A 72,089-nucleotide genomic window follows, 5' to 3' on the forward strand; every position below is an offset into this window, starting at 1 on the left:
TAACTTAAATAACTTACATAATACATAACTTTCATAACTTACATTATACACAACTTACATAACTTAATCAATATTATACACAACTTACATAATACATTACTTACATAACTTACATTATACACAACTTACATAACTTAATTACATTATACATGATTTACATAACTTACATAACTTACATAGCTTACATTCTACACAACTTACATAACATACATAATACACAACTTACATAGCTTACATAATACATAACTTACATAACTTATATAATACATAACTTACATAATTTACTTAATACATAAATATATATCATATCATAACTTACATAACTCATTTATACTTATAACTGAACAACTTGCCGTTGTAATTTATTGTCAACATCAGGCTTCAAGAATTAAGAAATGGATCGGTCTTGGATGAATTTGTCAAAGGTAAGCAACGGTTATCGAAATGGAGTACAAACTTTTCTAAATTTTGCATTTCAATATGCAAGCCAAGAGAACATGATTCTTTGCCCGTGTAAGAAGTGTGTCAACATAAACTGGCATTATCGTGAAGTTGTATATGAGCATCAAATTGTTGATGGGTTTGTTTGGGGTTATAAAAAATGGATTTTTCATGGAGAATGCACGCCTAGTACTTCCTCTTCAACGATGGATGTATCTTATCCTAGTACTGTTTACCATCAGTCTGTTAGAGGGGATGACATGGAAGGTATGTTGCGGGATGCATTTAATATGCACAATCATGGTTTGCAATTGTTCCCAGCCTACTTTGTGGCATTTGATGATTGTAACCTTGGTGGAGATGCTTTTACCAAACCAGGAAGAAGTGTACCTTATGAAGAGTCAAATGGAGAAGCGGCGAAGTTCTACGAGCTACTTAATGACATGAACGAAGACCTTTATGAGGGATCAAAATTTTCAAAAATGTCCTTCTGTATTCATCTTTTTCAATTAAAATGTTTGGAAGGGTGGACCAGAAACTCTTTGACAATGTTGTTAGAGTTTTTGAGAGATATGTTTCCGTTTGCAAAAATCCCTCACTCAAAATTGTGGAATAGTTGTTAATTCCTTAATTACAAGTTATGCTAGTGCTAGGGACAATAATCCTGTTGAGGGAAATGTGGAATATTTCGGACTTCTTACTGACATAATTGAGTTGGATTACTACAGCAAATGGAAAGTTGTCTTATTTCGAGGTGATTGGGCTGATGTTAATACTGCTCGTGGAATTAAGCAAGATTAATTTGGTTTTACAATGGTGAACTTCTCTCGATTGATTCACACAGGACAACAATTGATAGATGAGCCGTATGTAATTTTGTTTTAATTTAGTTTTATTTACAAAATTGTCATTTATCACATAATTTTTAATCAATTTCAATTATGTTGCCGTCCCACTATATTAACTAGGGTATATTTTATACTTAAGTCCTTCCTCATTTAACTTTCAAGCTATGTAATAAACTAAATACAACAATTATTAAATTTTACACCTTTTACAAATTAGTCCTTTTCCTTTAATTAGCTATCTAAGCGTTAATATTTAAGATTCGAAACGAATGAAATTTGTGGTCCCGAACCATTGTTCCTTCTCCACTAAAAATCAGGTTGTTACAACATAGCTTTCAAAAGCCCATACTAAGCTCGGATAAGTGTCTGAATCATATTTTAATTTTATTTAATCTTAAAAACTTGAAAAAAAATATATTATTGATTAGGAGTGATCATAGTTGCTTTGGCAACGAATATGACGTCCCGATAGCTTGACCTGACGATCGGGTCAGGTAAAAGAGTGTTACAGATAATTATTTAAATATTATTACAATCAAATAATAGTAAAACTACCGAATATCAAGTAATAATAACTAAACATCTTAAATAATAATGAAAAACCTTACTTTTTTATGATGGAAACAAAACATATTAAATAATACAATTATATATTTTTTATTTTGAATGAAAATGCCTTGCTAATGCATATATTGTACTGTAAAATATTAGTTTTAATTGGTGTATAATTGTAACACTAATTAAGTGATAATTAATCTCAAATAATAAGTGTAATTTAATAGAGATCCAAAGTCCAATTAAGTAATAATAACTATTACATTGAAAATATTATTAATAATTAAATAATTAAATTTATATATTACATTAGATTACCAATATATTGATGTTATCTTTTTATATATATAATATTAATCTCACACGTTTATTTGTTAATTATAAAAATAATAATTTTAACATTATTAATTATTATCTTATTTAAAATAAGATCAAATATATATATAAGAATTATATTAATTTAATTAAAATATTATATTTTTATTATTTTTAATTTATCCAATTATATTCATATTCAATGATTTTATAAATTTATAATTTTATTAATCAATAGAATATTATATTAGTTTGAAGTATAAATTTTAAATGAAATAAACAACTTAATTAATTTCACACTAATATGCTATCATATTAGTTAATATTTAATTGATATTATTTTTATTATTATCACATAATAATACTAATAAATTATTATTCTAATATCAATTTAGTAAAATAATTAAAAATAAAAGATATTTTTATTGATTCACAAGTTTTTCCAAACTTGTGGGATTTTTTTTATATATTATAGCTAAAGTATTTAAAGTAATCATGACATTATAAAAGTAAAGATACAAAATTAAGTAAAAAAACTAAAGCTTGAACATAATATAGAAACCAAAATTAAAAATTGACCATTATTAAATAATATAAAAAGATTATGTATTCGGAAAATATTTTAATCAGAATGAGGTTGTACAAGCCCATTTTGCCCGGGCCAAAACCCATCTAAACCTAAACCTCAACCCAAACCCACCCAAACCTAAACTCAAAACCCATTACAAACTAAACCCAAATAAGCCTAGACCTGGCCCAATTAACCCAATTACCTCAAACCCATTTCTATCAGCCCAAAATAAACAAAAAATAGAGAAAGAAATAAAAACCTAACCCTAGGTGCGCCGCACCTAGGGTATTCGGTCCCAACTACCGCCGCTGTTCCTCTGACCAGCGCCGCACGGGCTTACCTACTCCACCAACTCCTCTGGCACCTGCAAGGAAGAACACACACGCAATAGCAAGTACAATGACAGTAGAAAAATTGTAAAAAAATGGTTGTAATGGGCTATAAATAGCCGAATATCAACTTTGTAAAGGGCTTTTTTCGAAAAAATTTTGGAAGAAATAAAAAAGTTTTTGAAGGTGATTTTCTTTGGTTTTTCCAATTTCTCTTTTTCCTATTTTCGTTTTATTCCTTTTGTTCTAAGTTGATTCTTTATTTTTCATTTTTACTTAGCCATACATACATATAACAAGATAACAAAATAAAATAAAGAGGAGGGTTTTACCTGATTTTGGTAGATGTGAGGAGGAAGAACCGAAAGGTCTCTTCCGATTTTAGCCCTTGTCACCGGGTTATTCTGGTAATTTTGACCCCAGATCTGGGTTCTATTCGAAAAAAGGAACAAAAAGGGGGTATTTTGGTTTTTCGGCCACCGTAGACGGCGGCGCCGTCGTCGACGTCCGGCGGTCGGTGCGGTGGCTGATGACTGGAGCCATGGCCGGCTAGGGGGACTCTGCAAAGAAAAGAAAAGAGAAGAATTAGTTTTTTTTTTGAAACAGGACACAAATGATTTTTTAGCAAACTTTTTAACTTAAATAGTGATGATGAAACGGCGTCGTTTTGGGTAAGGGGGATCCGCGCGTTGACCCGACCCAACCCGGGGAATCCGCGTGTTTTTTACTTTTGGGTTATTTACGCGCGCAGTCCCTCCTATTTTGCAGCGTGTTGCAATTCGCCCCTTTCTCTTTCTTTTCTTTTATTTTAATTTAGACGCGAAATTTTATTTTTGTTCCAATTTAGTCCATTGCAGTGCTACGTTTTGGGGGATTTGGTTTATTTACCATTTTGGTCCCCTTTCTTTCGGCGCGCGTCACAATTTGGTCCCTTTTATCCTTTTTATTTCGAATTCGCCCAGTATTTTTATTTTTACTTCGATGTAGTCCCCTTTTTAGCATTTTTTACTATTTTGTTCGTTATTTTAGTGTTATGATCATTTTTATTATCATTATTATTATTATTATTATTATTATTACTATTAATTATTATTAGTTTCATTTTCCTTATATCTATTCGTTGCTGTTTTGCTATTATGTTAGCTAGTTTTATTATTATTCTAGCTTTATTTTCATAATATATATGTATATATACCTATGTATATTTTTGTATATATATGCATACACGTTTTTTATTCTTTGTAACATTCATGCATACTTTTATAACTTACATATATTTTTCACATTTCCATTATTTTTTTATATATACATATATATCTTTTTTTATTTTATTTTATTTATTTATTTATTTACATGTCTATTTTGATGCTTTAGTTTTTATTTGTTTATTTATTATTGTGTATACATGATTGACTTGTCTTTTATATTTATTTATTTCATTTTTGATGATCGTTCGTATTATTCGTACTTACATTACTGAATTCATTATATTAACATCGTGTTTTATTTTTACTATTTTGCGTTAAATTGTCCTCGTTCAATGTATAAATTATGACTTTTTGAATAAACAAAATTTCGTGTTTAGATTTGAGAAAGTCGTACCCTAACTTACTGGGTTTTGATTTTCGCAATAAATCTAAATGCACGAATCTTTTCAAACTCAAGTTTTTAAACGATCTCGGGAATTAAGAAAAGATCGTGTCCTAACTTACTGGGCATGATCTCTTTTCTAAACCCGAGATAATTAAATATCTTTTTTAAATAAGTAAATTTTTACGCATGTATTCTCGTATCGGGAATTTGATACGCTGTGTCCTAACGCATTGGATATGACATGTCATTTTCTCGAGATGAGGATTTTTTCTAAAAAATAATAAAGGCAATATTTTGCGTTTGGAGATTCGAGAAAATATGTCCTAATGTGCTGAATTTCGATTTTTCTCGTTCTATCAAATAGCCAAATATCCTTTTAAAATTTCAAAGTAATGCAATGTTTTGCGTTTGGAAATTCGAGAAAATGTGCCCTAATGTGCTGGGTTTCGATTTCTCGTTTGACCAAATAGCCAAATATCCTCTTAAATCTTAATCCATGTCATTCAAGTGTTTTTTTAGGATTGTATTTTAAATCTCTCTAAAGTTTTCAGTTTTTCGACACTAAGACATTAAGTAATCGACTAGGTATCAATTTTGGGCGTATCGAGGGTGCTAATCCTTCCTCGTGCGTAGCCGACTCCCGAACCTATTTTCTGAATTTCGTGGACAAAACTTGTTGTTTTAATAAAATTAAATTGTTTATTAAAAACAACCATTTTTTAAGGTGACCCGATCACACCTTATCAAAAAGGATCGGTGGCGACTCCCATTTTCGTTTTCATTTTTCAAAACCCAAGTCGACCCCGTTTTCATCAAAAAAATGGTGTCAACAGCTTGGCGACTCCACTGAGGATTTTAAATAAGAGAGTCAAGCCGCGAGTTGATTACTTTTTGTCTTTTTGTTGAAAATTGAAAACTTGATTTAAATATACGATCCTTTCATTGCATTTCATTCGTTTTATCACAATTTTTCATCATTGTAATTGTTGTGGTGATTTAAATTTCGGTATCTTGCTGCATATTGCATTGTATGACCTTTGGTCACACCCTTTTAAGTGGGAGTGAGAAGCTATTTCTTCGTGAGGTTTTCACCTCTATGCGGGATAGTGGATCACTTCCGGGATACATCTGTACCTATGTCTTCGTGAGATTTTCATCTCCGTGCAGCCATAGGGAAATGTATTCCCCTGAACCGAACTCGGTCTATATAAGCCTACAGTAGGTGAAGATCGAGGAATCTGCTGGTTCGGGTACCCTTACTTTAGAGCCAAACCTCATATAGTGAACCTTAGGGACTCACCTTAGGTAGAACTACACTAAACCCTAGTAGATACCCTGATATATGCTTGTATTCTTTCTAATTGTTTTGGATTGTATGTTTATACCTGATACTAATGTTTGCTGTTTTACTTTGGATGCATGACATTTCAACTGCATGGCATTTCATTATAAAAGGCGTTGGTTCATATTCGGTTTCTAGAAAGAAAGCTTATCATGGAAAGGGGATTTCTTGATAAGGTGGAAGATAATGCGGCGGTCCGAATTTGGTCAAAAACGACGCAGCGGGAGAAAGGGGATAGTTTGGCTGAAGGATATGAATCTGAGTTATGGGACTTCACCCGTATTAGTGTAACCCAGAACAATTTGCAAGAGTTGAAAGAAATTTAGGGCCAGTTGAATGAGGAGGACAAATAATTTTTCTATTCCAATGATGGAGATTTGCCGTACCTGCTAGATATGAAGGTAGACAAGCACCTGTTCCGGGCTCTCGCGCAATTTTGGAACCCCGCCTATAGTTTTTTTACGTTCAGAAAAGTCGACTTAGTGCCTACGATAGAAGAATATATGGCTTTACTTCGGTGTTCGAAGAGTCAAGGCGACAGAATCTACTCAAGAGCTGCAAATGCACCCTTTTTGAGAAGGTTGATGAACATAACAGGTATGAGTGAGCAGTGGGTCACAGCCCGAATCAAACAGAAAGGGGATAACAAATGCATTTCTTGGAGGAATTTGAAAGATGTGGTCCTGGTGCATCCAGATGTAAAAAAAAAGGTAGATGTCTTCGCTTTGAGCATATACGGCTTAGTTATCTTTCCCAGAGCTTTGGGGCATATTGATGAGGCAGTCACTGATTTATTCGACCGTCTCGATAAGGGAGTTACTCCGGTTCCAACAATTTTAGTGGAAACATTCAGATCATTGAATGCCTGTCGACGAGCGGGTGAAGGCAGATTTGTTGAATGTGCACAGTTATTACTTGCATGGTTCCACAGTCATTTTTAGAAAGTGGATAAGGTGTCATATCGGGTCTTCTCTAAAAACTATTCGCCACTAAAAGAGATAGTAAGTACACCGAGAAGAGATGACATTTCGATGGAAAAATGGATGGCAATTCCTCAGAGCCTACAAGAAGAGGACATTGAGTGGAGAGCTCCGTGGTTACTTCCAGACGAAATTTTGTATCGGTGTGGTGATTTTGATTGGGTCCCTCTACTTAGAATCTGGGGAGCTATTGGATATGCCCGTTATTAGTGCTCAGACAATACAGGTTAAGACAGTTTATACCCGCAACCCAGAGACTAGCCGGGTGTGAATTCGCGTACGGGGGTGATGGTTACAAAAAAAGGATTCAAGAGATATCCAATGCGTGGAACCAAACTCGACGAATGAAGAGATTGGTTGTAGGACCAATGACGACTCCTGAGTATGATGAATGGAGGGTCAGAAGAATCAATGACAATATTCTCAAATCAAGTCACGAAGGCAATCAGTCATTAGAGGAGCATTTAAGGGTCGTCCCTTCTGAATTGGAAATTTTAAAACGAGATTTTGAAAGAAGAAATGCAGAGTTGGAAAAACAGATAGAACAAATGGAAGAAGAAAGGGTGAACTTAAGATTGGATGCAGATGTGCAAAAGCTCGAGATAGAGCGATTAAGAAAAGGAAAAGCTAGGGCTGAAGAAGATCTAGATAGTCTAAAAACAGATTATAAGAAGTTGCGATTATCAATGAGGACTGCCGGGCTGGGAAAGACTTCTGAGCAGTGGCGCAAGGAGATTCAAGAAGAAAAGAACAAAGCTGATAGATGGGAAAGGAGGTTCCAAGAAGTTCAAGCACAGAATGAGGTTCTAAAGAGGAGTATGTCAGAAAATCAGAAGGAAAAAAGGGAACTAGAAAACAGAGTGACTGAATTAGAAGGATCTCTCTATCGGCATCGAAATCGGAATTCTGTAATGGAATTGAGGGCAAGCCTAAATAGAATTGAAGAAATGAAAGAAAGAATTGAAGAGTTAGAAGCAGCATTACAAAATTGCGAGATCAAGATTGAGTACTTAGAAGCCAATGAAGATCGTCAAATCGAGCAGTTGCACTACTTTCAGAACCAAGTAAGAGATAGAGATCACATTATGGGAGAAGCCGTGCTTCAAATCAGGGAAGTGGCTGGTCATCTGCAGATATTAGCCGTACAAGCTGATGTGTTGAGTGTGAAGTACGAATTGGAGTCAAGTCGAGGACAGGAACTAGCTTCGTTACATAGGAAGATTAGAGTTTTAAGTGTTAGGGCTAAGTCATATCTGTAATCTACCTTATGTAAAGAAGTTTGTTTTCTAGTAAAGTTTTTTTTAATAAAATTGAATTAGAATTAACGCCTTTTTGCATTCATTTCATGCATATGCATTACATAACATCATGTGCATTAGGAACCATTAAAAGACCCTAATTGAGTAAAATTATTTCAGTTAACCTGGGAACCGAAAAAGTCTATCGACTTAGCATCGTTATGGTATCCAAACAAAAAAAAACATGGACCAAAGATTGAAAAAACTTGAACGACTCCAAAGGGGGGGTAGGACCAACTACAACTGCAAATACAAGAGCGGTTAGTTAAGGTCCAACAAGATAGAGTTCTGTGAAGGGGTCAAAAAAAAGTTCATAACAATGGACACAACTGAAAGGGACCTTGTTAGATATCTGCCCTTATAAATTTGGGAGTGTTCTAAGTAATCCCTGTAGTATTTAGGGCTTGTTTAGAGTAATATTCAGAACAAACTTGTTGCTTTTAGCCTAAAAGCAACAAGAACTCTTTTGTGAAATAGGCTCATGTCTGAACGCCGTTATTATTATGAAATGCATCTTTGCGATTATTTTTGAGCCAATATTTTCATTCTTTACGAGTAATTATTGTTGATTCTTTCATTAGATTTCCTTCTAAATCATTATTTCATTCATTCATAATCATATTGTACATAATTCCATACATTCCTTGTATATTTATTTGTGCCTACAATAGGTCCCTGGATATCAACGACATGAATGACGTTACTACAATCTCCTTTTGAGTGAGACATGTGTTTAGGGGGATCTCATGACTTTGAAGATGACATAGATTATAACCTATCTCTAGACTTATAGAGGATGGTAAAAGATGGAAAATAGATCTTACCCTATAAAGAATCATTGGAATCCACAGCTTTTTTCTATGTGGGGCATGGGGCCCATCTCGTCAAAAGCTTTTTAGCCAATATCAATTTATCTTTGTGATATTCGATTACTTCACTAAGAGGGTGGAAATAGCTTTATATACCAATGTCACAAGGTCGAAGTCATTAAATTCCTTTCAAAAAAAAAGGAGAGGGACAATGTCAAAAGTTTTTAGCCTGTTCAAATATCAGATGTCGAAGGCAACCAAAAATAAAAAAACAAAAAAAATAAAAAAAATATTGTAAGAAAGACGACTGAGACTTGTAAAGATTGGTATAAGGAAGTTACCATTCACCCTCTATGCTCATCAAACGTCGGCTAGGGCCTTTACCAGGGCAACACCTGGCCCATTGGTTTATGGAATGTTAAAAGCTTCCTGTCATGGTCAAATGATGTGAGCTTACGACAAAGAGATTCATCCTAGAAAAGGTGGATGCCAAATTAGGAAGGACCTTATGTTGTAAAAAATGGCCTGTTCTGGAAGAGCACTAATATTAACCGAGATGGATGCCAAAGACTTGCCCAATCTGGTGAATTCAAATTCAGTTAAGAAGTATTTTACCTGAAAATGAAGAAACCAAGGTGAAAACCCACAAAGGGTGTCTTGGGTCCTAAAAAAAAACTCTACCGGGGCAATGTCGTTCTCTTGTGCCTATCACGATTTTGCCTATTGAAGACGAGATTCTTTCTCTCTAAGTTTTTGGATCCAATCTCAATCAAGGAAGAATGTTCAAAGTTATCCATCATGGTCAAATGCGCCAAAAGCAAACGATGCGAGCTCACAAAAAAAAAATTCGCCCTAGAGAATTTCATGAGAAGGACCTGGTATTGAAGATCCTTCCCATACAAAAAGAACCTCATGCCAAATTGGGAAGGACCTTATGTGGAAGGCTTTTTCTGGAAAAGCGTCGATCTTGATTAAAAGGGATAACAAGGACATGCCTAATCCTATGAGTTTAGAGTCAATCAAAAATGTTTCAAAAAAACAAAAAAAACAAAAAAAACAAAAAAATAAGAAAAATAAAAAAAAGGAAAAAAGAGAGAGAAGAAGAAGAAGAAGAAGAAGAAGAGAAAAGAAAAGGAAAAAAATGAGAGGCCAGGTGAAAACCCGCAAAGGGCGCCTTAAGACCAAAGGGGATTTGAGTTGAAAACCCAAAAGGGCGGCTCAAATTTTGGAACAAAATGGGGCACGAAGTGATCAGAGCTACTTAAATTTTGGATCAAATTGGGGCATGGTGGTGATTAGAGCAGTTCAAATTTTGATCAGATCGGGGCATATGATGATCTTGCCATACCTAAATCAACAAGAAAAGGTATGCGACATCTTGGAGCATCGACAAAGTCCTGAAGATCTCCTAAACACATGTTAGACTCAGAACGGTCTTTTAAAAAGTTTGTACAGAGAAGTTCAAGTTGCGATATCTGGGGCATCTAATCCTTATACTATTTATATTGAATTTGTTATTCTTGGAATACTTCTTTCTTTTCCAAGATATATGTTCTAATCAATTCCTCTTTTTATTCTTGCTATTCTTGATAATTTCGAGCTATGCTCAGAACCAATTTTATTCTTATCCATTGTTATGACCCTTTCTGTAAGCATGTTGCATCGGAATAATGATTAATGGACTAATAAAACTTTCACAATAGAAGTTTTGCATATTACTCTAGAAGTTTCTAAATAATATAGGAACCTGAAACAGGACTATTATTTAGAAAACACGAAGTTTAAAGGGTGAAATATCTAATAAGGAAGAGTCTAAGTTAAAGACTATCCTTTCATATTTTGTTGTCCAAACATTGATTGAACAAAATGACAAGATGTCATATTGGTGACAAAGCTTCAATGAACAAACAAGCAAGGATCACCAAGTGATAAGAAAAGGTTTTCTCGGAGAAGAAAATTTTGTAATTGTGCATGAGCATTTGGTATGACACCTTGGGAATGGGGTAAAAAAACCAAAGAGCTTCACATTTTGTATCCTTGAATTGCGATAGGAGAAGATTGAGAAAAGTCATATCTTTCTACCCTTGGGTTACAGTGAGAGATTGATGGTACAAATTTTATGTCCTAGTGGATTGAACTTTGACATTCACAGTGGGGGCAATCAGATTAAGTGTTTCTTTGGATATGCCAGCTCAGCAAGAAAGCGTTGTAGCACGTCAGTGATATAACCTTAATAAGATTTTGCGTGATGATAACCTAAGTATTAAGGAATCATTTTCATGACATTTTGCATTCATTCAAATGTCATTCATATACATCTAGTTAGGAGCACTTGATTCGTTCTGATCATGTCATCCTAATCACTAGGCACAATTAGGTTCATAAAATAGAACATATAGGTCATGTTCCCTAGAGAACAAATCAATGAAGTTGCAGATCTTGCCTTCCTGCATTGATAGCGAAATAGATCGAAGACACAAACCTTGCCTCCCTCGGTTGTAGTGGAGCAGGTCAAAGATAGCAGATCTTGCCTTCCTGTACTAATAGCGAAGTAGATTGAAGAAACCATAGTTTGCAATTAAAAAGATTGAAGCTACAACGGCGAATCTTACCTTTCAGGTAGTGCAGCAGAACAGATTGAAGCTACAATGGTGAATCCTGCTTCCCCGACATTGCAATATAAAATATTGAAGTCACAACGATGAATCTTACTTCTCAGGTGATGCAGCAGAACAGATTGAAGCTACGACGGCGTATTTCACTTCCCTGACATTGCAATTAAAAAGATTGAAGCTACAACGGCGAATCTTACCTTTCAGGCAGTACAGCAGAACAAATTGAAGCTACAACGACGAATCCTGCTTCCCCGACATTGTAATATAAAAGATTGAAGCCACAATGGTGAATCTTACTTCCCAGGCGATGCAGCGGAATAGATTGAAGCTACGACGGCGAATCTAACTTCCCTGACATTGCAATTTAAAAGGTTGAGGCCATAACGGCGAATCTTACCTTCCTAGGCGATGCAGCGGAACAGATTGAAGCTACGACGATGAATTTTACTTCCCCGACACTGCAATTTAAAAGATTGAGGCCACAACGGCGAATCTTACTTCTTTGGCGATGCAGTGGAACAAATTGAAGCTACAATGGTGAATCCTGTTTCCTCGACATTGCAATTAAAAGATTGAAGCCACAACGACGAATCTTACTTCAGACGATGCAGCGGAACAGATTGAAGCTACGACGGCAAATCTCACTTCCCTGACATTACAATTAAAAAGATTGAAGCTACAACGGTGAATCTTACCTTTTAGGCAGTGCAACGGAACAGATTGAAGCTACAACGGCGAATCCTGCTTCCTCGACATTGCAATATAAAAGATTGAAGTCACAACGGCGAATCTTACTTCCCAGGAGATGCAACAGAACAGATTGAAGCTACGACGGCGAATCTAACTTCCCCGACATTGTAATTTAAAAGATTGAGGCCACAACGGCGAATCTTACCTTCCTAGGCGATGCAGCAGAACAGATTGAAGCTACGACGATGAATCTTACTTCCCCGACATTGCAATTTAAAAGATTGAGGCCACAACGGTGAATCTTACTTCTCTGGCGATGTAGTGGAACAGATTGAAGCTACAATGGCGAATCCTGCTTCCTCGACATTGCAATTAAAAGATTGAAGCCACAACGATGAATCTTACTTCAAACGATGCAGCGGAACAGATTGAAGCCACAATGACGAATCTTACTTCCCCGACATTGCAATTCAAAAGATTGAAGCTACAATGGCGAATCTTACTTCCAAGCGATGCAGCTGAACAGATTGAAGTCACAACGGCGAATCTTGCTTCCTCGTCATTGCAATTGAAAATATTGAAGCCACAACGGCGAATTTTACTTCCAAGCGATGTAGCGGAACAGATTGAAGTCACAACGGCGAATCTCACTTCCCCGTTATTACAATTTAAAGGATTGAAGCCACTACGGCGAATCTTACTTCCCAAGCGGAGCTGTGGAACATATTGAAGCTACAACGGCGAATCCTGCTTCCCCGAAATTGCAATCTCATTTCCCTAGCAGTGCAGTGGAATAGATTGAAGCTACGATGACAAATCTCGCTTCCCCGACATTGCAGTCAAATAGATTAAAGCTACAACAGTGAATCTTACTTCCCTGGCGATGTAATGGAAAAGATTGAAACCACAATAGCGAATCTTGCTTTCCCGACATTGCAATTAAAAGATTGAAGTCGCAACGGCGAAACTTACTTCCTCGGTGAACAGATTGAAGATAGCAACTCTTATCTTTTTGAAGTTGCAGTAGAGCATATTAAAGCTATAAACCACAGATCTTATCTCTCTGAAGTTGCAGTAGAGCAGATCGCATCAGACTTTATTTTCTTAAAGATACAGTAAAACAAGTTGAAACAACAAGTCTTATCTCCCTGAAGTTGTAGTGGAATAGCCTAAAACCACAAATCTCGTCCCCCTGAAGTTGCTGCGAAGAAGATTGAAGCTACAAGTCAGATCTCCTTGAAGTGCAGTGGAGTGGATCAAAACAATCAGACGCAGTGGACTGGACTGAATCTACTTGAAAAGAGAAGCATCAAATAAGTGAAGACTCGGCGAGACCGAGCAAAATTGGTCTTTCTTAATCTTTGCTCTATTCTCATTACACGACAACGAGCAAAGAGGGGCAGTTGTACAAGCCCATTTTGCCCGGGCCCAAACCCACCCAAACCTAAACTCAAAACCCATTACAAACTAAACCCAAATAAGCCTAGACCTGGCCCAATTAACCCAATTACCCCAAACCCATTTCTATCAGCCCAAAATAAACAAAAAATAGAGAAAGAAAGAAAAACCTAACCCTAGGTGCGCCGCACCTAGGGTATTCGGTCCCAACTACCACCGTTGTTCCTCTGACCAGCGCCGTACGGGCTTACCTACTCCACAAACTCCTCTGGCACCTGCAAGGAAGAACACACACGCAACAGCAAGTACAATGATAGTAGAAAAATTGTAAAAAATGGTTGTAATGGGCTATAAATAGCCGAATATCAACTTTGTAAAGGGCTTTTTTCGAAAAAATTTTAGAAGAAATAAAAAAGTTTTTGAAGGTGATTTTCTTTGGTTTTTCCAATTTCTCTTTTTCCTATTTTCGTTTTATTCCTGTTGTTCTAAGTTGATTCTTTATTTTTCATTTTTACTTAGCCATACATACATATAACAAGATAACAAAATAAAATAAAGAGGAGGGTTTTACCTGATTTTGGTAGATGTGAGGAGGAAGAACCGAAAGGTCTCGTCCAATTTTAGCCCTTGTCACCGGGTTATTCTGGTAATTTTGACCCCAGATCTGGGTTCTATTCGAAAAAGGAACAAAAAGGGGGTATTTTGGTTTTTCGGCCACCGCAGACGGCGGCGCCGTCGTCGACGTCCGGCGGTCGGTGCGGTGGCTGATGATTGGAGCCATGGCCGGCTAGGGGGACTCTGCAAAGAAAAGAAAAGAGAAGAATTAGTTTTTTTTTGAAATAGGACACAAATGATTTTTTAGCAAACTTTTTAACTTAAATAGTGATGATGAAATGGCGCCGTTTTGGGTAAGGGGGATCCGCGCGTTGACCCGACCCAACCCGGGGAATCCGCGTGTTTTTTACTTTTGGGTTATTTACGCGCGCAGTCCCTTCTATTTTGCAGTGTGTTGCAATTCGCCCCTTTCTCTTTCTTTTATTTTATTTTAATTTAGACGCGAAATTTTATTTTTGTTCCAATTTAGTCCATTGCAGTGCTACGTTTTGGGGGATTTGGTTTATTTACCATTTTGGTCCCCTTTCTTTCGGCGCGCGTCACAATTTGGTCCCTTTTATCCTTTTTATTTCGAATTCGCCCAGTATTTTTATTTTTACTTCGATGTAGTCCCCTTTTTAGCATTTTTTACTATTTTGTTCGTTATTTTAGTGTTATGATCATTTTTATTATCATTATTATTATTATTATTATTATTACTATTAATTATTATTAGTTTCATTTTCCTTATATCTATTCGTTGCTGTTTTGCTATTATGTTAGCTAGTTTTATTATTATTCTAGCTTTATTTTCATAATATATATGTATATATACCTATGTATATTTTTGTATATATATGCATACACGTTTTTTATTCTTTGTAACATTCATGCATACTTTTATAACTTACATATATTTTTCACATTTCCATTATTTTTTTATATATACATATATATCTTTTTTTATTTTATTTTATTTATTTATTTATTTACATGTCTATTTTGATGCTTTAGTTTTTATTTGTTTATTTATTATTGTGTATACATGATTGACTTGTCTTTTATATTTATTTATTTCATTTTTGATGATCGTTCGTATTATTCGTACTTACATTACTGAATTCATTATATTAACATCGTGTTTTATTTTTACTATTTTGCGTTAAATTGTCCTCGTTCAATGTATAAATTATGACTTTTTGAATAAACAAAATTTCGTGTTTAGATTTGAGAAAGTCGTACCCTAACTTACTGGGTTTTGATTTTCGCAATAAATCTAAATGCACGAATCTTTTCAAACTCAAGTTTTTAAACGATCTCGGGAATTAAGAAAAGATCGTGTCCTAACTTACTGGGCATGATCTCTTTTCTAAACCCGAGATAATTAAATATCTTTTTTAAATAAGTAAATTTTTACGCATGTATTCTCGTATCGGGAATTTGATACGCTGTGTCCTAACGCATTGGATATGACATGTCATTTTCTCGAGATGATGATTTTTTCTAAAAAATAATAAAGGCAATGTTTTGCGTTTGGAGATTCGAGAAAATATGTCCTAATGTGCTGAATTTCGATTTTTCTCGTTCTAACAAATAGCCAAATATCCTTTTAAAATTTCAAAGTAATGCAATGTTTTGCGTTTGGAAATTCGAGAAAATGTGTCCTAATGTGCTGCGTTTCGATTTCTCGTTTGACCAAATAGCCAAATATCCTCTTAAATCTTAATCCATGTCATTCAAGTGTTTTTTTAGGATTGTATTTTAAATCTCTCTAAAGTTTTCAGTTTTTCGACACTAAGACATTAAGTAATCGACTAGGTATCAATTTTGGGCGTATCGAGGGTGCTAATCCTTCCTCGTGCATAGCCAACTCCCGAACCTATTTTCTGAATTTCGTGGACCAAACTCGTTGTTTTAATAAAATTAAATTGTTTATTAAAAATAACCATTTTTTTAAGGTGACCCGATCACACCTTATCAAAAAGGATCGGTGGCGACTCCCGTTTTCGTTTTCATTTTTCAAAACCCAAGTCGACCCCATTTTCATCAAAAAAATGGTATCAACAGAGGTATTTATACCAAATTATGTAAAAAATTAAAATATGAAGATATTATAGAGACTAAAATTGGATCATTCTTATTGGAAGCTTATTTTTTTTTGGACAAGTGTCAATAAAAGAAATTGGTTAGACAGCGTTATAGATGTTTTTTTTTCTATAAAAATATGTGTGTCCTGCGTATAACAATAAATTTTTTTAGAATTTTTTGCAAATTGGTGAGGTGAGGTGTTTTTTAGATGTGGCAGTGTTTGATTGGATAAATTATATTCTTTTGGATGTTAGAATGTTATGACCCATTGACTTCTTTTTGGCCAAGTTGTTTACAAAGGAGACCGTTTACCAAATCAATTCTACCATTAGGAGGAATTGAGGTAAAAATCCCGGTCTACTCCAATATTCAATCAATTCTTAAAATAGATTTTTCTTTCTAAGCAGTAAGATAATTATAGCAACAAAAAACGTCTTGATCGTCAACTTTTCCTTAAGTAGTCAATCCCAGTACGACCTGTAAATCGACTATTGCCAAATTTCTAATTGCGATACACGTGTTCGTAATTTAAGATTTTGACAGTCTTCCGCGCTGAAAAGTCCAACTCGAATCAATGACCTCAACCGCGTGAGTTGTTTAATTCTGATCTCTATCTCTCTTGATGGAATTCAATTGGCTTTTCCCACCTAGACACGTCAATTTGTTCGTGGGAATTCGAATCCAACATGCACTTTTTGAATCGAAGCTGAATCAACTTTAAGAAATAAAGTTGGTGTACTTATAAGTATCATGTAAAGATATAATAAAACATTAAAAATATATTAAAAAAGAGACACTTATCAGTAGATTTTAAAACTCATATAAACTATTATTTCTTTATTTAATATCTAAATATATGAAGATGAAGTCGTATATACTAAAAAGGTTACGGGCCTAGCGCTGGGACTTCAATGGACCCGCCCCCGGAGAAGCAGCGAGGAAAGTACACTGCCCGGACTTGATAAGATTATGACCTATTCAACGTTCCAACAAAGGGCCAGTTTGTTTCATTGATTTCATTTTCGGTAAAATGTTTTCATCTTTTTTCCAATGTTTGGTAGAAGGCCACCTGTTTTTCTGTAAAATGACTTGTGGAACTTGAAATTGGTAACACATTTTACACAATTCTTAACTCCTACCTCTCTTTCTCTCGTTTAATAATGCTCTCTTCCTCCAATTTTCTTTGAGAAATAAAAAACTCTCCAACTCCGAAGTTAGGCTTTGGAATAAGATTTATAATGAGAACTCCTCTACTTTCCAGCTTTTGTTTCTGTCCAGTATCTGAAAGCAAATTAAAGAAGAAGCCGAGCAAGGGAAAAGCTAAATCATCGCTTCCCCAACATCTGTGCCGTCGATTTTCACTCGACGAGATCAGAGTTGCCACCAATAACTTTGACTCCCACTTGGTTCTTGGTAAAGGTGGCAGCGCAGTAGTATACAAAGGGTTTTTCGATGACGGGGCCTCGGTTTTCGCTGTCAAATACTTGCAGCTCGGATCCTCACGACATAGAATACTTGACGACTTTCGAAATGAGGTGCAGCTACTTTGCCAGCTGCGCCACCAACATATTGTTTCTCTGATTGGATTCTGCTATGAGGAAGACAAGATGATCATAGTGTACAATTATATGAGCCAGGGGATGCTCTTCGATCATCTCCATGGTACTGGTCATCACGATCCCCTCCCATGGAAGCAAAGGTTAGAGATTTGCATTGGGATAGCTCGTGGATTACATTATCTTCATGCTGGAGCAAAGCGTGCAGTTATCCACCGCGACATCAAGACCAGAAACATTCTTTTAGATGACCAAAAGGTTTCCAAGATTGCGGATTTCACCTTGTCTAAGATAGGCCCTTTTAGTTTATCAAACGCTCCCATCAGAATAGAGTTACCTCCTCTGGATGAAATTGAATTGGAAACAAGTCGAACGAGGCTGTTTGGTACTTTGGGTTACGTGGCTCCTGAGCTTTTCATTGATGCTACTCTTGTGACAGAGAAATCAGACGTTTACTCATTTGGGGTTGTTTTGCTTGAAGTACTTTGTGGTAGAAAAGTATTAAAGTTTGATGCAGGGGACCATAGTCATCGTCATATAATTTCTTGGGTCAATGAACACCTAAAGAATGGAAGAATTTACCAAATGACGGATCCATATTTGGAAGGGAAAATAGCCCCGAGTTGCTTACAGAAATTCCTGGACATCGCTTTAAGTTGCGTCCATGTTGAGGAACATAAACGACCTGCTCTTGGTGAAGTGGAGGTGACATTAGAGCTTGCTTTGGAGCTCCAAAACAAAGCAGAATTCGAAGTGAAGCGCCTCAATCCTCATGGAGAAGCTATGTATGAAGAAGTAGCTTTCTCTGCATCTGCCTTCAGTTTCTCTGATTATCAGACTGATGTACTCTGGCCCCATGGAAGTTCTCGTGTCGAGGATACATTTAGCTGGAAATCTGAGGATATGTTGTCAGACATTGAAGAGCTGTGCAGATGACAGTGAAGATATGCAATCTGGGATGGATGTTTGGCGGGGTCAAACTAATCAGGTATGGTTAAGCAGTTGAGGTGTCTCTTAACTTACTTTCCTGACTACTGTCCATTGAAGGCCACAATTTTCACACGGTTTTGAGAAATATTTGCGTCATTTTGGAATATGTTGATTATATTTCCCATTTCGATTACGATATTAACATCATTGTATTTCCCATTTCGATTACGATATTAACATCATTCATTCACTTTTAAAACCTTTGAATGTAAATCGTGTTACTTTAAGAAAAATGTATTTTTACTACTGAAAATATAAAAAATCTCGCTATTATTTTTGTACAGCCCAATTTTGTCCACTACCCAAACATAAAACCCAATTACAACCCAAACCCAAGACCCAACAAATTAAACCAAGCCCAAAACCCGAATGGCCCACTAACCTAACCCTAGCCCAAAATCCCAAACCACAACACAAAAAAACAAAAAAAAATTCAAACCCTAGGTGCGCCGCACCTAGGGTCTTCTAGCCCGGCTCCGCCTCCATCAGCGCAAGTGGCACACGCCACTGCCACCGCCGCAGCCCACTTGCTCCATCACCATCGCCACTTGCCTGCAAAATCAGAGAAAGAAATGACAAGTAAAAAATATGTAAAAAATGACTATATAAAAGCCATTCGAAAATGCAAAAAAGGGAGGGGGCGAATTTCACTACTGTATTTTAGGGTTTTTTTTAAAAGAAAACAGGTTCAATAAAAATAAAAGAAACCAAGAGGTGATTTTCGTTTTTTTCTACTCTTGAGTTCTTTTTCTTTTTCATTTACTTACTTTTATTTTTATTTTTATTTTTACTTTATTTTTTGAGTTTTCTTTTAATTTCATTTTTCGAAATTTCTATATAAACTAACATTTGTTTTCTTATTTTCTTTTAAAAAAAAGTCTACAAATACATATACAAAAAAAAAGAAGAAATCTAACCTTTTGAATTTTCCGGCAACCGTGTACGGTGGCCGGCGCGGCAGCGACTCTGCGGACCTTTCGCCAGATTTTGGGCCTGTGCTCGGAGAAGAGAGAGAGAGAGGAGAGGTTTTGTGAATTTTTTTTTGTTTAAAGAAGGGAAAAATGATTTTTTTTGCAAATTTTTTAACTTATATAGGATATTAAAACGGCGCCGTTTTGGAGGAGTTCAGAAAGCCTCAAAACGACGTCGTTTTAACATGGATCGGACCGACCCGACTCGAACCGCCAATGATCCGCGTGTTTCTGGATAAAAGGGGTTATTTGCGCTGCTGGTCCTTCCACTTTTGAGGCTGTTTACGATTGGGTCCTATTTTGTTTTTATTTTTCAATTTTGCCACAAAATTTCATTTTTCTCTTGATTTGGTCCTCAATGAAGTTGTGCGTTTTAGAGGAGAAGGGAAAGTTTCCCTTCCAGTCCCTCTATGTTATTCGCGCATTCAAATCAATCCCTCCCTTTTTATTTATTTCTAATCCGCCCCAAATTTTTGTCTTTTAGTTCAATTTAGCCCTTTAAACTTGCTATTTATTTTTAATTAAGTAATAATAATAATATTATTATTACTATTGATATTATTTATATATTTCTATTTATATTTATGTAAAAAGTTTAAAGATATTTTGGTTTTCCCATATATTTTTATTTATTTACTTATATTTTTTTTGGTTTTTAAATTTTAGATTAATTCATTATTTTGTTAATAATATTATTATTTACTTATAATTATTGTTTATTTTAGCTACAAACTTTGATGTATATATACGTACATTTTTTTATTTGTTATAAATATATATATATTTTTTATGCCTCTCATTTTTACGTACATATACATATGTATATATGCCCATATAGTTTAATTCACATGCAAACATATATGTATATATATACTTATTTTTTAACTTATATACATGTCTGTACATATCTATGCACATATTTTTAACTTTCATAAATATATGTGCATGCTTGAATAGATACACATATCTTATAATTTTTATATATATAGATATATAGATTTTTACTTTTACAATTTTATTTTTGTGTTGTTATTATTGCTTTATCTTATATTTATTTATGTGTTCATCATTATTTTTATGAAATGTTAGCCCTAGTTGTCTATTATTTCATGTATAATTGTTTTGACATCTTTTATTTATTTATTTATCATTTTGTTGTGGTTATTCGTGTTATGTTTACATCGTCGTATTTATTATTTTGATACCCATATTAACATTGTGTTTTATGATTTTTTTGAATAAGCGAAATCTCGTGTTTAGATTCGAGAAGGTCGTACCCTAACTTACTGGGTTTCGATTTTCATAATAAATCTAAATACACAAATCTTTTCAAACTCAAGTTTTTAAACGATCACGGGAATTAATAAAAGATCTCGGGAATTAATAAAAGATCGTGTCTTAACTTACTGGGCATGATCCCTTTTCTAAACCCAAGATAATTAAATGTCTTTTTAAATAAGTAAACTTTGTGGCATGTATTCTCGTATCGGGAATTCGATACGTTGTGTCCTAATGCATTGGATATGACATGTCGATTTCTCGAGATGAAGATTTTTCTAAAAAATAATAGAGAGAGTATTTGGCATTTGGAAATATGAGAAAACGTGCCCTAATGTGCTGGGTTTCGATTTTTCTCGTTCAACCAAATAGCTAAATATCCTTTTTAAAAAATTCAAAATAAGGCAATGTTTTGCGTTTGGAAATTCGAGAAAACGTGCCCTAATGTGCTGGGTTTCGATTTAAAAAAATTTCAAAATAAGGCAATGTTTTGCGTTTGGAAATTCGAGGAACATGCCCTAATGTGCTGGGTTTCGATTTCTCGTTTAACCAAATTGCCAAATATCCTCTTGAATTTTAATCCATGCCATTCGAGTTTTTTTAAGGATCATATTTTAAATTTCTTTAAAGTTTTCAGTTTTTCGACACTAAGACATTAAGTAATCAACTAGGTACCAATTTTGGGCGTATCGAGGGTGCTAATCCTTCCTCGTGCGTAACCGACTCCCGAACCTGTTTTTCTGAATTTCGTGGACCGAACTTGTTGTTTTAATAAAACTAAATCGTTTATTAAAAACAACCACTTTTCAAGGTGACCCAATCACACCTCATCAAAAAGGATCGATGGCGACTCCCGTTTTCGTTTTCATTTTTCAAAACCCAAGTCGACCCCATTTTCAAACAAAAAAATGGTGTCAACAATTTTTATTGACATGATTAAAGCATTTTATGTGTCTGTTTTATTATTTATAAAGATAATTTATGAAATTTGACACTTAAAAATTACAAACACTTAATCCAGTTGCCATAGTATTTTTGCTTGGATTGTAATATGCAGAATAAGAACATTTAGACAACTTTTTGGAGCTCCATTTTCATAAACTTGATTCATAAGTGATAAAAGTAATATATTTTAATCCTATCTTTAATGCATTTTTGGATGATTATTTATGTAAATTGGTGAGTTTTATACTCCTAATCCTTTAAATTCATGTTTCTATAATTAGGAGAGTATTTGAGAGTAAAAGGAGAGACAAAGAGCAAAAATTGGACAAATAGACCAGATTTTCGGAGCCACACGGGTTGGACACATGGCCGTATGAGCCATACGAGTTGGCACACAGCCATGTGTCAGGCTGTGTCAATTTCGAAACTCGCATTTCAAACACGGTAAAAGACACAATTTTTAGGCTTTTCGGGCATTCTAAAGCCTATAAATACTAAATAGAAGAAGAGAATAAGGGACGATTAGAGAGTATTGAAGAAAACAACTCGAAGAACACCATTGAAGCCAACTCTGAAGCAAATTTCCATCAAGATTGAAGACCTCCGTTTAATTTATTTGAAGTTTTTATGAGTTTCTTTATTTCTTGTGATTATACTGACTTTGACTGTTTTTATTTACAATTATGAACTAATTCTCTAGATACCTAGGGAAATGAACCCTATAACGAATTTTATTATATGATTTCTATTTTACGTGATAAATATTGGATTCTTGTTCTTAGTTATGTGTGCTTATCTCTTGTTTTAATATTTCCTGAATATTAATGCATGTTTAATGTGCTTAAATCAAAGGAGGAAAATCCCCTGTTTAAGAGTAGATATAACATAATTGAGTGGAGTTGCATGCAATCTTAGAAATAGGATGACATAAATCCATCGGATTAGAGTCAAATCTAATAGGGGAATCCATAGATAGAGTTAATGTGATAATATGTGTTTTAATTAGAAAGAAATTTCAATTAATCAACCTAGTTTCAGTTGCTCTTACTCTCGAAAAAGATATTAGCATAATTTAGGGATTTCTACGGATCAAGATACCAACTGAATAAATCGTTTAATTCAGATTCATAATGATAGATGAAGACTAGGTGGATTTTTTCCTGGGTATTGTTTAGCTTCTTGGTTATTATTCAATTATTTTCCTAATTTATTCTCTGCTGAGTTCTTTAGTTAAATAATTTAGTAGATTTTAGCTTAAAACAATCACTCCAATTTGTCGGTTAAATAATAAGAAAATAATAATTACTTGTACTTTTAGTTCCCGTGGATACGATACCTTTACTCATCGTAGTTATACTATTTATTGATAGGTGCACTTGCCTTTATTATATTTTTAGTTAATTTCGTGATACATCATCGATTCGTGTTTGAATGAAATTGGACAAAACATGTAAGAAATGTAATTCAGCTTTTGTTGCAGTTTTTCCATTGTTATGGCCCACCATTGCATTTCTATTTGTTATATTGTCGCCTATGGTTTTAAATATAAGTGGTTCTACCATTAACAAAGACGGAAGATCATTGCGTGTTGAGGTACAATCTGTTAACTCTTTAATTTTGTATAAAATTAATCACTCTCTTTTGAAATAGTCTCATTTCTTTGCAGTTGTGTATAGCAGTGAGTTTATTGACGTGTGAGATATTGGCCCGATCACTACACCAAAATAGGCTTTTAACGGCACTTTTAGCAGCGCTAGGACAAAAAAATGCCGGTAAAAATCAAGCATTAGCGGCGCTTTATAAAAATTGCCACTAAAGATCGAGCATTAGAAAAACACCACAAAAAACCAAAGCCCAACAACGTCGTTGTCTTACCTTTCGAGGCTTTAGCGGCGTTTTTGAAAAAGCGTTGCTAATGCTCGGGCTTTAGTGGCATTTTTGAAAATGCGCCGCTAATGCTCGGGGTTTTAGCGGCGTTTTTGAAAAAGCGCAGCTAAAAACATTTTTATCTTAATTGGTTTATTTATATTAATTAAATAAAATTCAATTTATTTCTAATTGAATATTTAAAATCTTCAAAAAAAATAATGACACGTAGAAATAATTTGAAAAAAACACATGGAAAAATTAAAATACTATTATTTAAAATAATTAAAGTTTTTTGGGTACATGATTACTGATTGTTTTTTAATTTATATATATTAAAAAATTTCTTATATAATCCTAAAATAGATAGTATTAATTTTAAAATATTGAATTAATTATCACTATAGTTTAGGGTGTTTGGTTTAGGGTATATGATTAATTTAAGATTTAAGGTCGGTTTAGGAGTTCATATTTTAAGGTTTAGGGAGTATGGATTTAGGGATTATGAATTAGGGATTATGGTTTAAGGGTTGGGATTTAAGGTTTAGGGGTTAGGGGTTAGGGGTTTAGGGGTTAGACATTAGGGGTTAAGAGTTAGGGATTTAGGATTTAGAGATTTAGAGGTCAGATTAGGGTTTTGGGTTTAGATTAATTATTTTTAATTTATATTTTAAATATGTTCTTATATAATTGTAAAAGAGATAATAATAAATTAAATATATTGAAATTATGAGTATAGTTTAAATTATTGAAGAGATATATAATAGATAGACTTTATATGTATTGAATGGTTAATTTAGGGTTTAAGGTTAAGGTTTACTTGAGATTTGTTAAATAATAAAATTTTATACAATTAATTAATGCTTTTATATTCAAAAAATTTAATCTAAACCATTTGATATATTTAAATATTAGTTTAAATAGAATTAATAAATAAGTTAAAAAAAAGTAATAGATTGATATGAATATTTAGGTATAATTATTTATTTTGGAGAGGACCAAATTATAAGAAATAAAATTAAAATACAAAAATAAAAATGAAATAAAAAACTAAAATTTATAATTTTATCTAACTCTTATAAATATTACTTACAAATTTTAGAATTATTTATTTAAAATTTATATGAAAGATACAATAATTGAATGTAAAAAATATGCGATATTTAGCGGCGTTTTCAGTAAAAAACGCCGTTACTATGTATTAAAATTTTCCAAAACGGCGCCGTTTCAATACAAGAATTTAATTTCTTAGTGGCGTTTTCAGAAAAAAACGCCACCATAAGGTCAAAACGCCGCAAAAATTTTGTTAATTTAGACAAAATGGTGAAGTTTTGATTTGCGAATTTAATGGATTTAGCGGCGCTAAGATAAAAACGCCTCTAAAGGTGAGCATTAGAGGCGCTACTTGGGAAATGCCACAAAACTTCATTTTAATTTAAACAAAACTGTGTCATTTTGTTTGTCAAAATTAGCGGCATTAGCGGCGCTACGCTAAAAACGCCGCAAAAGGTGAGAATTAGAGGCGCTATTTTAAAAACGCCACAAAGCTTCATTGTAGTTTATAGAAAACGGTGTCATTTTGTCTGGCGAAATTAGTGGCATTAGCGGCACTATGCTAAAAACGCCGCAAAAGGCGAGAATTAGAGGCTCTATTTTAGAAACTCCGCAAAGCTTCATTGTAGTTTAAACAAAACGGTGTCGTTTTGTCTAGCGAAATTAGCGGCATTAGCGGCGCTAGGCTAAAAACGCCTCGAAATGTGAGAATTAGAGGCGCTATTTTAAAAACGCTACAAAGCTTCATTGTAGTTTAAATAAGATGCTTTCGTTTTACTCTCCTGTATTTCATCCCAACCCATATCCGAAATAGCTTATTATTTCCCCTACAATTTTTCCCTAAATCTTCCTCAAATCAAGAACCCTAGTCTACTGCATCGCCCTCCACGACCCGAACCTTCCCCAAATCTGCTGCATTGTCGTAGACCGTCCCTTCTGCCGTCGCACTCCTTTACCGTCGCACTCCTCTGCCGTTGCACTCCTCTTCATCAATTCAACCGGTAAGGTTTTTCTCTTTTGTTAAAAAATCATCTTGCTGTGGGGCTTGAGCAATGTACATGTAATTTGTTTATATTCTCCTGTACATAAATTGTTTTACACCTACTTACGTGTGTTTTACACCTGCACATAAATTGTTTTACACCTTCATTGATAAGTCAATGCGCAAATTGTTGATGGGTTTTAGAAAATTTTTCACTATTTAGTTGTAGGACAGAAAAGATTATGTATTTCTTCTTAGAATTTTATTATTTTGAAAGAAATGTAGTTTCTTGCTGCCTGGAAGTTAGCGAAAAAAAAGGGATTATTTGGCTGATAAATGATTTGATTCTCCGGCCTTGTTCTGTTTTTCCAAAGCTAACCGCTTTAATCCATCAACAAATAAAAATTATTCTTGAGAAAATAAAAACAAACAAAAAATAAATGGGAAAGCTAGGATTGTGGGATCTTGAGAAACATTTTGCGTTTTATGGGGCATATCACAGTAACCCAGTTAACATTTTGATACATACTTTATTTGTGTGGCCGATATTTAATCATGCTTTGGTTCTGAATTATGGATCTGCTTTTTCTATTTTCCTATGCTTGTTTTATGTAGTTTTGGATAAGAAAGCTGGGTCTTTGGCCGCGTTGCTGTGCTTAGCTTGCTGGGTCGGAGCTAGTTCCACCGCTGCAAAACTTGGCTATTCTCTGGCCTGGAAGGTAAATTTTTGTTCTTTTGTTGTAAAGTATCAGCCTTAGTTTGATTGAATGATTGGAATTTTCTGAATGAATTGTCATTGTAGTGGATTGATTTCTTGGGTTTTGCATGTTAGGTTCCGTGTTGGAATCTTTGTACTTGTCGGAAACCTTCCAATTTTGCAAATAAAAAGTTTTTAGTTAATCATCTTTCTCTTCCAGCTACTGATATACCCGTTGCATTTAGGCGCTTTTGACATGTATTTTGCAAATCATAATAGGATTTAAGCAAATGGACTTTGTTTATTTATTTATGTAGATAATACTTTTATGTTTTATATTTACTGTACAAGTTGGTATCTCACATTTTCTGAATAAATTTCTGCAAGTTGTAGCCAATGCAAATTGCTGTTTTAGCCAATTGAACAAGTTGGTATCTCACATTTTCTAAATTCATTAGTGCATAAATTTCTGAACAAGTTCGTATATCACCCCATATATGGTATGGATATATAACCTATATTTCAATTTTATTAATAATAAATTTTATAATTTTAAAAATAATTGTAAATTTTATTTTTTAAATATTAAAACCTATATTTTTAATATATCACCCCATATATGGTATGGATATATAACCTATATTTCAAATTTATTAGTAATAAATTTTTCAATTTTATAAATAATTATAAATAAGATACATAAAAGTGATATACTTACATAATACATAAATTACATAACCAAAATTTGTAATATATAACTTACATAACTTATTAATATTTATATACATTTTTAATATATATATATTTATAAAATTTATATATTTTTTCAAAATTTATCAATCATATCATAACTTATATATAAACTTAAATATAAACTTGCATAACTTACATAATAACATAATAACTTACATAATACATAGCCTACATAACTTACATAACTTACATAATACACAACTTACATAACTTAAATAACTTACATAATACATAAATTCCATAACTTACATTATACACAACTTACATAACTTAATTAATATTATACACAACTTACATAATACATTACTTACATAGCTTACATTATACACAACTTACATAACTTAATTGCATTATACACAACTTACATAATACATAACTTACATAACTTGTATTATACACAACTTACATAACTTAATTACATTATACACTACTTACATAACTTACATAGCTTACATTCTACACAACTTACGTAACATACATAATACATAACTTACATAATACACAACTTACATAGCTTACATAATACATAACTTACATAACTTATATAATACATAGCTTACATAATTTACTTAATACATAAATATATATCATATCATAACTTACCTAACTCATTTATACTTATAACTGAACAACTTACCATTGTAATTTATTGTCAACATCAGGCTTCAAGAATTAAGAAATGGACCGGTCTTGGATGAATTTGTCAATGGTAAGTAACGGTTATCGAAATGGAGTACAAACTTTTCTAAATTTTGCATTTCAATATGCAAGCCAAGAGAACATGATTCTTTGCCCATGTAAGAAGTGTGTCAACATAAACTGGCATTATCGTGAAGTCGTATATGAGCATCTAATTGTTGATGGGTTTGTTCAGGGTTATAAAAAATGGATTTTTCATGGAGAATGCATGCATAGTACTTCCTTTTCAACGATGGATGTATCTTATCCTGGTACTGCTTACCATCAGTCTGTTAGTGGGGATGACATGGAAGGTATGTTGCGGGATGCATTTAATATGCACAATCATGGTTTGCAGTCGTTCCCAGCCGACTTTGTGGCATCTGATGATTGTAATCTTGGTGGAAATGCTTTTACCGAACCGGGAAGAAGTGTATCTCATGAAGAGCCGAATAGAGAAGCGGCGAAGTTTTACGCGCTACTTAATGACATGAACGAAGAACTTTATGAGGGATCAAAATGTTCAAAAATGTCCTTCTATATTCATCTTTTTCAGTTAAAATGTTTGGGAGGGTGGATCGGAAACTCTTTGACAATGTTGTTAGAATTTTTTAGAGATATGTTTCCCTTTGCAAAAATCTCTCACTCAAAATTGTGGAATAGTTGTTAATTCCTCAATTACAAGTTATGCTAGTGCTAGGGACAATAATTCTGTTGAGGGAAATGTGGAATATTTCGGACTTCTTACTTACATAGTTGAGTTGGATTACTACAGGAAATGGAAAGTTGTCTTATTTTGAGGTGATTGGGCTGATGTTAATACTGCTCGTGGAATTAAGCAAGATCAATTTGGTTTTACAATGGTGAACTTCCCTCGATTGATTCACACATGACAATGATTGATAGATGAGCCGTATGTAATTTTGTTTTAATTTAGTTTATTTACAAAATTGTCATTTATCACATAATTTTTAATCAATTTCAATTATGTTGCCGTCCCACTATATTTAACTAGGGTATATTTTATACTTAAGTCCTTCCTCATTTAACTTTCAAGCTATTTAATAAACTAAATACAATAATTACTAAATTTTACACATTTTACAAATTAGTCCTTTTCCTTTAATTAGATATCTAAGCGTTAATATTTCTGAAAAAAAAAATTAATACAACCCAAATGACTCTATAAATATTCTAAAAATAATATTTAAGAGTCGAAAGGAAGGAAATTTGTGGTCCCGAACCATTGTTCCTTCACCACTAAAAATCAGGTTATTACAACATAGCTTTCGAAAGCCCATACTAAGCTCGGATAAGTGTCTGAATCATATTTTAATTTTATTTAAACTTAAAAACTTGAAAAAAAAATATTATTGATTAGGAGTGATCGTAGTTGCTTTGGCAACGAATATGACGTCTCGATAGCTTGACCCAACGATCGGATCAGGTAAAGGAGTGTTACAGATAATTATTTAAATATTATTACAATCAAATAATAGTAAAACTACCGAATATCAAATAATAATAACTAAACATCTTAAATAATAATGAAAAACATTACTTTTTTTTATGATGGAAACAAAACATATTAAATAATACAATTATATATATTTTTATTTTGAATGAAAATGCCTTGATAATGCATATATTATACTGTAAAATATTAGTTTTAATTGGTGTATAATTGTAACACTAATTAAGTGATAATTAATCTCAAATAATAAGTGTAATTTAATACGGATCCAAAGTTCACTTAAGTAATAATAACTATTACATTGAAAATATTATTAATAATTAAATAATTAAATTTATACATTACATTAGATTACCAATATATTGATGTTATCTTTTTATATATATATAATATTAATCTCACACGTTTATATTTTTTAATTTTAACATTATTAATTATTATCTTATTTAAAATAAGATCATATTTATATATAAGAATTATATTCATTTAATTAAAAATATTATATTTTTATTATTTTTAATTTATCCAATTATAATTATATTCAATGATTTTATAAATTTATAATTTTATTAATCAATAGAATATTATATTATTTTAAAGTATAAATTTTAAATGAAATAAACAACTTAATTAATTTCACACTAATATACTATCATATTAGTTAATATTTAATTAATATTATTTTTACTATTATCACATAATAATACTAATAAATTATTATTCTAATGTCAATTTAGTAATATAATTAACAATAAAAGATTTTTTTATTGATTCAAAAGTTTCTCCAAACTTGTGGGTTTTTTTTATTTATACATTATAGATAAAGTATTTAGAGTAACCATGACATTATAAAAGTAAAGATACAAAATTAAGTAAAAAACTAAAGCTTGAGCATAATATAGAAACCGAAATTAAAATTTGACCATTATTAAATAATATAAATAGAAGTAAAAAGATTATGTATTCGGACAATATTTTAATCAGAATGAGGTATTTAAAATTGAGGTACCAAATAATATAAAAAATTAAAATATGAAGATATTATAGGGACTAAAATTTGGATCATTTTTATTGGAAGCTTATTTTTTATTTGGACAAGTGTCAATAAAAGAAATTGGTTAGACAGAGTTATAGATTCGGCCAATTTACCATTAAAAGCCTAATTTTTTTAAATTTATCGAAATGGGCCCGGTATTTTATTATTTACCAGAACGGGCCCTTTTCTCCCAAACCGCGTCCACGTCAGCGCGAAGTCAGGGAACGTGTCAGCAAATCGCGTCCACATTAGCGCGCTCTGCTGACGTGGCAACAAATCGCGTCCACATAAGCGCGATTTGTGTCCACGTCAGCAAAGCGCACTGACGTGGACGCAATTTGTTGCCACGTCAGCAGACCCCCTAGGGACGCGATTTCCCCGCGTGTGAACAGTGCAACGATCATTTTTTTGACCGTTGCCCCCTAGAGGTGCTCATGGGCTGGGCGGCCTAGCCCTACGGCTCGCCCGAAGTATGGGAGGGTTCAGTTAAAATATAGGCTCGAAATATGGGTTTGAGCAAAAAAATGAGGCCCGTCGGGCAGCACTTTTTTGGCCTGGGCCCGAGCCCGGCCCGGCCTGAATATAATAAATATTTTTATTTTTTTATTTTTTATTTTTAAAATATTTTAAAATTTATTTTTTTATTTTTTTTAAATTTTTTGGTGTTTATTTAAAAAATGGGTCGGGTCGAGCCAGGCTCGGACTTATGAATTTTTTCTCGGGCCGGGCCTGGACAAAATTTCAGGCCCATATTTCACGGCCCAAAATTTTTTCTGGGCTCGGCCCAAACTCGACCCATGAGCACCTCTATTGCCCCCCAACGGTAAAAAAAATCTATAAATACCACCACCCTTTATTTTTTCTCACAAATTAATCCTCTCTCAAATTTACTCTCAATTTCCTCTCAATTTGCTCTCAAATCCATATTTAATCTCAATTTGCTCTCAATTTTCTCTTAAATTTCTCTTAAATCCCTATTTTTAAATAATTTAAAAAATTATTTTTTAAAATTTTTTTAAATCGTAAAAATTTGTCTTTATTATTAAATCAATGGCCGGAGAATTGACTGTCTTGATAATCAACTCATATCCGTCAAACAAATGAAAATAGTAAGTGCTAAATTTAATTTTTAAAACAGGGAAAACGTGTCCCCAGAGGCGTGCTACGTGGCAGTAAATCGCGTCCACGTCATCGCGCTTTGCTGACATGGCAACAAATCGCGTCCACGTCCCCTGACATCGCACTGACGTGGACGCGATTTAGGGAAAAAGGGCCCATTCCGGTAAATAATAAAATACCGGGCCCATTTCGATAAAATTTAAAAAAAAGTAGCTTTTTTTGATATTTTGCCCTATAGATTCTTCTTTCTTTCTTTTTTTTTCCTATAAAAAAATGTGTCCTGCGTATAACAATGAAATTTTTTAGAATTTTTTGCAATTTGGTGAGGTGAGGGGTCTTTTATATGTGGCAGTTGTTTAAAAAGGAGAGCGTTTAGCAAATCAATTCTATCATTAGGAGGGATTGGGGGGAAAACCAAATTCTGTTTTGATTAGGAAAATGTTTTAGTGGAATATCTGTCGTATTCTTATAGCATTGAATTAGGAAGCTGATAGACTAATCAAATCAGCTCATCTGTCACCAAAAAAAATATATTAAAAAATAGTTATTTTTTTAACTCCACAAGTTAAGTTAAAAAACTGCAAAGTGTATTATTTTTTGGGCTAGTAATTGATACACTAATGATATACTTTTTATTTATTTCACAAACAATATTAAAAAATTGACATGTGTTTTTTTTTAATATTTATTATTTTTAATTATTTTACTATACCCTTATAGAATACTTATCAACCTCTGATGGGCGTCGAAACCACCAAATATAAATTCCTACGACAAAATAATAGTAATTAGCAGTATAGAGCAGTAGGGTCGAATCCATAGGGACTGACTATCTAATTTTGCCTTTTTCCATGACCAGAATCGATATCGCGGTCACAGTAATGCCCACGACCTATGTGTAGAAATGCTGAAAATAAATAAATGGGGGGTTTAAATTGGTTAAGATAACTAAAGAAGAAAATACAAAAAATAAAATAAAACAAATTCAAAAATATTTAAGAAAATAAAATATTTTTTAAGCTTAACCTTAGCCTTGGTGTACTCCAAACTTAAATCGATCCTTGAAATAGATTTTTCCTTCCAAGCAATAAGCTGGTTATAGAGACCAAGAACGTTTCGGTCGCCATCTTTTCCTTAAATAGTCAATCTCGGTACGACCTACAAACAGACTCTTGCCAAATTTCTAATTGTGATACACGTGTTTGCAATTTAAGAATTTGACAACCTTGTGCTCTGAAAAATCCAACTCGAATCAACGGCCTCAACTAGGTGGGTCGTTAAATCCGATCTCTATCTCCCTTGACGGAATCCAACTGGCTTTTCCCACCTAGAGACGTCAATTTTTTCGTGGGAATTCGAACACAGCATGACCGATTCGTTTTCCCAATTGTACGCCAAACAACTCCAACCCAAATGTGCACTTTTTGAATCAAAGCTGAATCAATTTTAAGGGACGAATTTGTACTATCTATATACTGGAGAGATAGAAAATACTGCGTTGAGAGGTTTTTTGAGCGAGCTCATATCTCACGATTGTTTTATTGGCATAATTTCTGGGCTAAAGCTAAAAAGGATTTAGTTAATCATAAAAAGAATCATAATAAATGGTTTAAATAGAATTATGGAAAGTGGAACGAGAAAGGGCCTTAGAAGGTAATTAAACCAAAAAGGTTAGAAAGAAAAAAAATGAATGAAACAACATGGGAATTGAGGCTGGAAAGGAAAGAAAAAAAGAAAAGAATTTATTAAAGCCAAATCCAAAGCTAAAGTGTGTTCAATTAGTTGTAGTCATTAGGTATTTATACACACTTTTAGTCCTAAAATTTAGTTAGATTTTTCCTAAATATTATCACCAAATAATCCTAAATATTATCACTAAATAATTTAAAATTTAAAAATCAAATTTAAACTAGAATTTAAACTAATTACAGAGTTGTAACAATATAAAAAATCATTCAATTTTTATCCAGCTACTTTTTAAAAAAAATCTTCAACCCTTCAATCTTTATCCAATCATCTTTGAATCTTCAATCTTTCCGTCAAGCCCTTCTCTTTGCTTTTTGTTCTAATTTAGCCCTTTTTCTTTAAGAGTTTGAATTTATCACACCAACTTTATTGCTGATAAAAAAATTCAAATTTAATAGCATTTTATTTGATAACTAGTCAAAAATAAATATATTAAAAATATGAATTTATCTTGCTATGAACCTCTAATCTTACTTATATATTTTAAAAACTCATATAAAATATTATTTCTTTATTTAATATCTAACTATATGAAGATGAAGTTATATATACTAAAAAGGTAACGGGCATAGCCTCGAGTCTTGAATACGGGTGAGCAAAACTCGATTCGATTTGAAAAATAAAAATAAAATAAAATTTCGAGTTAATCAAATCGAGTTATTTGAATTATTCAAGTTATTTGAGTCAACTCGAATAAGTAATTTGAGTTTCGAGTTCAAGCAGAGTTAAACTTTACAATTCAAATAACTCGAATAATTCAAATAATATATTGCTGTAAATACCTCTTTGATCTCTGTCAATTTTGAAAATGAACAAATTGGTCTCTCTCAACAAAAAATAAAAAATAATCCAAAATAATTTTTAAAATTCAAAATATTTATAAAAATTCTAAAATTTATATTTTTTAAAAAATTCTAAAATTTTAAAATAAATTCTAAAAAAATATAAAGAAAATTAAAAATTTAAAAAATCTTTAAAATAATAATTTTGGAGACTTAAATAAATAAATTAATGATTTAACTTTATATTTTTATTTCACATATTTAATTTTTTAAGTTAACTCGAATAATTTAACTCTATTCGAATTTAATTTCACTCAATTAAAAGAAATTTAAATCGAATTAGAATAATAAAATAAAACTCATCAAATTTATTAATTAAAAACTCTTTCACTTGATTGGATCTATGACTCACCACCTAGTCTTCGGTCTTCTGTGGATCCCCGTGAGAAGCATCGAGGAAAGTACACTGCTTGAACTTGAAAATATTATGAGCTATTCGATGTTCCAACTAAAAAAATAAATAGATGAATTTGAAGCTAACCACTCTCCAACTCCAAAGGTTGGCTTTGGAATAAGATTTAAACACACTTCTCACTTCTTCATCTCTTGATTTCTAATGAGAACTCCTTCACTTTCCAGCTTTTGTTTCTGTCCAGTATTTGTAAGCAAATTAAAGAAGCCGAGCAAGGGAAAAGCTAAATCATCGCTTCCCCAACATCTGTACCGTCGATTTTCACTCCACGAGATCAGAGTTGCCACCAAAAACTTTGACTCCCACTTGGTTCTTGGTAAAGGTAGCAGCGCAGTAGTATACAAAGGATTTTTCGATGATGGGGCTTCGGTTTTCGCTGTCAAATACTTGCAGCACGGATCCTCACGACAGACAATGCTTGAAGACTTTCTAAATGAGGCGCAGCTACTTTGCCAGCTGCGCCACCAACATATTGTTTCTCTGATTGGATTCTGCGATGAGGGAGACAAGATTATCATAGTGTACAATTATATGAGCCAGGGGACGCTCTTCGATCATCTCCATGGTACTGGTCATCACGATCCCCTCCCATGGAAGCAAAGGTTAGAGATTTGCATTGGGGTCGCTTGTGGATTACATTATCTTCATACTGGAGCAAAGCGTGCAGTCATCCACCGTGACATCAAGACCAAAAACATTCTTTTAGATGACCAAATGGTTTCCAAGATTGCGGATTTCGCCTGGTCTAAAATTGGCCCTTTTAGTTTATCAAACGCTCCCATCAGAATAGAGTTACCCCCTCTGGATGAAATTGATTTGGAAACAGGTCAATTGGGGCTGCTTGGTACTTTGGGTTATATGGCTCCTGAGCTTTTCAAGGATACTACTCTTGTGACAGAGAAATCAGACGTTTACTCATTTGGGGTTGTTTTGCTTGAAGTACTTTGTGGTAGAAAAGTATTAAAGTTTGACGCAGGGGACCATAATCATCGTCATATAATTTCTTGGGTCAATGAACACCTAAAGAATGGAAGAATTTACCAAATGACGGGTCCATATTTGGAAGGGAAAATAGCCCCGAGTTGCTTACAGAAATTCCTGGACATCGCTTTAAGTTGCGTCCATGTTGAGGAACATAAACGACCTGCTCTTGGTGAAGTGGAGGTGACATTAGAGCTTGCTTTGGAGCTCCAAAACAAAGCAGACTTCGAAGTGAAGCGCCTCAATCCTCATGGAGAAGTTATGTATGAAGAAGAAGCTTTCTCTGCATCTGCCTTCAGTTTCCCCGATTATCAGACTGATGTACTCTGGCCCCATGGAAGTTCTCGTGTCGAGGATACATTTAGCTGGAAATCTGAGGATATGTTGTCAGACATTGAAGAGCTGTGCAGATGACAGTGAAGATATGCAATCTGGGATGGATGTCTGGATGGGTCAAACTAATCAGGTATGGTTAAGCAGTTGAGGTGTTTCTTAACTTTACTGAGTACTGTCCATTGAAGATTTGACGCTTCACAAGGGGGAAGCTTCGTTAGTTAAGCAATAGAGACAGCATTTTGAATTTATTTTATTTTCTACCGTGATTAATTTGTCTCATATGAAATATTAAATTAGCTCTGATACCACTTGTTAGGATCGTCCCGATTAAATAACGAACAAGTAAAAATAGCAGAAGACATTGAGAAGATGAACACACAAATTTAACGTGAAAAAACCCCTATAAAGAGGATAAAAAATCACGGGCAAAGATAATTTTACTATAATGGCAAAAAAACGAAGAGTACAAAAGATGGAGATAAAACTAAATCCCGAAAACCCAAAAAAACAAAGAACCGTCAAAACGTAAATACAAAATTCTCTGAATGTATTATGAGTTCTAATCTAATGGATATATTTTTCTAAGATTGTAAAAGAGCCTATTTATAGGCTAAATTAATAAGTCAAATAAACTATACTAATAAATGCTAAATATATTATACTAATAAATACTAAATCTTCTAGAAAGAAAATATATTTTTGTTTAACTTGACTTGCAAGCAATCTCTTAGAATCAGAGTCACACAACTCTAACAGTGTGAGTAGCCCAAATATGAAAATGATAACTATATGTAAGCAACCCAAACATTATTTTTAGCTTGCACATTAACATGTAAAACTTCAAAAATCTACCGAATCAAGTGACCATAGGTGTGAGTTCCTTGTTGATTCGAACGGCTCGTCTCGAATGTCCACAATATACAGAAAAATAACACTACAGATAAGTATTTCAAATACTTAATAAACTCATACAATTTAAATATTGCTTACCTCAAGTGCTATCATATCCTCAAAAGTACTTGCTTGATTTGATTTTTTTTCACATTTTAACTTAATAAAATGATACAAAAAATTCTGTGTGTATATGCATTAAGATATTCAAAAATATTTTATCAAAAGATATCAACTACGTAATCATCCAAATACAATTTAAGTTAGAACCAGAGTTATATCTTACAAGTGTAAGTGACATAAACACTTTAGAAATGAATAAATTGTAGTGTTCATTTGGTTATTTATAATCGTAACTTTTTTCCTCATTGAAAATAAATGCCAATTCTCTTCAATTTTCTTCAGGCAGTTCACCTTTAGTATAGATACTGACGTTTTTAATTAAGTTCTGCTTCGTTTCTTTAAACACGAAATTAATTTTACACTTTTTTTTATATTTTTTTGTACGATTAATATTTTAACGATCTAATGGTTGAATAAATATTAATGTATACATAATTTTAAATTGATATGATAGAAATATAAAATCAATTGAAAAATTTACGTACATTAATATTCAACGATTGAATTATCGTTGTTTTCATATAGATGGAAAGTTGAATTAAGAATATGAAGTAAAGTAGAGTTGAAAAATGAAAGTAAAGAAAATAATATCGTTAAAAAATTCATAATTTTAAATTACCATACACATCTCTCTTATTTTTCTTCTCTTACCATTCAAATTTAAAAAAGATCAATTCTTATGATTATGATAAAAAATAATCATCTTTCATACCTTATTTCTTCTTCTTTTTCCTATCATACTTAAAATTTATTTTTTTTCTCACTTTCTACTTTCACTTTTTCATCTCATCTCAAGTAGACCTAAGAAAATTGAAGAGCCTGATAAATTGATTTCCAGAAATTTGAATTGGCATTAGAAACATGCTAAATCGACTTTGATCTCAAAAGGAAAAAACGCAAATTAATTAATGTATACTTAATTAAGCTAATTTGTCACCACCTTAGCTCTTAACCTTCTAAGTTCAAACATTACTGAATATATATTAAAAATAAAAGAAAAAATAGGTAAGTGTTTTACCACCTGCAAATGCAACCTAAACAACTACGATATTATGCACAATTTGTATAATCAATTACTTATATTATGACTTTTCATTATAAACATTTTAAAAATGATTTACTTATCAAATTACTTTAAAAGATAAAATTAGGAAATAAAAAGGATTTATTTAATAACTTCAATTTTATTTGTTTAAGATTTTACAAAATAGCTAATAGAAGAAGTAGTTAAGTTTTAGGATAAATATAAGCTATACATTAACTTTAATTTAATGTGCAATTTGATATATAAATTTTGATTTTGTGTAATTATACATGTTAAACTTTGATTTTGGTTCAAATAGAGGCGGATACGGGGGCCCCCCTAAAATAGAAATTTTTTATTTAGGCCCTTGAATATATATTTTTTAAATTTTAAATTAGTAAAGGTAAAATTGTACTTTGGCCCCCTTAAAATTATAAAAATTCGATTCAATCATTTAAAATTATAAAAATACATACTATAAAAAAATTAAAATTTCATTCGGCTCCCCCTAAAAATTTGTTCTGGCTTCACCTCTGGTTCAAATGTGTGCATAAAGTTTTTAATTTAATTGAATTATACACATTTCAAAAAAATTATTATATTGATTTATTTTTATATTAGATAAATATAATTATTTGTGCCTGTAATATGTAAACATTTAATTGTGTTATATCGATAATAATATTAGGAATTTTTGAAAATTAAATCAAATCAAAATGTCATGTATAAAATTACACAAATTTAAAATTTATATATAGCATTGTACGTTAAACCAAAAGTCCCTGTAAAATTTTAAGATTTATCCCTTAAAATTTTTTTTATTATTTCAAAACTAAGTTATCATCCTTTTTCTAATTTATACTAGTGTGATCGTTCTCATTTACACTTCGCCTTGGGTTAAATATATATATTTTGCTAATTATTGAGTACAAATTAAAGGTTTCAGTATGCTCTAAATTCTTTTACTATTCATATATTTGGAATTTAGTTTTTATACTTTTATTTTTAGAAATTTAGTCCCTCTACTTTTTGAGTTTTAAAATGTAGATCTATTTTTTAATATTGTTAAAATTCATTTGTTAAAATTGTTGGTGTGACAACTGGAAATTAAAAAAGAAATACTCACTTGGTATTCATATAAGAAAATGACATTGTAATAGACCTAAATTGAATAGAGCATTTTAACAGTATTAACAATTCTTAAAAACTCATACCAATATTTTAATTGGAATAAAAATATTTAGACTAATTAATGATATTATAAGAGTTTGAGATATCAAATTATTTTAAAATTGAAGTGTCGAAACTATTTTTATTTTGAAAAACGAGGTTGACTTTTAAAACGAAAATGGAGTCGCCACCAATTTTTTTTCGAGGTGTGATCGGGTCACCTTGAGATTAATCAATTTAATAAAACATTTTGATTTATTAAAATAATGATTTTGGTCTACAAAATTCGAGAAAACAGGCTCAGGAGTTGGTTACGCACTAGGAAGGATTAGCACCCTCGTAACGCCCAAAAATTGGTACCTAATTGATTAATTAACGTCCTAATGTCGTAAATTTGAAAAGATTTTAAAATACGATCCTCTTTAAAAATCTGAATAAATCGAATTTGATGTTAAGAGCTCCTTGTCCCGAAGTAATAAGATGTCACATTCAGTAAGTTAGGATACGATATTTTAACCCTCAAAACTAAGCTTGTCTCATGCATTAAAGTTTAAAAAGGATATTTGGTTATTTGGATCAAAAAAATCGAAACCCAGTAAGTTAGGGCACGATTTTCTCAAAGCTCCAAACTACCAAATATTGCCTTATTTTTAAAAGTTTTCTTTTTTAAAATTGGGGAAAATTGACGCAATATTAAAACGATACGTAAAAACTTTGATAAAAAAATGGCAATATGAAAATACAAATAAACAATTTATAAAACACATAATGGCAATTATTTAAATACTAGCATCAATAATCAAAGACCAATGAATTTAAAACAAAGAGTATAAAAAAAATATAAGGCAAAATAAAATGTAAACAAATTTAAAAATAATGAATTTGAAAATGAATAATAAGGGAAAAAGAAATTTGAAATCATCAACAATATACAAATCAATAAATAAATTATATATATAAAAAAGTAGGTAATATATGTATAAGTTTGGAAGAAAGAATATATAAAAAAATAAAAATAGGTAATATATAAAGTAATAATATATAAATGAGTTTAAAAATAAATGTTGTGTAATAAGGAATTTAGAACAAGTTATACATATAACATCTTAAAAATAAATGGTATATAAAATAGATAGTATAAAAAAAATTTGCAATTGATAATAGATAGTATATGGAAAAAAGAGAGCAAATAATCAAACAATTTAAAATGAATGGTTTATAACACGAGTTTTTAAAAAATAAACAACATGTGTGACATAATATTAAAAAATAAAGTATATAATTAATGAAAGAAAATAAAAGAATGATAAGAATGATTAAATGAATGAACAATATGTAAATAAGAAAGTTGATGGATAAATAAATGAATAAAAGTAAAAGAATAATTAATGATTAAACAATTAAATGGATAAATATAAAAGGTTAAAAACAACGCTTAAGTCAGCCTAACTCTCACAATATGAAGATTCAACGAAATTCCTCCACCAAAATCTAACTCAAATGAAAGCAACTTAAAAAGAAACGAAGATGAACGAAGAACAAAATAAGAACAAGCCACAGAAAATAAGAACGCAAGAGAGAGAAATTTGAGTGAATGCTCTTAAAAATTATTATTGCTCCAAACTCAAGTGTTTTACAATGAAAGGAGAGGCCCCTATTTATAGTTGAGCCTCCCCAAATCCAACGGTACAGATCAATTACATGAACAGCTAAGATTAAGGGATTTCTACAAATTAAATCTCTAAGATTACTAAATTATATCATATCTAAGATTGCATATCCTTGAAGATTATGTTTTCATATGCGTCAAGCTTGTAGATGGACCTTCAACCTTTTCAAGTAATGGGTCATTCCAATCGGGCCAAATGATATAATTTTGGACTGGACTTAGACTTTATTTTATTATTTTGGGTATATTTTTTTTTGTGAGCCCAGGTTAAATTTACCTATTACATGAAATATAGAGCTTAAATCTTAAATTTGAATGAAATATAAGGATAAACATTAAAAATTAACTATTCTTATATAATCTATAATATTGAAAAAATAAACCACGTACAAAGCATTGATAGGACTTTAAGCTTTAAGGTCGACATTGTTTACTATGGCTCCACCTTTTTAAACCAAACTTTATCATGGGGGAGCCATTAGTCATTTAGCACTTGGTAGTGGCAGAAATAAAGGAAATAACCCCGAACTTGGTGCTCTCTTTTTTGTCTTTTATTTAAAAATGAAATAAAGTGAGTAAAGTAATTTTCCTCCCAGTTAAAAGAAAAGTTAAGTAATTTTCCAAATTCCAACAAATAATTAATATTAGTTTTTTATACACTACAAGACTTTTAGACCTTGAATCCCAATAGCTCTTAACCACTTCTTTTTTTGTGTTGTTGGCTTCAAATAATTAAGCAAAACTTCGCACCTTCACTATGGATCTTAGAAAGCTTCAAAACCATGCTGCCTTTCATGTTACTGGCCCTTAGAAAAAGGGTTTTCACACTACATTGACCACAAATACCATACATTAGAAGTCTTACATACAGTTCTTTCTTTATTCTTTTGCTACCAAACCTTCCTACTCCCTTCCTTAATTTCCCTGTATATAATTCCCTTTGCGTCTAAACAACCTCCAAAGCCATCACCACTTCCGACATGGAACTTACAGAGTATTATGTCAACATTTTTGTTTCTCTTGTGCTGCTTGCTTTCCTTGGATTGATCCTACGTTTGTATCATGAGCTGGTGGTGAAGCCAATGAAGCTCCGAGCAAGATTACTCAAGCAAGGCATCAAAGGGCCGCCTCCGAGTCTGCTAATCGGAAACATAAGAGAGATAAAGAAGGCACAATCCAGCATTGTTAAGGTTCCTAGCATGCAAAACCCTGCCACTCACAACTGCGGTGCGCTACTCTTTCCATTCCTTGAGCAATGGAGGAAACAATATGGTATGTATAATAATGTATTGCATACCTCTTAATTGTATGCGTGTCGGTGTCTATAATGAAATTTAGGAGTATTAATTTACCAAAATAGTTATCACTGATAGTGATGGAGTAATTTCATTAAATTTCAGGTAAAGTATTTGTGTTTTCTCTTGGTAACACTCAAATATTGTTCGTCAATCAACCTGATGCTGTGAAAGAGATTACTACATGCACGTCCTTAGCCTTGGGGAAGCCTTCCTATCAACAAAAGGATCGTGGTCCTTTGCTTGGTCAGGGAATTCTAACTTCAAATGGGGCAATATGGGCTTATCAGAGAAAAATTCTTGCTCCCGAATTATACATGGACAAGGTTAAGGTATAAATATATATTAACATATGATTCACTAAATATATCAAATTGATTATGATTACAGATCTACATACAGTACTAGGTGTATATAAACATTAATACAAAGATAAAACCTCTTGTAGGGAATGATGAACCTGATTGTCGAATCTACATTTACGCTAGTGGACTCTTGGAAGACCAGAATAGAGGTCGAGGGTGGACTTGCTGACATCAAAATTGACGAGTATATGCGAAGCTTCTCTGGAGATGTCATCTCAAGAGCCTGTTTCGGAAGTAATTATTGTAAAGGAGAAGAAATCTTCTTGAAGCTAAGAGCTCTACAGGAGGCCATGTCCAAGAAAGGTTTATCCACTGGCGTGCCTGGAATGAGGTGAGCATTCTTTCGCAATTTCAAAGTCATATGGAAGCAATTTGTATTAAAATTTTTGGGTTATTACAGATATCTTCCCATCAAAAGCAACAGAGAAGCTTGGGAACTTGAAAAGGAGGTACGTGATTTGATATTGCATGTGGTAAACGAGAGAAAGGGGGCAGCAACATACGAGAATGACTTACTGCAAATGGTGGTTGACGGAGCTAAAAACAGTGACCTGAGCCAAGAAGCCACCGAGAGGTTTGTAGTTGATAACTGCAAGAACATATACTTGGCTGGATATGAGACTACTGCCGTTTCTGCCACCTGGTGCCTCATGCTTCTAGCTGCCAATCAAGAATGGCAGCATAATGTGCGGACAGAGGTGGTTGAAATTTGTGGCGGTGGTACTCCGGATGCTGGCATGCTTCGTAAGATGAATCTGGTATATATATATGTCCAAATAATTAGTTATTAGATTGAGAGTTATTGTGGATATTTATATAAATAACTATTAATCTTGAAATCCTTGTTTTGCATTTGTGATGCAGCTTACTAAGGTAATTCAGGAATCATTGAGACTTTATCCGCCAGTAGCTGTGGTGTCGAGGGAAGCCTTGGAAGATATTAACTTCGGAGAGATTTTTGTTCCCAAGGGTGTAAATATTTGGATGATGGTGTTGGCATTGCACACTGACCCTGAAATTTGGGGTGAAGATGCCTATAAATTCAACCCGAATAGATTTGCAAAAGGGATAAAAGGTGCATGTAAGCTGCCACAAGTGTACATGCCATTCGGGGTTGGCCCCCGGGTGTGCCTTGGACAGAACTTGGCCATGGTTGAACTGAAACTACTAATGTCTCTCCTTTTGTCTAACTTCTCCTTCTCCCTTTCTCCCAACTACTCACATTCGCCTGTTCTAAGATTGGTAATAGAGCCAGAAAATGGCGTCCATCTCTTGGTAAAGAAGCTGTGACTCGAGAGCTTTTAGACAATTAAATGAACTCAGCCAAGTATTTCCATTTCATTTGGAACAAAATAAGAGAGTTAGGCGGAACCCAATGTATGATGTAAACAATCTATATTATTGTTTTCATTTTCTTCTTCAATACTCTTTAGTTGGTCTATATGCCTACGGAAAAAGAGATGAATTATATAAATCTTTAGTTGTTCTATATGCCTATGGTCATCTTATTCAACTGCTAATAATCAATACACATCCGCATCGTACCATCTTTCTTCTTCACAAATAAAATCGGTGCACCTCACGAGATACACTAAGTCTAATAAACCCTCTATCTGACAACTCTTGCAACTGAATCTTTTAACTCCTTAAGCTCTTTTGGTGCCATGTGATAAGGCGCAACAGACACCGATGCAATACTAAGATAAACTTCAATTCCAAACTCCACTTCTTGATCCGGCGGTACCAAGATTGCCCATGTCCCAGGTCGTGTGGACTTAAAATAACTTAAAAAACTAGTCATTTTCTCAACCATTCCTTTAGACCCAAGCCAAACCATTTCCAACCATTTTTACCTATTCAAAACACATTTAATCATGCCAAAATATACCATTTCAAATATAACTATGTGCCTAACCAATGTGTCACATATGACACCGCAATTCAATGGGAAACATAAACCATTCATGTAATTCATTCAAACACCAACAATTACGATAACATATACTTACCTAAAAACATAATAAGCTAACCAAAACTTGACCGACGTTCTAACATTTAATACATATAAGTTTCATACAATCTTATTCACAAAAAAATTATCAAAACATGATTTTTAGCTTGCACATAAACATTCTATATACATGCCACAAGTAGCCCAACTATAAAACTTCAAAAATCAACCAAATCAAGTGACAGTAGGTGCAAGCTCCTTGTTGATCCGATCGACACGTCTCGAATTTCCACAATCTACAAAAAAAAAAATAGAATACGGATAAATATATCAAATACTTAGTAAGCTCATACAATTTAAATATCACTTACCTTTAATCCTATAATATACAAAACTCAAATTGAGATATAATTTAACCTATCAAAATTCAATCCACATCATTAAAATAGGCAACATACTTGAGCTCAATCATATGAACATCTATAATTATTGTCAATTCCAAGTAAACCAACTATAATCCCATAATCAAATCACATAAATTCTTTAATCAATTTCACAAATAAGTTTCCAAGACTTTAAAGGCAACCTTCTCAATTAAATTTCGTAAAATACCTTAACATACAAATGAAAACAGTAGTACCCGGTTACCTAATAGAGTCAACCTACACGATAATTTGCTTGGCCAATGTTTAATATTCTATATTCTCTAGTTCGCAACATATGTAGGACTTGGGAACCTAAATCATTATTCTCCAGTCCGTAACATATGCAGGAGTTGGGAACCTGGGCAAAAATCACAAGTTCGTATACGAGCATTTACTAATTTCGTCGGGACATACTGAGGTACATTATAAATCCAGACCAACGACAATAAATGTCAATAATCTTAGTTTCAAAAAAATAAATGAGTAGCTTCATAATATATGAACTTACTTCACAAACTGGTAACGATTCAACTATTAGGGACTAATCGACAAAATTTCCTTTTCCTCGTACGTCCTTCGACCATTGAGATTATTGATCTAAAATTTAATTTAGTTTAATTAATCACTCCAAGCAACATAAAACAAAATTTAAATCTCATGTCCCAATTCAAGTTTATTTATACTAAAACCTCTCAACTTTTACATTTATCACAATTTAGTCCCTAAAACCAATACTATTATAATTCTACATTTGAGTTTCAATTTCAAAATCAACCTCAATTTAGTCCTCCAACAGTCCATTAATACACAAAAAATTAGAATTTTCCTACACATTTGAACTTATTGTATTTTAGTCCCTATGTTCAAAACTAACAACTTTTATTTTACAAACGAGTCTATTAACATATCTAAAATTCAAAACTAACCAAATAACCATAAAAGCTTTAAGAAAACATTAATGGAAACTTTAACAAACTTAAATAGTTTCGCAAACTAGTCCTGAGTTAGCTAAATCAAGCTCCCGGGATTCCAAAAACATAAAAATTACAAGAAACTTGCTTGAATTCACTTACCAATTGAAGAAACAAAGTTGAAAATAAAACCCTAAGCTTCCCCCTAACATATGGCCATGGAAGAAAAGAAAGATGATAGTTTATTTTTCTTAAAATAATTATACCATTAACTAAGTTTAATCATCCTTAAAAAATAAATAATGTCATCGTCCATGAACTAATGTGATAACAATGGTTCATTTGCTTAATTAAACCCCTAAACACTAAAAAATTCTGTAATAGTTCACTTTTGTTAAGTTTATAATTTAAACTTTTTTTTTCTTAATTAACTATCTAAATATCAAAATTATTGGACCAAATTGTAATATGACATTCATATAACTTCGTAGATTTTAAATAAATAATATTTTCTAACTCACACATCAGAATTGTGGTCCCGAAATCATTGTTTCTGACACCACTAAAAAATAGGATGTTTTAGAGTTCCTAAATCCTCATTGTATGAATGTCCTTATCCTTCTTTATAATAGTCACTTTGATGATGAATTGTTCAACTAAAGACCTAAGCACTTTTCTAACTAGCTTAACTTAGGAATAATCTTCATTAAGAGTAATGCTTGATTTGTTATGTCACATAATTTTACATAGACATTAGACAAAAAATTGTTCTTTGGTATCCTCAAGGTTTCAAGCTTTGTTGACAACATTCGTAGCTTGGAGTGCTTGATAATCTTGGTTCCTTTATGAGCAGTCTCAAGGACAATCCAAGCTTATTTAGAAGTAGTACACTTAGAGACATATTGGAACTATTAGGGGTCTACTTCATTAAAGATCATATTGAGGGCTTTAGCTTTTTCATTAGCCAGCTTGTCCACGTTACCAGTTCACGTGACTTCAACCTTTGGGGTCTTCATACAACTCACATCAATTCTTGGAGGCTCCTAATTGGTTAATATTAATCGTCAAAATTTCTCATCCATGAACTTAATGAACATCTTCATTTTTATTTTCAAGTATGAATAATTCATGCCATCCAATGTTAGGGTCTTTTGATTGATGTTCTTTTTGTCTTTTCAGCAAATCAATGACTTGATCTTGTACATTACACAATAAACAAGATTTTTTTTATATAGACATATATTGGCTTCTCAAAATTAGAATCAATGTGAACTTCAATCTCCTTTAATTTATCTTAATCCAATCTTCAATATGAAATCAAATAAAAAAATATGTTCTAGGAATAAACTTCTTAAGAAAACAAATCTCTCTAAATAAGAAAAATCAATCACATTGAAAGTCTTCAAATTTGATTTTTTTTCCACATTTTAACGTAATAAAATGATAAAAAAATTCTTCGTGTATATGCATTAAAATATTCAAAAATATTTTATCAAAAGATATCAACTACATATAACAAGTTGTGTAGTCATCCAAACACAAATTAAGTTGCAACCGGAGTTATATACTACAAGTGTAAATGACATAAACACTTTAGAAGTGAATAAAACGGTTTCACGCAAATAAACGTTTTGGAAAATATGAACTTGGTTTTCAAAATATAACGACTTTGAATATTTCTGCTCCAACCTATGTTTTTCTGAAAGAAAAAACTATTTACGGTTTCAGTAACAAATATAACAAGAAATACGTTTTATAAAATATGAACTCTTTTTTAGTAATAAACTATATGAGGTTTTAACGTGATAAGGTTAGATGCGAAAACCCTTCTTCATAACACCCCCAGATTCAACCATAACGTCTAAGTCGAGTTTGGGGTGTTACAAAATTCGGGCTTTGAATTTTAGTTCAAAATTGTATTTGTAAAGGAATCAATTTTCAACAAATTTATCTTTTTAGTAAAGTATATGGTACACTAAGTCTCCGGTGCTGATCTTGTAAGCAATTCTAAACTTAAAAATACTATAGTTAGAATTGTCTGAAACTATACTGAGTTAGTTAGAGACTAAAACTTCTGAAAGATTGTCGAAACTTCTTATAAATACTTGAAGCATAATATACTCGCTAATAAATACTGAAACCGATGCATAAAAATTTTCATAATGTAGATAAAACTTTGAAAGCGATGAGCGGTCGTGGAACACGTGATCGTGGTGTTCGTAGGCGCGGTGGGTGTCGTAGGGGGACTCGAGTTAAGTCTTCCTCACTGGGCAGTATGCCTAATTTGGATGCGAGCGAGACTCCAGCTACACCTACTGCCGAGATCAGGTCTTAAAGTGGTTCGGCTAGGGACGACGCACTGTTCCAAGCCATGCTGAGAGTTTTAAAGAGGGTCGTTGGACCCCATTCTGGATTTGAAAGCCGTGGGTCGATAATTGAACGACTCCGGTCTAATAGTGCTGAATTGTTTAAGGGTGTCATTGGAGTCGCCCTTATCGTACTGGAATACTGGTTAGAGGTCACCAAAAAAATAATTAATGATATGGACTGCACTCTTGAGCAAAACTGAAGGGTGCAGTTTCTTTGCTTCGCGACGAGACATACTAGTGGTGGTTATTGGTTGAAGAGGGTACTCAATTGGATTGTCTTAATTGAGATTATTTCAAAACCACCTTCTAGGGGAAGTATGTGGGTGCGAGCTATGTATATGCTCGTAGGCTGAGTTTATGAATCTCACGCAAGGTGATAGGACTGTGGCCGGATTTGAGGCCGAATTGCTAATACTGAGCCACTACGCTTGATGGATGGTAGCATCTGAATACGAAAAGTATGTCCAGTTTGAGGATGGTCTGAGGAACAGTGTAACAATTTTGATAGCCCTGTAATGGGAGTGAGAGTACGCCGTTCTGGTGGACAATGTGAAGATCGTCGAATAGGTTAAGCACGTAGAGTGCCAGAATAGAGACTGAGAGAGGGGCAAGAATAAGAGGGATTTAGAGCCTTTTAATTCGCTTCAGAGGTCTAAGAAACGGGCTACACCTGATGGGCCTTCTAGAGTGAAAGTTCTAGTTTCTCCTATTAGGGTTCAACCATGCAGTGACTGTGGTAGGCGTCATCCGGACAAGTGTAGGAGGAGATTGGGGGCATGTTGGCATTGTGGGTTGATGGAACATCGTATTAGAAAGTGCCCATAATGTTCTGATTAGATGCAAGCTTTGGTTTTAGGTTTTGGTCAACCTCAGAGGACAGTACAACATCCACCCATGGGCATGGTCTGGCCAGAGGTGGTAATGGTTTAGGTAAAGGACAGAGAGCACAGAGCAGAGGTGCTAATAAGACTAATATGAGGCAGTCTGCGCTGGTATATGCTACTCGGTGATGTGAGGACAGAGACGCCATTGATGTGATTGCGGGTACATTCTTTATTTATGATGTTCCTTATGTTGTATTGATAGATATAGAGTCAATACACTCCTATATAGCCAGTTCTATCTCTAGTAACTTGGGAATTACTGTTGAGAGTACTTTAGATGAGATTTCTGTACTGAACCTGTTGGGTTAATCAGTTCGGGTAAATAAACTATAAAGGAATGTTCCATTAGAGGTACAAGGCATTGCGTTTCTGGAAAATCTGATAGAGCTACCATTTGAAGATTTCAATTTGATTCTAGGGATGGATTGGCTTGTAGAACACCAAGTCAGTTTCGATTATGTGACTAAGAGCGTAGTTCTGAGAACAGAGGATAATGTGGAGATTGTTGTGATTGATGAGCACTGGAATTACTTGTCTAACATAATTTTTGCCCTAGTGGCTGAGAAATTAGTTTAAAAAGGGTGTAAAACATATTTGGCCTACGTAAGTGTTTCAGCTTCTAGAGACTCTTATGTTGGGAACATCAGAATAGTAAGGGAATATCCAGATGTTTTTCTCGAGGATTTACAGGGTTTACCTCCAAATCAAAAAACTAAGTTTGGCATTAAACTTCTACCATGTACAGCTTCAGTGTCCATCGCTCCTTATCGAATGGCGCCGAAGAAGTTTAAGGAGCTAAAGGCTCAGCTTCAAGAGCTTTTAGATCGTAGATTCATCCGTCTTAGTATGTCTCTGCAGGGAGAACTGGTTTTGTTTGTTAAGAAAAATGATGGTACCATGAGGATGTGTATGGACTATCGACAGTTGGATAATAAGTTAACTTTGAAGAATAAATACCCACTTTCGAGGATCGACGATCTGTTTGATCAGTTTCGCGATGCTTTAGTATTCTCGAATATAGATCTCTGCTCTGGGTTTCACCAGTTTAGAGTTAAGAAAGCTAAAATTCATAAGATGACTTTTAGGACTTGTTGTGGGCACTACGAGTTCCTAGTTATGCCTTCTGGTTTGGCGCATGCTCCGGCTGCATTCATGGATCTGATGAACCAAGTTTTTTCAGCCATATTTGGATCAGTTCATCGTAGTTTTCATCGATGATATCTTGGTGTACTCTAAGATCAATGATGAAAATGATAAGTATTTTACAGTAGTTCTTTAGACATTTCGAGAGAAGCAGCTCCACCCTAAGTTGAGCAAGTGTGAATTCTGGTTACGAGAAGTAACTTTTCTAGGGCACGTAGTTTCTGCTGAGGGGATTCGAGTTGATCCTGGAAAGATTGAGGTTGTATTTTATTTGAAACAACCTAAGAATATTTTAGAGATTCATAGTTTTCTAGGTCTTGCGGGTTATTATCGAAGTTTTGTCGAGGGGTTCTCATTAATTGCAGATCCTCTAACTAAGTTTTTATACAAGAATACTCCTTTTGTTTGGACTGATGAGCAACAATCGAGTGTTGAGAAGCTCAAGTCTGTTCTGACTTAGGCTTCTATTCTAATAAAGCCTGAATTTGCTAAAGAGTTCGTGGTTTATAGTGATGAGTCGCATGTTGATTTGGGATGTGTATTGATGCAAGATGGTAAGGTTATGGCTTATGCATACCGACAATATAAGTCACACGAGGGAAATTATTCGACGCATAATCTCGAGTTAGCTGCCGTGGTTTTTACCTTAAAGATTTAGAAGCACTATCTGTATGGTGAGAGGTGTATCATCTACACCGATCACAAGAGCCTCAAGTACCTCATTACTGAAAAGAATTTGAATCTTATGTAGCGTAATGGATTGAGCTATTTAAAGATTATGACTGCATGATAGAGTATCATCTTGGTAAGGCCAATGTGGTGACTGGTGCTTTTAGCTATAGAGTCATATCTGATTTGAGAACGATGTTCGCTCACCTAAGTCTGTTTGAAGATGGAAGTCTGTTAACTGAGTTGCAAGTTAAGCTGACTTGGATTGATCAGATTCGGGATAAATAGTTTAGGGATGATTCTCTGGTTCTGTATTTTTGTCAGGTTAAGAGTGGCAGTACGCCTAATTTTGGGCTGAAATGATTGGGTTTTGTGCTTCTGAGGACGGGTTTGTATACCAAATAACTCCTATTTGAGGTAGTCTATTCTAAGGGAAGCGCATAGTAGCCTTTATGCTATGCACCCCAGTGAAAATAAGATGTATCGGGATCTCCATGAACTATACTGCTGATCAGGTTTGAAACGAGAGGTAATCGATTTTGTTTCTCGTTGTCTAACATGCCAGCAAGATAAGACTGAGCACCAGTTGCCTTCGGGTTTACTCCAACCCGTTAAGACTCCCTTGTGGAAATAAGAATATGTGGTTATGGACTTCGTTAGTGGGTTGCCTTTAACACCTACTAAGAAGGATTCTGTATGGGTCATCGTAGATCGATTGACCAGGTTCACCTATTTCACTCTGATTTGGATAGATTATTCTCTGTAGAAGTTGACTAAGCTCTAAATTTCTAACATTGTGAGACTTCACGAGGTTCTAGTTTCGATAATTTTAGATAGGGATCCTTACTTTACGTCTCAATTTTGGAAGAAACTTCATGAGGCTTTGGGTTCGAGATTGGATTTCAGTACTTCATTCCATCCTTAGACCGATAGTTAATCTGATAGGGTGATTCAGATATTGAAGGATATGCTTCGGAGTTGTTTGATTGATTTCTGAGGTAGTTGAGAGAAATGTCTACCTTTAGCTGAGTTCGCCTACAACAACAGTTTCTAGTCTAGTATTCAGATGGCACCTTACGAGGCTTTGTATGGTCGTAAGTGTCGTACTCTACTGTGTTGGACTGAGTTAGGTGAACGATAGGTTTTGGGTCCTGAGTTAGTTTCCGAGATTGAAGATAAAGTCAGATTAATTAGAGATTGCTTTAGGGTAGCTTCTGATAGACATAAGTCCTATAAAGATTTGAAAATGAGGGATATTGAGTACTCTGTAAGTGACTTCGTTTTCTTTAAGCTGTCTCCGCGGAAGAAAGTCCTGCGGTTTGGATGTAAGGGAAAGTTCAGCCCTAGTTTTATTAGGCCTTATCAGATTATGAAGCGTGTGGGACCAGTCGCCTATTAGTTGGAGTTACCTTTAGAGTTAGATCGTATCCATGATGTGTTTCATGTTTCTATGTTGAAGCGGTATCAATCTGACCCATCTCACGTTGTTTTTATTGAGGAGATCGAGGTTAGACTAGATTTAACATTTGATGAGAAGCTGATTTAGATTTTGGATCGAGATGTAAAGATTCTAAGGAGGAAGTCTGTTCCATTAGTTAAGGTTCTGTGGCAGAATCAGGGTACTGAGGAAGTCGCGTGGGAACCTGAGGACTCGATGCGTCAATAGTATCTTCATATGCTTGGATCAGGTAAATTTCGAGGCCAAATTTTCTTTTAGGGGGTAGAGTTGTAACGCCCTAAATCATGTAATTTTGTTTTGTGAATGTCATAAATTAGTATCTGCTTCAGTGGTTAAGTGTTCTAAGTGTGTTTGAGGTCTTGGGTTCAAGTCCTACTTTTAGAAAATATGTTATTTTTGGTTTTAACCTTATCCCTTTTAGGTGGGCTTATGTTAGATTTTCAGTAAACTCATATCAGAATAAGCATATTGGTTTGAGTGGTAAGAGGATAGCTTGCCTTAAAGTCTCGTGTTTGAATCCCAATGTGAACGTGGGTGTTAATTTTTACTTAGATTATGTGATAGAGGTTTGGTGAAATCAAAACTCTAAGGTTATTGGATAAGGATCAATGTGTGGGTTAGTGGAGATTTAGTTGTTAGTGAGGAGTTAGGATATTCTCCCAATTTTAATTTTAATTTCTTTCTCTCTCTCTTCTCAATTTTTTCTGATGCCAGTTTCTCCTATTCTCCTCTTTTCCTCTATGTTTTCTTTTCGCTTCTTCTTTTCTCTTTACTCTGATAAACATATCAATTGTTCTAACTATTGGGGAATTCGATAATTTAATTGTTCTTCATTCCTTTAGGTAAGTGTAAGTTCGATTGATTTGTTTTTCTCTATTCTTTCCGTTTCAATTATTGTAACGGTGTGAAGTTAGGGAAGTTAATTTTCTGTGAACGTATTACGCAGGAGTAGATGGTGAACTTGTGGATTTCGCTCTATCGGCCTAAACCGTGGCAGTAGCTATTCTCGTTGACGATAAGTTGTGTGTGTTATTCAGGTTTATGTTGTCGAGTTCATAATTAGTTGTTAAAATAATCATTAGGATGTTGTTTCTTAGTTTTTGGTGGTCTCGGGATTGTTGTAGCATAAAAAACGAACTAGGTGTGTAACGAAAACACGCGAAAATGAGGCTCAATGAAAGTAAAAAAATTGGCCTGTTGACACCATACGAGTATGTGACGGGTGAGTGTGTGGCCGTGTGGGCCACACGTGCGTATGGGTCATGGGCCAGGCCGTGTGGGCCATAAGGGTAGTGCCAATTTGGGTGTGTGAGCCATACAGGCGTGTGGGCCTACACGGGCATATGGGCTCAAAATTCTAAAATTTTCCCTAAAGTCGCACACGTCGTACCGATCGACTGTGGGCTTTCTATAGGGATAGTAAGGGCAAAACAAACCCTAATGCATGAGATCTGTTATTCTGGTAGATTGATTTGAATATTAGAAAAATCGATATGTATGATTTGACTGTTTTGTATAAATATGTATGATAACTGTATATGAGCATGCGGGACATGTTAAATCTATTCATCTGTTATTTGTATCTGTATATGGGGTGAGATTTGTATATGTGGAGAAAGTATTCTGTAAGGCGACATTTCGCTAATAGACTAGTAGCTTGGTTGCAAATTTTTCTAATAAGTGTCGTTTAGACACTATGTGGTGTGTAGGGATGGGTAGGTGTTTTACACCCGACATGGTGTGATGGGATGGTCAAAGTTGGTGTGTAGAGAATGGGGGTAGGATTTTGCATATCCGTATGTTTCTGATATAATTCGATTCTGTTAAGGACTTATGTCCATGTTTGGTTTGTTATGTGATAAACCTGAGTTTATATGCATGTAAGTTTTCGTTGAGTTACACACTGAGTTTTTGAAAACTCACATCTCTTTGTCTGATTTGTTTAGGTAATCCTCATGCATAGGCGAGTTGGTGCGACGGAGGCTCAGTGGTGACCACTAGTTCGCGCACTGTTTTTAATTAACGAATTTATTTAAAATTTTGGTTTTTCTTGAGAGTTTTATAATTTTGAGACTCTCTGGACTTTTGGATTTCTTTGGGTTTTGTTGTTGGTTTTGGTTTTGATTATGATTCTGCGACACACAACAAATGATTTTTTGGAAATAACGGTTTCACGCAAATAAATGTTTTGAAAAATACAAACTTGGTTATTAAAATTTAACGAGTTTTAAGATTTCAGTTGCAACTTATGTTTTTCTGAAAGAACAAACTATCAACGGTTTCAGTAACGAATATGACAAGAAATACGTTTTTATAAAATATGGACTCTTTTTTAGCAATAAACTATACGAGGTTTTAATGTGATAAGGTCAGATGCAAAAATATTTCTTCGTAACACTCCCAAATTCGACTATATAGTCACTCTAACCTTATTTCTTCTTTTTCTTTTTTTTGTTTCCTATCACACTTAAAATTTATTTTTTCTCACTTTTTACTTTCATTTTTTCATCTCAAGTACAGATAACCTGACCTAAGAAAAATTGAAGAGCCTGATAAATTCAATTCCAGAAATTTGAATTGGCATTAGAAACATGCTAAATCGACTTTGATACCAAAAGGGAAAAACGCAAATTAATTAATGTATACTTAATTAAGTTAATTTGTCACCCACCTTAGCTTTTAACCTTCTAAGTTCAAACATTACCAAATATAAATTAAAAAAGAAAAGAAAAAATAGGTAAGTGTTTTACCATCTGCAAATGCAGCCTAAACAACTACGATATTATGCACAATTTATATAAATCAATTACTTATATTATGACTTTTCATTATAAACATTTAAAAAATGATTTACTTATTAAATTACTTTAAAAGATAAAATTAGGAAATAAAAAGGATTTATTTAATAACTTCAATTTTATTTGTTTAAGATTTAAAAAAATAGCTAATAGAAGCCGTAGTTAAGTTTTAGGATAAATAAAAGCTATACATTAATATCTTTAATTTAATGGGCAATTTGATATATAAAATTTAATTTTGTGTAATTATACACGTTAAACATTGATTTTGCTTCAAATGTGTGCATAAGTTTATAATTAATTTAATTCAATTATACGCATTTCAAACAATCATTATATTGATTTATTTTTATATTAGATAAATATAACTATTTGTGCCTGTAATACGTAAACATGAAATTGTGTTATATTGAAAATAATATTAGAAATTTGTGAAAATTAAGTCAAATCAAAATGTCATATATAAAATTGCACAAATTTAAAATTTATATATAGCATTGTACATTAAACCAAAAGTCCTTGTAAAATTTTAAGATTTATCCCTTAATTTTTTTTATTATTTCAAAACTAAGTTACCATCCCTTTTCCAATTTATACTAGTATGATCATTCTCATTCACACTTCGCGTTGGATTAAATATATATATATTGCTAATTATTGAGTAAAAATTAAAGTTTGCAATATGCTATAAATTCTTGTACTATTAATATATTTGGTATTTAATTTTCATACTTTTATTTTTAAAAATTTAGTCCCCCTATTTTTTGAGCTTTAAATCGTAAATGTATTTGTTAATATTATTAAAATCTATTTGTTAAAGTTGTTGGTGTGATAATTGGAACTAAAAAAGAAATAAACACTTGGTATTCATATAAGAAAATGACATTGTAATAGACCTAAATTGAATAGAGCATTTTAACCGTATTAACAATTCTTAAAAACTCAAACTAATATTTTAGTTGGAATAAAATATTTAGACTAATTAATGACATTATAAGAGTTAAAATATCAAATTTAAATATCAAATTTGAGTGAAATATAAGGATAAAAATTGAAAATTAACTACTCTTATATGTTAAAAAAGAAAATTGGTGGCAAGGACTTCCTTCTATATATAATAGAATGAAATGTGCACTCTTTTTTTTTTTTTTTGTTTTAATGAGAAATTATTGTAGTGTTGAGCCGGACCCACTAATCTAGTGGATGTCCATCACGAAGACTTGGAAAAGTCTTATTTCCTGAGTTTTTTCTTAAATACATGTCTTTATCTTGGGGAAGCCGTTGGTCATTTAACACCTGGTAGTGGCAGACATAGAGGAAATAACCCCCAACTTAGTGCTCTTTTTTTTTGTCTTTTATTTAAAAAATTAAATAAAGTGAGAAAAAAAAATTATCTATGAGACCTATTGTAGTAACAGAGAAGAAGAGATGGTATAAAATTATGTTTTAATATTATCTCTATCCCTTTTTAATAAGAAGATAATAAATTAGATTTTTTCTTTTAATTTTTAACGTTTTCTTTCTGATTTGTTATTTTCTTATTAAAAAGAGATAAGAATAACGTGTAATTACAATTTTATACGATTTTTTCTCTACAATTACATTAAAAGTTAAGTAATTTTCCTCCCTTCAAAATCCAAATTCCAACAAATAATTAATATTATTTTTTTTATACACTACAAGACTTTTAAGACCTTGAATCCCAATAGCTCTTAACCACTTCCTTTTTTGTGTTGTTGGCAACAAATAATTAAGCAAAACTTCTCACCTTTAATATGGATCTTAGAAAGCTTCAAAACCATGCTGCCTTTCATGTTACAGTCCCTTAGAAAAGGGGTTTTCACACTTCATTGACCACAAATACCATACATTGGAAGTCTTACATACAGTTACTTCTTTATGTTTTTTGCTATCAAACCTTCCTACTCCCTTCCTTAATTTCCCTGTATATAATTCCCTTTGCGTCTAAACAACCTCCAAAGCCATCACCAATTCCGACATGGGACTTGCAGAGTATTATGTCAACATTTTTGTTTCTCTTGTGCTGCTTGCTTTCCTTGGACTGATCCTACGTTTGTATCATGAGTTGGTGGTGAAGCCAATGAAGCTCCGAGCAAGATTACTCAAGCAAGGCATCAAAGGACCGCCTCCGAGTCTGCTAATCGGAAAAATAAGAGAGATAAAGAAGCTGTGATTCGAGAGCTTTTAGACAATTATATGAACTCAGCTAAGCATTTCCATTTCATTTGAAACAAAATAAGAGAGTTAGGCATTAGAAAATTGAAGAGCCTGATAAATTCACTTCCAGAAATTTGAATTGGCATTAGAAACATGCTAAATCGACTTTGATCCCAAAAGGAAAAAACGTAAATTAATTAATGTATACTTAATTAAGTTAATTTGTCACCACCTTAGCTCTTAACCTTCTAAGTTCAAACATTACTGAATATATATTAAAAATAAAAGAAAAAATAGGTAAGTGTCTTACTTACCAAATTGATCAAATTACTTTAAAAGATAAAATTAGGAAATAAAAAGGATTTATTTAATAAATTAAATTTTATTTGTTTAAAATTTAAAAGAATTGCTAATCAAAGCAGTACTTAAGTTTTAGGATCATGAATTTTAATTTAATTAATGTACACATAAATATTTATTTTGTGCAGTTATACACGTTAAAATTTTATTTTGGTTCAAATATGTATATTAAATCTTTATTTTAATTCAATTATACATATAAAAAAATTAATATATCAATTTATTTTTATATTAGATAAATATAATTAATTGAGTCTGCTATATCGATAATAATATTAGGAATTTATCAAAATTAAATCAAATATAATTGCACAAGCTCAAAATTTATTAATAATATTGTATGTTAAAAATTAATTATTTTAATAGTGGAATTAAAATTAAAATTTAACCATTATATTATTCAGGAAATGGAAATGGATGGGTGGCAGGGCCTTTCTTCTATATATAATATAGTCTAGATTGTGCACTCATTGTTTTTTTCTTTTCTGAAGAATTGATATTTTAAAGTTTTGGTGAGAAATGATTATAGTGTTGAGCGGGACCCACATTCAGGAGTATTATTTTCAAGAAAATTTCCATGAAGAAATTTTCTGTGGGACTCGTCCACTAATCTAGTGGATGTCGGCCACGAAGACTTGGAAAAGTCTTATTTCCTGATTTTTTTCTTAAAAAATTTAATTTCATAAGCTAAGTCAATTGGTATAATTTGAAAATTATATTAAATAAAAATTTAAATTAACACGTATTGCAGAATTCATACCCTAAAAAACCCACGTACAAAGCATTGTAGGAATTTATGCTTTAAGTGGCGTAAAAATTGATGGGATCCAACTTGTTATATTATTAATTTTCGGGTTTGGATCTTAAGTAGGTTAAAATTTTTTAGTAGAGATAAAAGTTGAGTTGGAGAATGGCAATAAAGCATTGAGCCCAGTTGGTGCGGATAAAAATTTATCTCCCCCACTTTGTTGTCATCATTAGTTAGTCGACTATAAAAGGTTAAAAATATTTTTAAATATTTTTAAAATTTTTAGAGTTAAGACTAAATTAAAAAATTTTATAAATTTTGAGGGTTAAATTTATTGAATTCTTTAAAATTAGAACTAGAATAACAAATTTTATAAAGAGCGGTAAATTTGTTAAATTTTTTATAATTAAGATCAAATTTATAGAATGCGTAAATATTAGATGACTAATTTTATTACTAGATCATTAAAAAAAGCCCACATCAGCTCAAGGTGATTAAAATATTTAATTTTGAAAAGTTTAGTGATTAAATTGAAAGAAATAATAGTTGGGTGGCCAAAATAGAACGAAACTCATAGTTGGGTGACTATTCTTATATTTTACCCATAAAAAATAAATTCCAGCATGTTCTACATCATTGTTAACAGAAAATTTTAACGGATGGGCTAATTTGCACATTTTAAAATGTATAAAAGTTAATTTTGTAACACCCCTTGCTCGACTTGATCGCCGGGTCCGAGCTACAGGATGCCACATATGTTGTCGGAGCTATTACTGTCAAATAATTCGTAAATAACTCATTTAAACATTCAATCATGTCATAAACACATTAACATTATCATATACAATTAATTTCAAGCCTTAATCGAGCTTACAAAAGCTTTTTTGTTGACCTAAGCATGAAATAAGACTAAATTGTAAAGTTTCAAAATTTTAGGTTGACGTCGTGACGTTGCCAAATAGTTTGTCACGTTGTGACCTCAAGTCGCTCGACGTCATGACGTGACTCACTCTTGGCTAACGTTGCAATGAGGAAACTTACTCGTTAGGGCGTGGACTTTGATTTTGGTAAAATTTAAGCCATTTGGTACCTACTTCTTGGTTACCTTACAAATTGCACATTTGGTGCATATTTGCCTAACTTTTCTTTCATAAAAATGTTCCAAACACATACCAAAACATTGCATTTAACCATTTCAAATCAACCATTCCAATATACCTCAATGTGGTATCAAAACATATCAATTCAACTTATTCAAATTCAACATATTCAATCATTCACTTCATCGTACAATATCACCTTTTTAACTATGTTAGTTCATACTCAAACATACCATTTTAAGTGTCATTCATAATATCACAACATGTTACCAAAACATACATATATATATGAACATTGGCCTTCCCAAATCAAATATTAGATAGGGTTCAAACTAAAGCTATCATTCCAAGTTAACAGATATAAACTGTTGGAAAATAACATTGAATCCCATAACAAAATGTCCACCTTAAAGTTTAGGGTATAAAACAAAATTTTCCTAAAATAATATTCCAAAGATTAGATTATACTGATGTTGGTAAGGGCATACGTGTTGGTAAGGGACGTGGGAACGGTGGAAAAGCTAAATCAAATAGGAATGGCAAATTCCTTAACAGGACTATTTGGGGTTGTGGAGACAAATTTAAGGCTTTTGGTAACTCGCGTTATCCTTTTTCAGACTCTTTGAACTCTATGATTGAACTCAATAGTTCCCAAATTGATATTGTGGATGATACGGGTGTTTTACCAAGTAATGGGAAAGCTTTCGGAAGCTCACCCTCTGATAAGCAATAAAAGGTTATTTTTTTCTATTAATTTTATTATGAATTTATCAATGTTTTCATGGAATTGTCAATGTTGTGGCAATTTAAAATTCTCTCGCTTATTTCAGTAGTATAACTTAGAGCATAAACAAGATATTGTCAGTTTGGTGGAAATGAAAGTTAGTGGTACAAAAGCAAATAATACCATAGCTAAGTTAGGCTTTCATTTTTCTTATCGTGTGGAAGTAGTTGGTTTTTTTGGAGGAATTTGGGTTGGATGGAAGGACTGGATTCAGGTTGAGGTGGCTTATACTCATCCCCAATTCATTTTAATTCAAGTCCTTGATAAGTTTTTTCTCTAGCCCATCTTTATTGCTTTTGTGTACGGTAGTCTGGATAGGGAAAAATGAAAATTTCTTTGGAATGATCTCAGGGCTACTATTCCAATGGGGAGAATTTTTTGGTTAGCTATTAGGGACTAATGCCATCCTTTCGGCTAGTAAGAAGAAAGGTGGGCGGACTATTGTAAGGGGTTGTTCTCTTTTTGGTGGATTCATAAATTCTGCTGCCTTACAAAATTTGGGCTTTAGAGACCCTCAATTCACTTGGTGTAGGGGAGGGGTTTTTGAAAGACTTGACAAAGTTATTGGAAATGATCCTTAGATGAATATGTTCCTTAGTAGCTTGGTCTCCCATATTCCAAGGTTTAAGTCGGATCATAGACCTGTTCCTTTCCACGAAGCCTAAGGATAGAACTTTTAAAAGTGGCATTTTAGATTATTGTCTGGTTGGTTGGAGCACCCGTCTTTCTCAGATTTTTTTAAAAATTAGTGGGGTTGCAATGGTAATTTGGCAGAATCCCTCTCTAATTTCTCATTGGGGCTTAAAAAGTGGAATAACACTATTTGTGGGCATATTGGCACACGTAAAAAGTATATGTTGAATAAACTTTCAAGTATTCAAAGAAGAATGGAGTTTTCTGATTCTAGAGGGCTTCTTCAATCTGAAATAGAAGTTTGTGAGGAATTGGGCAACATTCTCCATCATGAGAAGGTTTTATGGAAACAAAAATCCTGATGTGAATGGCTGAATTTAGGTGATTGCAATACTAAGTTATTCTATTGTTGTACTTTGTAAAGGAGGAAACATGATTGTATTATTGGGTTGAAAAATGGTAGTGGTAAATGGGTTTATGATGATGAAGCTCTTCAACTTGAGGAAAGTAGTTTCTTCCAGAAGTTGTATGGTGAAAAACTTCAGCCCATGGTAATACTGCCCTCTAGTGCTTTTCCTAAACTAGAATACGGTGACGTTCAGTTTCTTGGTAAAGAGGCGTCTGATGATGAAATTACAATTGCACTCTTTGACATGACACCTTTGAGGGCTCTAGGGAACGACGATTTTTAGGCTCTCTTCTTTCAGAACTATGAGAGTTAGTCGGTCTAGTGATTTGTGAATGCGTTAAATCCATTGCTGTTGGGACTTGTATTGAGCCAGATTTGAAAAATACTTTGGTAGTTCTCATACCAAATGTAACACCCCTGACTCATCTCTATTGTCGGATTAGGGTTATATAGTATTATTGAGTAAAACGGAACATTTAACTTCACAATAGAAATGATTATATAAATTATATGCTATCATATAATAATTGAATCTAATCATCATAAAAATTACACTTATGGGCCTGAAATTGAGTCTACAAGGCCTTTAAAATAGTTTGGTGACAATCTAGGATCAAATAAAAACAAATTATAAAAATTTGGAAAGCATGAAAATTTTTCAAATAGAGGTCATAGGGCTTTGTGGCATAGCCCAAACTGTGAACACTTGAAGTTTGTACAAACGGTTGTGTTCCAGCCCGTGTGTCCTCCCGTATGGGTTTTCAAAATAGGGTCACACGGCTGTGTCCCAGCCCGTGTCTAAAATCGTGTGAAACCTACACCTAAAACACTAATGACACACAGCCGTGTGAGATGACCGTGTGTGGCACACGGTCGTGTGACAACCTGTGTCCCAAGATGTGTACTTCTTAAAATGACCCTAAAACAGGCCAAAGTATTGACCTTTTCTTGCATAATAAACCATACCATTCTAATCATTTTCACATGACCAAAACACTTTAAAGTATAGAAAAAACATACCAAAACCAACCAATTTAGGTGACTAACCAATATGCCAACAATTGGAACCACAATTCAACACATCTACTTGACTCAATTCAATATTTCAAGTCCATACATTAAGCATAATTCATATATATATATCAAATAATCATTTCAAAGCCATTCAAACATATTTTACTATTTTCATGTGAGCATACATAAATGTCACCTACCATATTTTTACACTTTCATTTGCAATCTATCAACTAAGGACATTAAAACTAATATAAGCTTGGCACAAATTCAAAACAAACCAAGTTATCAAATCAACATTCAAGTCTTATTACATGCCAAAACACACTCATATAATTTAATGTAAATGTCTATCCAATATACTCTTATTGGTACCCCAATTTAACATCCAAATTAATTCAAATTCAATTCCATAAATTCATACCTTAAACTTACAGCACACATCTAGCATTTAACCACTTTATTTACACTTCAATGAAACAAAAGCCATCTAAATTCAAGGCATTCACAATTGACCAAAAACATATACTTACATATATACATTTATAATCCAACACCAAAGCATATAGGCAAATAAACTTAAGCCACATCATATAGATAAATAACATAAAAAAATTCCTAGTACATGCCATTTATAATCATTATCCAAAAAAACCAAAAATACCAATATGAAGAATGGATAGTGTGATTGTGCCCTTACACTATTCCAACCAGTCGAGCTTCCGATGATCTACAAACAAATGAAAAACAACTATGTAAGCAACTAATGCTTAATAAGTTCGTATAAAGAGAACTTAACTTGCCAAAATTTCCTTATGTCATAAGGAAACTTTTCTTTTCTATACACACTACCTTACAAAGTTAGTGTAACATTGCATATTTAGTTCCAATCAAAACATAGTATAAAACATATCTAACATTTCACTTTCAAAATTCACCACTTATACATATATACAAAACCATCATTTCATTTCAATTACACATTTCATCAGAATCCATATCATTACTCAAAAATCATAAGTCATTTCATGTTATCACATTCCCTTTAAAGCTTTATTTACCCGTTGAACCAAATGAAACAACCTTGAATATTCGAAAAATAATCACATAATCATTTAATTCTCTAAACGCACCACAAACATAACTAAATAACATATTTATAGACATATGAATCATACAATTACACCAAGGCATTAATATTTATTATCAAACTATACTAATCAAAACATTCATCTAATATAATTCAGTATACACAATGGCTCAAACCGAAGCAATCCATGCTTCCATTCATTATACATATACACATAAACATATCATTATACATAAATCCAACTCAAAGAGTAATTTAACATTTAAACGTAAAATTTCAGGGCCCATTGAATTATAGCAAATTAACTCGGATACTCGGGTTTCTTTCAAAACACAACAGAGAGCACCAAAATACTAACAGAGGTACCGTAGTGCAAATACAGAGGCACTGAAGTGCGAATCCCATACAAGCGCACGTACTAACACTATTGGCATGCCAATTGTATCCTAACCGTTTACTACATTCAAGCGAGCATTATACTTAAATTCATAATATCATTAAATAAACCATTCAAAGGAACTTCTTATTTCTGTACACATACTATAAATCTGTACATTCATTTCAATATTGTGCAACCACAAGATTTACCACTACCAAATATTCATTTTCCATTTGTACTTAATTGAAACATTTAATAATTTACAAGTAAACAATGAAATTTAATATTTAAATAGAAATTGATATACATAATAATAAATAAACACACACATATATATTGTTACACTACGAACTTACCTCGATAAATACAATTGTAAAAACGAAGTCGATGTCTAATTTGACACATTAGCTTTTCCTTGGTTTAGATTCGTTTAATTCGTTTCTTAATCTAAATAATAATTTTCATTCAATTAAACCATTCAAATAAATTAATATTATTAATTCAACTTATAACTCTTATTAATGAGAAATTTACAAAATTAACCTAATGTTTTACCTTTTATGCAATTTAGTCCCTGAACCCAAAACTTACAAATTTACCATTTTTAACTAAAATTCATGTTAGCTGATTCTCATAGGATTCCTAAATAGCCTATATGCATCAAAATTTCACACTAAATCCAATGAATTTTACTCTTTTTACAAATTAATCCTTTAACATTAAAATTACTAAAAACTACTATACAAAATGATCCTATTTAAAAACCAAGCTTAATATTCTACCCTTACGCTTCAAGAATACTTCGAACTCATTGATGACATAATCTAAAATATTTAAAAATTTTATGAATTAGTCCCTAGGTTAGCTAGATTAAGCTACAACGATATCAAAAACATAAAAATCATTAAAAATGGTTTAAAATATCATAGCATGCAAGGGTAGCTATGATGATCGAAAGCTTGGAGGATGCTTCCATGGTGCATTTGGTTTCCAAATGAGAAAAATAAATACAATAACATTTCTTATGTTTTTATTTTGTTTATTATTTTAACTAACTTACAAAAATGTCGTTAACTAACATTTTTTTAATTTAAACCATACATACATACCGTCCACTATAAAAAAAGATGGTTAATTTGCTATATAGATCCATCAATTAAGTCAACTAAACCAAGTTAATCCATAAAAGCTAAAAACAAATAACTTTTGCACTTCTTACAATTTAGTCATTTTTACTTAATTAACTATATAGAAACGAGGTCCCGACACCTCCTCTTCTAAAACTACTTAACTTTAGGGATATACCACTTGAACTTAATTATTCTTTGAATTAAAAAATATTAAATCAAATTTCAATGTAATTTTATACTTGAATCGTAAATATTAAATAATAATATTTACGGACTCATTTGTTGGATTTGTGGCCTCGAAACCACTACTTTTGATACCATTAAAAAATGGGCTGTTAAGCCAAAGGTCCCTAATCTTGAGATGTTAACGCAATTTTGTCCCAGTAGCATGTGCTCGATAATGTATAAATTGGTTATAAAGGTTATTGCTAACCGATTTAAGTTGGTGTTCCCTAAAATTATTGGACAGGAACAAGATGGCTTTATTGTGGGATGAAATATCACTGACAACATTCTTATTGCTCAGGAACTTATTCACTCAGTGAGACGTAAATGCAAGAATAGGAAGTGGATGGTAGTAAAGATTAATCATGAAAAAGCCTACGATAAAGTTCGTTGGGAATTTATTGAAGCATTCTTTCGAGCTGTAGGTATTCCTATTTTGCTTATTAATGTCATTATGTCTGCTATCACGAATTCTACTTCTGCAGGTGATGCGAAATGGGGCCCCTACATAGAAGTTCAGACCTACGAGAGGTATTCGTCAAGGAAGCCATTTATCACCTTACCTATTTGTCCTGTGTATAGAATAGCTCGAACATAGCTTTCATCATGTTATAGACAGCGGACATTGGCGATTAATTCGTTAACCAAGGTCTAAACATTCCCTTTCACACATTTTCTTTGCAGACGATCTTATTATTTTTTGTCCTATAGATATGTAACAGGCTTTGATTTTTAATGATTTGTTAGAGAGGTTTTGTGCTTACTCTAGTCATCGATCAAAGGTAAAAAAATAGACATTTATTTTTCAAAAAATGTAGACAATGAAATTAGTGAGTAGTTTAGTGGAATTCTATGTTTTCACAAGGTGAAGAATCTTGGCATTTACCTAGGTGTTCCCCTTCTCCATAATAGAGTTTGAAACAGTATTCTACATTTTATTGTGGACAAGGTCGAAGAACACTTAACAGATGAGTTGCTAGGAAACTATTCAATTGCTGGTATAGCTAAGCTTACCCAGGCGGTTTTGTTGTCAATCCCTAATTACTTCATGCAATCCACAATGATAGCAAAAGGTTTGTGTGATGAGATTGAGTGCATTGTTCAACAATTTATATGGGCTCCTCTAACGGGCGACAAAATATTTCATTGGTTAGTTGAGGGATATTTGTCAGCCTAGATCTTGTGGCCTTGGATTTCAGCATTTGAAGGACCAAAATACCTCTTTTATGATGAAACTGGGGTATAATCTTGTCTCCAAAACAAATTCTCTATGGGTACGTGTTCTCAGGTCCAAGTATGGGATGAATGAGGAGTTGCTAGAAGATATTTCACGAGGAAAAATTTCTTTCCTTTGGAGGGCACTCTCTAAGGTTTAGCCCATCCAATGAGAGAATTTGCTCTGGTCTGTGGGAAATGGCAACCGTATTCGTTGTTGGAAGGATTTGTGCATTTCAGATGTGGGGCCCTTAATACATTAGGTTTAGTTTAATGCCAATATAACTCTAGACCATCTACTTAGTAAGATAATTTTTGAGGAGGGAATATGGAATTTGGATCTTTTTCGTATCTGGCTATCAGAGGAGATTATCAAATGTATTGGGAGTATTCCTCCACCACACTCCTCTTCGGGTCGGGATAAGATTATTTGGGCTCAGACTTCATTTGGTTTCTTCTCTCCTAAAAGTGCCTACTAGAGCTTACGAGAAAGATTATGGAGATCGAGGGATGCGAATTGAAATATTTTGTGGAAATTTCAAGGTCCCCAGAGAGTCAAATTTTTCATCTAGCTAATTTTGAAACAACATCTTCTTCCTAATGTGGAGCGAGTCAAGAGCGGTATAGAGCATGATTGTTCTTGTGGATTTTGTGGGCATCATTATGAGGATATCTTTCATGCCATCAGAGATTATGCTTCAACTAAGGAAAATTGGTTGTAAGGCTTTCTAAATGAGCTCTTTGGGCATTTTTTTGCAAAGGATCTTCATGAATGGGTTAAGTATAACTTACTTAATCCATCTAATCTAGTTTTGGATTATGTTGATTGGTCGATCTTATTTGGTTTGATAGCTTTGAAAATATGGAATAATCAAAATCTTTTCATTTTCCAATGACTTCTTTGGTATGCCAGTGACATTGTTAAGAACTCATTCTCATGGGCAAAATAGTTTGCTTTCTTTCATAGAAAATATCTGCTGTGACAGCAAACACCGAGGCCTTTTCTTCCTTTGCTGGAGAACTGGATTAACTAATGCACTGATGGAGCAGCAAAACCTGAGTTTGGAATTGCTGTAGCTGGAGGAGTCATAAAGTTTGGAAATGGGGAGTGGATTTTGGGTTACAACAGATCTTTGGGCAATTATTCAGTTTTTTATGCTGAATTGTGGGGCATTTTTGATGGGCTGACTCTTGTTGACACCATTTTTTGGATGGAAAATAGGGTCGACTTGGGTTTTGAAAAATGAAACGGGAGTCGCCACCAATCCTTTTTTATGAGGTGTGATTGGATCACCTTGAAAAGTGGTTAGTTTTAATAAACGGTTTGATTTTATTAAAACAACAGGTTTGGTCCACAAAATTCAGAAAAACGGGTTCGGGAGTCGGTTACGCACGAGGAAGGATTAGCACCCTCGATACGCCCAAAATTGGTACCTTAGTTGATTACTTAATGTCTTAATGTCGAAAAGCTGAAAACTTTAAAGAAATTTAAAAAATACGATCCTTGTATTAAAAAGTTGAAAATTTTGGAAAAAGGGGCATATTTCACGTTAATCGAGAAAAGACATCATATCCAGTAAGTTAGGATACAACGTCTCGAATTCTCGATACTGGAGTGAATGCTAAAATGTTACCCCTTTTCAAAAAATGTTTTATTATCTCGGGTTTAGAAAATAAATCTTGCCCAGTAAGTTAGGGCACGATCTTTTCTTAACTTCCGAGATCATTTTAAAAACTTCGAGTTTGAAAAGATTCGTGTATTTAGATTTATTGAGAAAGTCGAAACCCAGTAAGTTAGGGCACTATTTTCTCAAATCCAAACCCGAAATGTCATTTTAAAAATTAAATTTTGTTACATCGAGTAAAATAAAACACGAAATCATAGTAAAAGAAAATTACATTTTTTATGCATGGCAAAATCATAATGAATATAAAAGTATAGAATGATACGAGCAATAGCAATCAATATAAACGGTCAAACTTACGACATATAAAATAACAAAATATAAAAACGAATAAAATTAAATCATTCATTCAAAATAAATAATGAAAATGAAATAAATAAAGAGTAAATACAATAAAAAAAACAAAGAGATATATATGTGTATATAGGTATATAGATAGTTTTAAGCTATAAAAAATATGTGCATATATGAGTCATAAAATATTTAAAGAACATATATAGAACACGTATTTAAAAATATGAAGAATATGTAAGTGTATATATATATTTATGAAAACAAGATATGTATATAGATATATAGATATGTATATAAATTAAAATATAAAGGTATAAATATCTATTTATAAAAATAAAAATACATACATAGATATGTATAATAATATGAAAATACATATGTAGGTATAAGTAAAATATATATGTAAAAAAAAAGAAATATAATATATATAAATATGCACGTTTATATAATATATATATATATAAAATATACATGTTTTAATATATATAAATATATATATATGAATAGGTATATAAATATTCGTGAAAGAAAAGTATAAGAGAAATAACAGTAATATTAATACTAACAATAATAGTAATAATAATAACCATAATAATAATAATAGTAAACTAATAATAATAATATTTAAAATAATAATAATAATAACGTAAAATTGCTAAAATATGGGTTAAATCGAAATAAAAACAAAAATATAGGGTGAAATTGAAAGAAAAATAAAATAAAAGGGACTAAATCAAAATAAAAAAAAGAAACTGGGCGAATTCAAAATGAAAGGGACTAAATTACAAAGCGCGCCAAAAGCGAAGGGATCAAATGGGCAAATAACCCAAACGCCTCAAAACGCAGCGCAGCAGTAGGCCAGATTGAAATAAAGTTAAAATTATAGGGCTAGATTAAAAATAAAAGGAAATAGCGAAAAGGACCAAATTGCAATGCTCTTTAAAATTGGAGGGACTGAGCGCGCAAATAGCCCATCCAGCGAAAACACGCGGATCCTCCCCTCGGGTCCGGTCACCGCGCGGGTCAGGTTGGAACGGCGTCGTTTCAACGCCTGGGGCTATGGCGCAAAACGGCGCCGTTTTGAAATGCTTATAAAAATAAAAATTTTTCTTTTTTGCTTCATTTTTTGCCTTTTCCTTAAAAAAAACTGAATCTCATCCTCTTCCCTCTCTCCCTCACGACTTCTGGCCTTAGATTCAGGCCTCCGCCGCACCACCTCCACGGCCGGTGGCCGGAGTTGCGCAAAATGGGCTTTTCAGCCCTCCTTTCAGTGTCCTCGAAGGCTAGGCCTTCTCAACCGAGGGACTGAGTATAAAAGGAAGAGACTTTCCTCCCCGTTCGACTCCGGTGACGGCGAAGGAGGGCTCCGACTCCGGCTTCCGAAACCAACAGGTATTTTCTTTTTTAGTTTCGTTTTCGTTAAGAAAGATTGTAGAAAAACAAACAAAAATAAAATAAAATAAAAGGAAAATAAAGAAAATACAAAAACGCAAGAACAGAAAAAGAAACAGAATCAACCTTTTTTTTATTTTGATCTTTTTTTTTATTCACTGGTGTTGTAAAAAAAGGAGAGAGGATTACCATGTTGGTGTTCGACTCTTTATAACTGATTTTCACAATATTTTGTTTCTATTTTTGCTTCCCTTTTTTTTTGTTTTCTGCCTCTGCGTGTTCTCCTTTTTTGTTTTTGCAGGTGGAGCAGGTGAGTAAAATAGTGGCGGTGATAGAGGAAGAGATGGGACGAGGTAGCCTGTAGATGGTGTCGGCGGAAGGTCAGGGGTCAGAAGACCCTAGCATGCAGCGCTGATGGAGGGGCTAGGGTTCTGAAACCCTAGTCTCTGTTGGGTTTGGGCCTGTTGTTTTTGTTTTGCTGGTGTAGGGCCCGGGCAAATTTGGGCTGTACAACTCTTATCCAAGATAAGATTATTGAGGGCGTAGTGATTCAAGCAGATAGTTTGGAGGTGGTCAAGACCATTCAAGACTCCTCCTTGACAACTTCAAATTCGAGCCTCTTTAGAAGAATCCATCAACTTTTAACGATGTTCGAACATTGGGCCAAACAACATATTCCTAGAGAGTTTAATGAATTGGCAGATTGTATGGCAAAATTGGCATTTGATACAGGTCAAAACTTGACGGTGTTTGAAGAGATCCCAAGGAAGGTGTTAACAATCTCGCCTATTGTCAAAGCATGTGTTGACCTTGCTCAAAGGTCTTCTATGTAGTTATCTTAAGTTAATTTTCTTTTCACAATAATATATATTAAAAAAAAACAAAATATCCAAACTAAAATAAAATAAATCTAAAAAAATTCACATAAAATTTAAATCTACAATAAATTTAAAACATAAGCTTTTATAAGATTCACTCGAAAGATTCAAACTTGAAAAAAAGTTATTTCTAACATAAATGCAAAAAAATAACTCCAAAAAATATATTAATTAATTAAAGTTATTGCAGTTGAAGACAAAAAAAGAATTGTCGGCGAAAAGAATTCCAGATATTAGATTCATTGCATATTACCTAACATTCGCCATCAATTAATTAAAACCTGAATTCAAACTTTTCTATCACAAAATAGATATCCCAAGGCTAAAACTATGCAACTTGATCACCTCAGATTTTCACTCTCCGTCTATAAAATCCATTGCTTGTAATTGGCAAAAAACGGAGGAGACAATACTTGAACGTTATTAAGAGTTATGGGGAAGTGGAAGGGATGTTCCTTAATAGAAATCCTAATTACGGCAATGGTTCTTCTTGAAACTACAACCCAATCTGGATCAAGTGGTAGTTTCGTGAAGGACTTGAGTAGCGCCACCGTTATCGCTGACAACATGGAGTTGGAGTTCTTGATGGACTCTGAGGTTAGTAGAAAACTAGCCACTGAACCAAACTATCTGACTATAGCCGCTCTCGATGCTAACAAGAAGGCTGCAATGTGCAATAGGATACCTTACTCACCCTGCGTAGGGAAACCCGGTAATCCGAAGATGCCAGACAATTGTGGACCAACAGTGATATACAACCGAAACTGTAAGGGTCCCTAGGAACCGAGATTCATTTTATCTCATCAATACCTGCAATAAGTTATTCAGTTTGTACTTATTTCGGACTTCTTTCTCATTTGCACTGTGAACACTTTGTCTAGATGTGTTGATTTTGGATTGTCAGATAACTAGCATAAAAGTTATTTAATATATAAGAGAGAAAAATTTTATCTTACAAACGGAATTAATATCTTATCACATGTTTTAATTTTAATTTTTAGTTTTTTAAATAAAATTTTAAAAAGTGGCTAAATCTCAATAGAATAAATTCTTCTTACCAGTATTTTTGTATTTTATCAGTTCAGGCTCAAAGAATTAACAAGTATTATAAAAAGGTATGGTAAAACAATAAAATATATATTTTTTAAAAGAAGGATGCATAATAATTTTTTAATGCTACGTGTAGAATAAAAAAATACATTAGAAGTGTATCAAATATTAACTTATAGAAAATATAGTCTAAATTTA

General features: G+C 32.9%; 4 protein-coding genes across 4 annotated transcripts; all 4 read left to right on the forward strand.

The window, feature by feature from the left end:
* Positions 1-17,350: 17,350 nt before the first annotated feature.
* Positions 17,351-19,558, forward strand: LOC121219506 (receptor-like protein kinase FERONIA). The gene has a single exon (XM_041097778.1). It carries the CDS (start codon positions 17,705-17,707, stop codon positions 18,956-18,958), a length of 1,254 nt encoding a protein of 417 aa, XP_040953712.1. The 5' UTR covers positions 17,351-17,704; the 3' UTR covers positions 18,959-19,558.
* Positions 19,559-25,971: 6,413 nt separating this feature from the next.
* Positions 25,972-29,222, forward strand: LOC121219507 (uncharacterized). Its single transcript, XM_041097779.1, has 3 exons — positions 25,972-26,126; positions 26,723-26,826; positions 28,432-29,222. Exon 3 carries the CDS (start codon positions 28,465-28,467, stop codon positions 28,903-28,905), a length of 441 nt encoding a protein of 146 aa, XP_040953713.1. The 5' UTR covers positions 25,972-26,126; positions 26,723-26,826; positions 28,432-28,464; the 3' UTR covers positions 28,906-29,222.
* A 5,583-nt stretch (positions 29,223-34,805) lies between these two features.
* Positions 34,806-36,429, forward strand: LOC107954903 (receptor-like protein kinase FERONIA). The gene has a single exon (XM_041097780.1). It carries the CDS (start codon positions 35,009-35,011, stop codon positions 36,257-36,259), a length of 1,251 nt encoding a protein of 416 aa, XP_040953714.1. The 5' UTR covers positions 34,806-35,008; the 3' UTR covers positions 36,260-36,429.
* A 5,313-nt stretch (positions 36,430-41,742) lies between these two features.
* Positions 41,743-44,207, forward strand: LOC107954904 (cytochrome P450 714C2). The gene is made up of 5 exons (XM_016890588.2): positions 41,743-42,330; positions 42,459-42,685; positions 42,802-43,049; positions 43,119-43,476; positions 43,583-44,207. Exons 1-5 carry the CDS (start codon positions 42,039-42,041, stop codon positions 44,006-44,008), a joined length of 1,551 nt encoding a protein of 516 aa, XP_016746077.1. The 5' UTR covers positions 41,743-42,038; the 3' UTR covers positions 44,009-44,207.
* The last annotated feature ends 27,882 nt before the right edge of the window (positions 44,208-72,089 follow it).

Source organism: Gossypium hirsutum, chromosome D07, assembly GCF_007990345.1.
Source record: "Gossypium hirsutum isolate 1008001.06 chromosome D07, Gossypium_hirsutum_v2.1, whole genome shotgun sequence".
NCBI classification, from domain to species: domain Eukaryota; kingdom Viridiplantae; phylum Streptophyta; class Magnoliopsida; order Malvales; family Malvaceae; genus Gossypium; species Gossypium hirsutum.

Bases quoted from the DNA above. Each gene is read 5' to 3' on its own strand.
- LOC107954904 (XM_016890588.2), top strand. From the start codon at position 42,039: ATGGAACTTACAGAGTATTATGTCAACATTTTTGTTTCTCTTGTGCTG. The intron at 42,331-42,458 runs GTATGTATAATA...ATTAAATTTCAG, and splicing joins GCAATGGAGGAAACAATATG to GTAAAGTATTTGTGTTTTCT. The intron at 42,686-42,801 runs GTATAAATATAT...AACCTCTTGTAG, and splicing joins TATACATGGACAAGGTTAAG to GGAATGATGAACCTGATTGT.
- LOC107954903 (XM_041097780.1), top strand. From the start codon at position 35,009: ATGAGAACTCCTTCACTTTCCAGCTTTTGTTTCTGTCCAGTATTTGTA.
- LOC121219507 (XM_041097779.1), top strand. From the start codon at position 28,465: ATGCATAGTACTTCCTTTTCAACGATGGATGTATCTTATCCTGGTACT.
- LOC121219506 (XM_041097778.1), top strand. From the start codon at position 17,705: ATGAGAACTCCTCTACTTTCCAGCTTTTGTTTCTGTCCAGTATCTGAA.